Here is a 72,089-nt window from a genome sequence, read left to right as displayed (position 1 = left end):
CATCATCTATATAAAGAACTCAATTCCACTTGACCCTTTCGGAACTCTCTTTCCCTACTACGGAGAAATGTTGTTATTCACGTGACTTGAAAGAACACTTGTTCAATGTGCGCTTTTAACCGGTTGAACACATCCCCCATCTTAAAGCGATCGAAAATTATGTGGAATTGTCTACAAAGAACTGTGTTCCCACTATGTAAGTGTGGATTCACTGAGATATATAATGTAAAATTAAACGCTGTTCCGTGGATGTAGGAACAGTATATCCACAGGCACTCAAAATGTTACTACAAGTGTTCCTCTCTGTTGCTAATACATTAAAATGTTCTAACGCAAGCAACTCGGTCATTATACATTTCTGTTTCAGGTAAATACAGCGTATACTTCCAAGTTCAAACCCTGGTGGTGGCACCTAAATTGCTGAGTGGTGCGCATCCTAGTTTCAGAAAACAAGGAAAAGGGTGTTTTTTTGAAGTGTAAAACAGGGAGATCTGCTTCTGTGAAATACAAACAAAATGGTTGATTTTTGTATACACCAACAGGCATCCATCAAGGGCTTTTACATATTGTGATGCTGAATTCATAGCAGGGCTTCACAGGCCCCAGGACATTCGCCAGGTCTGCTTCTTTGAAGCCTTATCTTTTATTACTGTGCTGGGGCAGACATAAGTGTGAAATGTAGAGTGCTAATGACCCCTTTCTCTGACAAGTCACATCTGACTTAGCATTGCAGAGCCTCTCATTCTGTGTATACTGCACAGTAAAGGTCTGCACCACATAAACCTACTTTTTCTTGCTTGCCTGTGATGTGTCTAATTTGTTGACATGAAAACAGTGTGGTAATAATGCATGCACATTTTCATCACAAGATGCTTGTGTGAAGCAATTCGGTGTTGTGAAGACAAATGGGACAATCCACAGATGTCTGGTTGCCTTGTGCAGGTAAGCGATTTGCAAGCATCAGGGTTGTTTTTTTTATGGACTCCTTGATTTCGGGAGTAAGGGCTGTTCAAAATGAATGTTGATAACAAGGAAAGAGGGTGTTTTTAAAAAATAGAGAAACCCATGAGTACAACTTTAGACTGAGAGTGCCGCCACTGGGGTTCAAACAGTCAAAAACATACTTTCGTCAAATAAGAACATATCATTCTCATAGTGTAATACAGAGAAGATACTACCAAAAAGGACCACATGCTGACACTGTAATGCAAGTAGTTCACACATCTGAAGATGGTATTTCTTGTCAAACATTTATGAGCCACAATTTGTCAATAACAAAGGTGGATGTTAACAAAAGTATTGTCGAATACTATTGCCCAATATCACTCATTATGTTCCAAATCTCCATTAACATTTTGCACAGTATAATCAATAACTCTAGATAGTGATTCAAGTATTATCTTTGAATATTACTCAGTGTTCTAGATCTGACTCAAAATAAAAATTAAAAATATGATTGTTAACCAGTAGAACACTCAAAAGCATCATGTTGAAAAATGTGCAGATCCCACTCTCCTAGTCTAATACATTAAAGATACCCCTCTGTATACCTTTGTGGAACAGCATGTTACAGGAAATTCACTATGTCTAAACACTAAGGGGCTCATTACAAGTATGGAGGTGTCGGAAGAATTGGCGATAACAGAATTACTGCCACTTTTACTGTACTACAAATATGGCCCAGGAGTGGGGGATTTACCTCCAGCATCATGCTGGAGGTAAATCCTCCCACTTCCGGCAAATTCAGTGGTATTACTGCAGCAGTAATTCTGCCAAAAAAGCCTCAGACAGTCTAAACACTAAGGGGCTCATTACAAGTATGGAGGTGTCGGAAGAATTGGCGATAACAGAATTACTGCCACTTTTCCTGTATTACAAATATGGCCCAGGAGTGGGGGATTTACCTCCAGCATCATGCTGGAGGTAAATTCTCCCACTTCCGGCAAATTCAGTGGTATTACTGCAGCAGTAATTCTGCCAAAAAAGCCTCAGACAGTCCAATGGACTCTGGAAAAATGGGGATTAACTCTGCCACCACCACCTGTAATATGGCGGTAATTCTGCCAGACCAAGTGGTTGTAACAGATTTACAGTTTGGTGGTATCTGGGTGGATTTACTGCCCAGATACCACCAAACTCATAATGAGGCTCTAAGTGCTTTTTTTCCCAGTGTATTAACATATGCCTTTTGTTACATAAGTGCCAATTAATGATACCTACTAAGGAGCAGCAGTACTATTCAATGACCTATTATGTTCCTCACAGTGCCATGCATCACAAATGATAAACCTCAAGGTAAGCATGTGAAGAGTACGGTACTCTCAGCGTTTCTTAGTACCAATAAATACAACAACAACGTAATGAAAGATAGTCACAGGAAACCGGACAGATCCCATTCCACATTCATCCCCCGTGGTGCTAACGTGTCTAGCTTATCTATCCAGAAGATTTCTTTTTGCAAAAGAAGCATGTTCAGATTACCCCCGCCCCCTGTTTTGGAGGGTACCACTTGTTGCAAGACTGGTATTTCACATTTACTGGTGAAATGTATGCCTGAAAGTCAGATTCCCCAATTATTCCTGTCAGCAAAGGTTCCAGTATCCAAAAACTTATGTTTTTCCAAAGACTTTTGGGGCACAATTGTGCATGTGATCATTCGAATTTTGGGTATATATATTCTTGTTATTGCATTGGACTGCTTTGGTTTGGGCTGTCGGTACGAAGCTGAGCTATTCAGACTGTGCAGGGATGTCTATGTCAATTGTAAATTGGCAGTTGTTTCTTATTTGAATAGCAGTTTCTGCATTTTGACTTAAGGAACCCATTTATGACTCTAATACCAACTCAACTTTCCACTGCCAATTTCTCATTTCCTTTACATATTCTGAGGTATAATCGCCAGAATCAATCCTTTCATGAACAGTCGAGCCATCACTATTCTGGAATGAAACAGTCTGCATTGCTTTTTCACCTTCTTGTCAGTGTCTACTTCTGAAGATGCTTGGCATTACATTTCCATTAGTGTTGAGTTGCTCCTCCATTTCTTGTTTCTTTTCTTGCCTCTAAAGAAGAGAACAGACTCTTTTCTCTCTCTCTCTATCTTTCTCTCTCTTTCTCTCTCTCTCCTCCGAGCATGTAGTGCATTGAATTCACTTTCCCTTTCTCAGCTCCGATCACGGAGCGGAGCCACCTTCCTTTGCCTTTTTTTTTCTTTTCTTGCTTTGATCACAGAGCACACTTTCCTCTTCCCTGCACGCCCATGTAACTGCAGGCAGCTCCTCTCGGAGAGCACAAGAATCACTCCTTTTGTCTCTTTTCCCTGCTCTGATCAGCCTCGAACACAGAGTGCATGCAATTCGCCGCCCTCGCAGCCCAGGTGCTGTGCAGGAGGAGCACTCTCTATTTTTAAAAAAAGTGTATTTTCTTTTTATTTCCTCGCTCAGATCATGGAGCGGACAGAACTCAAAGCACTTGTGGTACGTGAACACTCTAAGAGGAGCGCCTGCAGGGCAGAGTACAGGCATGCCTGCCACCGGCAGCCACTGAGGTTGGGCTGCATCTTTCAAATGAGAGCGACTTCTTTTTTTTCTTCTATCCGTTCTACCTTCTTTTTTTTTCTTGCTCTGGTCAGGGAGCACACAGGATCCACAACTCTTTCACTGTGGATGAGGTGGGCTCCCTGCCCCAGATGAGTGCAGTGCCAACAAGCTGCAGGGACAAAGCTGCGTTGGTGATCGCAGGGCACTGGACATCCGAACTCAGAACTACAGGGCTTCCAGACCCCTCATCGCTATTGTTGTGGCTCGGCTCAGTGGTCACACTGGCTGGCCAGACCAGGGCTGTGGACACGCAGCAGATGATGGAAGTGCCCTGGTCACTCGTGGTCACACTTCCGAAACAGTTTCCGAGAGCACCAAGACATGGATGGCTGCTGTGGCACACAGCCTGCTGTGAAGCTGCCATGACCACACAGACTTATGTTGGTGCCAGGGTCACCCGGGCTTATCACACTGATCCGTGCTCACATGCATCAGAAAGGCACACAACCATGGGCACACAGTGTTGCACACAATAATGAGCCAGACATAAAGTCTTCCGCCATACTGCCTGCATGTGCTGGCGTGAGCTCTTGTAATTAGGAGCAAGTCATGACGTGGTCATGATTTGTATACTTAAAGGGGACATCACCACAACATTGAACAAGTGTTCTTTCAAGTTACGTGAATAACAACATTTCTCTGTAGTAAGGAAAGAGAGTTTCGAACAAGTTAATTGCAATTGAACTCTTTATATAGATGAGGGATGTCGATAGAACAACAAGAAGAGAGGCAATACATCAAATATTTTAATATTATTGTGACATCAGTACTAACGAGACACAGCGATTGACACGTCATCACGTGACGTGTTAGTTCGTTAGTCAAATGATCATCATGAAGAGTGCATCATGAACGTTGGAAGGAGGCTGGTTTCCACAGCTGTTCCTGCCCCGCGGTTCTTGAATTGAGTGTTTATCAGGTATGATTAGGATTGGATGTCCTGCTCTATTGGGTTACTGGGCACACAGTAGATGGTACTTAAGAGCTGTTCTTAGTTTTTTCATACAGGCATTTTAGAGCCAGAGAAGGGACTGTTTGGTCCTTTGAGTTCATCACTATGATGAACTCACCCACAGCATGTATCTGGTAAGTCATGCAATGTATGTGCTCTATGTGTACATAAAGCTAGATAGGTACACTAATTAAGTAGGATACTGATTGTGAGCTTTTGTTATTTGATTCTTTTCAGAGACAGCACAAGGCAGCTCCTCACCATAATTGAGCTACACCTGCAATCTAAGGTTACTGAACACCTCTGCACGCCTCGATAGAGCTGGATTGACTTAAATAGAGAAACATAGTTACACTGCTCTTTTTGTTGGTATTGGAAGAGAGTACATGATCACCTGAGGAAGGAGGTTTTCTTAAATGCGTAGTCAAGTGAAGAGAAGTTCTCTTGAATCATGGATTCTGTCATTATCTTTACAATCATAGCTCTAGGGAGCTAAATGTGTTTGTCTAATACAAATGGTAATGAGTAAAAGACTACTTGTACATACAATTTCTGTGTAATGTCTAGACAATTATTGATCAGATATTTTTCCTACACAACATAACGTTTTTGTATGTTACATACTAAAGAAGAATCGTATATTTAAGCAATAAGCCCAGAGCAGAGAGGGCATTACCACTTCAGATAATGTCCCGGGGCCCAGATTTTCATGAAGGCACCAGGGCATTACCTGAGGTGGTAATGACCCCCCCTGAGAGGGGCTTATTGCTATTAGTAACCCGGCCTGTAAGATCGGGGTACTAAACGCGGACGATTCGAGGGGAGTAGCAAGTACTCCTTCTCCTTCTACTTGCCCACAACTCTGAACTTGTATTTGTGGGTCTTCACAATTTTTGAGTACCTCTGCCCCGGCATCGTTAGTGGTGGGACTCAGTGTCATCAGTTGTGGTAATACTGTGGCTGTTCCCCACTGAGTCTCTGCTCGCTGCAGAAGAAGGACGGCTGGCGCTTGTGTAATCAGGGCGGGGTCCCCGCACGATTCTGCCCTAGTGAGCAGTTATTTTGACATACGCTGCTGCCCTCCTTATGCTCCTCGTATTATCCACTCAGGCTGTTAGTGAGCGTGGGCACACTCTTTCGATTGGTAACTGCATAAGACAGACAGCCTAAGTATCAGACCTTGCCAATTTGATGAAAATGTTAACTCTTTGGATTGTCTATATTATTTTATGTACTTGATTTTCTCCATCTCCTTTATGTTGCGGTACTCAATATTTCCATTGGACTACATCAACTGTATATATTATCTTTTGCATAAATGTTTGCATGACAAACTTCGATGGATCTAGAAAGTGTCTGGACGTCTGGTTACGGGTACTTAAAGATCCGTGCGCCTTACTCAGCCTTTGCTTATCTGCGCCTGGTTGCTTTTCTTCTAAGTCCCTTTAATATTCAAGGTCTAGTGCTATGTTAGTAAAGCTGCTTGCACGTTTCTTCACTTGGAGCATTGAGCATTCAAAAGCTAGAAATACAAAATGGAATAGTGCTTTATTTCCTAGTTACTTGTAGAAGGTAGGTCGTTATGCAGCAGCACATGCATGCTGGTCCATTCATAACACAGCTAGTAAACTCCTAACTGACACTCTTCAAACACTCATCCACAGTGTTAATTCACCTTTCTGGTCGCAGGCATATTCATGACCACACAACATCCCATACACATGCAAGCCTCCAGAGAAACCAAAGGCCACAGGGAATCGATGGACACCAGCCTGAGGAAGACACCAAGACTACCGGAAGGGCTGGTGGCACTGGCTAAGCCGGGATCAACTGAGAGACTACCACGAGCTTGTGAAGAAGGCAATTGTGGTGAATGGGGAGGATGGGGGAAGAGCTGTTCCCTGATGAGAAGCAACCTTAATCTTGTGTTTCTTACAAAATGGTTGGGTATGGAGGAGAGACTAGAACTGCATTCTTTAATTAATCATTATTCAATTTTATTATTTGTTACATGAAACATTTTTAGAAAAATATTACATAAAACACAATACAATATAATATTCATCATAACACATTTCAAAACATGAATCGTCAATTTCATCAGTAAGAACCATGTTTCTGCAAGTAGAGGTCTGTGTAGACCAATTTGCAGAAAGTCTTTCCAACTTCCTAGCTTACAATTTCCTTAATATCCATCTATGGTTATTGTGTGTGAACCAAGAGCAAGAGGATCACTTATATTAAAGAAATTGTAAGCTAGGAAGTTGGAAAGACTTTCTGCAAACTGGTCTACACAGACTTCTACTTGCAGAAACATGGTTCTTACTGATGAATTTGATGATTCATGCTTTGAAATGCATTATGATGAATGATATTATATTGTATTGTATTTTATGGAATATTTTTCTAAAAAATGTTTATGTAACAAATAATAAAATTGAATAATGATTAATTAAATAATGCAGTTCTAGTCTCTCCTCCATACCCAACCTTTTTGTAAGAAACACAAAATTAAGGTTGTTTATTTTTCTCAGGACATCACACCTGTTCAATATAAAATAAGATTGACCCTAGATGTTCTTGAAGTAGGGGTTTCTCACCTGTTGTGGTTTTTGGTTCCCTGATGAGAAGCACCATGTATAGTAACAAAACAACTCGGCGAGATGATGAGTGAGGACAGAAAGGCAGCAAAACCAAAGGATTTTGCCGAGAACTTGAGGAGCTGGGACCCTAGGCTTAAGAGGTTGAGATAAGGAGGAACGGGAGGAAACAAGCAAACAATAGAAAGAGAACACAAAGAAGAGATGTGTTCTTGGGTTGTGTTTCGAACACTCCAAGGGATACAGTGGCACTAACAAACCAAATGAGCCAAATAGGGAGGGTTTTAAGGGGGCTTTGGTCCATCCATTCAAAGAAGCTGCAGAGCACCAAGAAACCAAGTGAATCCATAAGATTTGCTTAGAAGAATTTGTGGTGGACTCACTTCGATGGGCACAGCAGTACTAACACTGTCAAGTGGATCAAGCGCTGTGAAGGATACAACAACCACATGACACAGAAATGTGATTTAGTGACTTTATTTAGCTGTGTCAGGATGGGGTTACGACGGATGCCAATGGGGACTAGGTGTCTCACAATAACAAAAAACGGTATTCTTCTCACAGAACAATCTAAGTAAATGGTGTTGTGACTGGTAACCTAAAATCTAACAATGTATTGCATGGACCCTGGGATATAGTGCTGAGTCATCTAAAAAACAGGAAGGGCTCCTGGTGAATGCCCACTTGATCTAGGGGGCATTCTACAAAACATAAGGGACTCCCTTCTTTGTATTCTTCCAGCTCAACAATGTCACAATGGTTCAAGCAAGACAGTGTCAAAATTGTTTCTGTTCTGGGGATACTGGTCTCTCTCACATGTTTTCTAAAAACAACAGTCACAAGGATAAAACAACCCCCTGCTTCCTGGTGCAGACCCTAGTCACATGGATTTGGTGCCCAGTCACTTCCTCACTGCATCCTTTTCACAGGGTTACACAGTCCTGTGTGATATTTGTACCCTGCAGCAAAATTATAGTTTCTGGCACACTGCTTCCTTATAGGGCCAGGATCTGCAATCTATGTGTCTCCAGATGTTTGGACAATGACTCCCATGATTCACCACCATTGACTTTGCTGGTTAGAGCTGATGGGAGCTGTAGTCCAAATCATCTGGAGAACCATAGATTGAAGATTCCTGTAATAGGTGGATGGAAGCTAGCGGTCCCAGGGGATGTGCTGCAGGTGTTATCATCTGATCACATTTGACAGCGGACATTTTTTGCATGGTCCTTACATCTGAATGTTTCAGCTCCAAACGTTCTAGCAATAGCTGTATTTCCAATGCAGGCTTAATTACGCATGGCCCAAACCTGCTGGTCTAGCTTTAGGCTGTGTTACAACCTGCATTTAGGCATTAACATATGGGCCTCATTAGGAGTTTGATGGTATCTCGGCAGTAAATCTGCCATGATACCATAAAACTGTAATACCGTTACCACCACTTGGTCCGGCTGTATTACCCCCAGATTACAAGTGGTTGTGGCAGTGTTGGTCCCCAGTTATTTGGAGTCCATAGGACTTCTTGGGGCATTTCGGTGGAATTACCTCCACAGTAATTCTGCCGAGATTGGGCAGAAAGTTGGGAGATTTGCCTCCAGATCATAGCTGGAGGTGAATCCCCCCAACTCAGTGCGGTAATCTGGTGGTATACGGTAATACTGCTGCATTTAATCTGCACCGCTCAAGTCATATATGTGTCTTGATAGAGGAGGGATGACAAGATCTTTGGGGATGGACATAATCTGATGCCTCAGCCGATTCATGATTGCCCAGAGATGCATGAAATTCGGCCATCACCTACTGGGATTGTTTATTCGCCTGCCGGTGAAACGTGGTTTTAATTAGTTTCAATGTCTTCTGGCAACTTCTTGTCTGGAAGCTTTGACATTACTTTAGAGGTGGCCTTGGGTGTAGGGTCAGACAGGTCGATGTTTCAAAGGCCATGTATTTTGTGGGGGAACGACTGCTCAAGTGTTGTGCCTGCTAGTTGCCTACTAATGCCGAGATGACTACTCATGCCTTACCAGAATCTCTGTTTGCCACAACTTTGTAGATCTCATTCCCCAGCCACTTTATGGCAGAGAAGCTGCTTCCGGCGAAGACCTAATCATTAGATAAGAGCTGTCAAAGACTGCACACTTTAGGTACAAAAGTCAACTTTGTTAATTCTGATGATGTATTATTGTGACTGCCAAATGCAGTTTCAATTCACAAGTCTTTATTTGACTATATGTCATTAGCGAGTCATAAAAAACAATCGCAATAATTCATCACTCACGCAATACAACATAGAAAGCCATAGTATAAATGTAACTTCTAGTAAACATAAAATAAATGAATATACAATATCAGGCCGCTACAAAAGATTCAGAAATATTATGAAATCAACAACCTTTCAACTTAAATAGTTAAAATATGACTTTCTGCTCAATCAAGCTCTATATATATATTTGGCAACAACAGATACCAATAGGACATAGTTATTAAAACACTAAGGATGCCAAATTCATTAATCGTAGGTTTTAAATACATAACCCTAACTGTTTTATGAAGAGGGCAGGTTAACATAAAATGGTTGTCTGTTTCAACTTTGTAAAGACAATATGGAGAATCATCATGCATGTAGGTGGTAATCACCTCCAGGAGAACCTCGCTAGTATCTTCATTTGGACTGTCGGCTGTGAGAAGTGCAGCCTATTCCTGCGCTCACCCAATTCCACCATTGCAAACTTTTGAAGAATATGGGGTCATTACGATCATGCCGGTCCGATAACAACGCTGCCGATAAGCCTACTGGCACCGTTGTTGCCGCACCGGCAAAGGACAAGTTTGCGGGGAGCATGCCCTCCTGTCCGCTAAGTCTGACTTGGCGGACGGAATGGCGCCTGCCACAGACTTTCACTGAAACACCGGCACCGTTATTAACGGTGCCGGTGTTTCCGTGCTCCCCATTCCCATTGAGTCCAATGGGACTCAAATGGGAACGGGGAATACCATTTTTCCGGCGCCTGACTTCCTGGACCAGCAGTGTTAGAATCCTCTGCTGTTACCGGCAAAAAACACAACTCTGGCGGCAGCCTGCTGGTTTTACCGGCATGGCTCCTGCCGGAGTTGTAATGAGGCCCTATGTTTGCATTGCCTCTTTGTCGATGATTTATGCTCATCCGAACTATAGGACGGGTCTGGCTAGTTAAAAATTGCCCAGGCATAGTGCAGTGGAGTAGCTGGTTAATTGTGCATCACAGCGGTTTATGGCGACCAAGGTTGATACTACTTTGATTTCAGGGGAAAATGCATTCCATGTGGCCTGGGCTTTCCATGCCTGACCACAATCCTACAGGGGACTTGACCTTCCGCTCCCTCAGCAGCAGGGGCAAGGCATCATCATATATGTCAATCACTTCAAGGGGGACTTGACCTTCCGCTCCCTCAGCAGCAGGGGCAAGGCATCATCATATATGTCAATCACTTCAAGGGTTATTTTCTTGACGATTGGAAGCTGGTTTTAATTGGTAGCCCAAGCTCCTTCCCAGGCACTACCAATATGGGCTGTGGGCCCCACCTGTAGCACATTTCTTTGTGACTGCTGTTGGTATACCCTTATTTCCTCTGCCCCCCAGGGAGGTCGCACAGTGAGGTAATATGTAGTAAGACTGGGACTGTGCCCAAGGGTCAAAGCTGTAATCTGATGATTGCAAATGCTCTTTCACTTGAACGAGGAAGGGGACAGAACCCCCCGCCCTCATTCCCCTGCTGATGTCCCTTGCTACCGGATAAATCCAAAAAAGTAATGGGTGGAAGGTTTGGAATTAATCTGAACCACTGGCATTGCTCTGGGCAACCTTCCACACCACTGTTTTTTAATCCGTCTGCGCCATTGCAAAAGGGGTCCAGTCATATGCAAATTAGTCAGGTACAGCCACCAATGGGAGCAGCCCTGGCCGACTACTAGGCCAGGTCCCCTCTGCACAGGTTCACAAGCAACCCCAGACATGTTTCGGCCTTGTAGGGCATCCTCAGTGAGGTGCAGCTTGGTTCTCTATGCCGCAGAGAGCAAGGGACCCACGTCTGGGCATACATATATTCATATACGGAGACAAACTAAAACCTACAAAGTAATGGGTGGAAGGTTTGGAATTAATCTGAACCACTGGCATTGCTCTGGGCAACCTTCCACACCACTGTGTTTTAGTACGCCTGCTCCATATGGCCCAACAAAGGGCACCAGTTAGACTGTTACAAAAAGTTGGACTGAGAGGTCAGCATGGTATACTCTATAGGGGATTCCAGGGCTCAACGCTTTTAAAATTACACTTGCATGTGTCCTTCAAAATGCAAAACAGAGCACAGTAAGAATAGTGCAATACTTTGGATGGTGATCGATGGTAATTTCCCCGGGATCTTATGACTCATACCTTTTTTGTCCAATAGGATTTATGCAGGAAACAGTCAGGTGTTTCCTCTTTACAATACATCCTTACATCCTGGATGTTTCACACCCTACCAGGCCTAAAGTTCCAAAATGTGCAGCTAAATACAAGACACATCTCCCACCTAGACGTTGACAATAGACCAAGGAACCGGCAGCGAATGTGCATTTTAAGATCTCACACAGCAATTGGACAGCTCTCTGGACAATTTCCCATGCAGGAATTTAGGGCCAACATTGTGTATTGCTAAAGGATACATTTTGATGCACTGAAGATGTGCTAGTTGACACTAGCTCGACATAAATATATGGAATTGCAATAATTAAATCTACATATACTAAAGACATTAATTCAGATTATTCTTTTTGCTTCTGATAAGAAATGTAAAATTAGGGTGCAAGGAAGTTACATGAGGAAAATACCTGTTTGTCCGGAATTTAATCTCAGTGCCAATTGATAAATCTGCATCCAGAATAAGGCCGTGGTTGTGGTCCTGATGGAGTGAAAAGCGTGTGTGTGTATGGGGGGGGTGCGGGTTATAGACGGCCGATTCGGTACCCGAAGTAATTACATTGACGCAAGAGGTGCTTGAAACTGGCATGTGCAACAACTGACTCTGCCTAAAGGTCTTCCCTGCTATGTGTAAAAATTGTCAGAACCTGGGGTGTACATTTTGCAAATCCACACCCCACAGAATTTGAGGTTTACATATGAACTTGTTATTATTGTTGCTACATTGAAATGGAATTAACAAAAAGCTCCAAGCCCTGAGGATGGATTTGAAATCCGAAACGCGTTGGCAAATTTATAATCCAAATTGTAGTTGATTGGTTGTAACTAAAAATAATTTTGTGCAAATATTACCTTGATTATTTCCACTTTGGTTTAAAGCTGAGGAGGATTGGTTGTTACCTGCTCTAGATTTGTAAAAAGTCTTATGACCACAAGTGAATTTGTGTTTCTAAATTGTGATTTTATATTTTTGATTTGTAAGAGGATTCAATTCAACACTACAGCTAAGTCAATGCCTAGTCTGTGATACTGAATGGAAACCCTTATTGATATATCTTTATGTCCAGTTCATGCGTTCTGGATGACTACCCCTATATGACACCCCTCTCTTGGAATCCTCCTGACCCCACTGAGCCAAGAAGTAGTTCTGTTTTGCAAGTTTAAAAGGTTTATTTGATAATTTAAACAATATATATATATCACACTTTATAATAAATTAATAATTGAATAGCACACTTAATCTGATATGATAAAGATTAACAACGGAGAATCTGGCACTAGCACACCTCTTTATAATCGCTAAGGAGTTGACATGAAATGGATAAGGTAGCACACTGGTAAATAGGGACAGAAGAATAATGTGATAGAGAATGCTTCATAGAGTTCAAATGGATGCAATGTTGAATGAAAATGCAATACAGAAAATACTCAATATGATTTCAACAAAACAATGTAATCACTTTTCTCTGGCAATCCCCTCCTCCCCTTTATGCAATGCCAGGAAATGGAAGGAAGCACACAGTTCTCAGAAATGCAATCAAATGTGATTCAGTTCACCCCAGCAAGCTTGGACTACAGAAGCTTAAAACACAGGCCCAAAATGCTTATATATGTGCTGGCAATGAAGTGAAAAAGATGCTAAAATGCTTTTAATTCCCTCTAGAGGTTCAGGTGAGTGGTATCTAGTTAATATTAGCTCAGACTCACTCTAGCAATGATTCAGGGATAACTAGCAGGTTAAACGAATTTTTGGCAACTGAAAGCAAGAAAACTTCTGTTTTCACACGTGGAGAAACTTGCAAATCGTGGCAAATTCGCGAGTGTGTTTTTCGCGATTACAGCAAAAGTATCGGGGGTAGGAATGCGGTTCTAGGTTCGTAGAAAAGCCACGATTCCCAGCTTTCAGAGGAAAGTTACTGCAAGTCTCTAGCACGAACGGTCACGGAGATATGAGCGATTAAATAAAGGTCGTTTTTCGGATTTGGAATGTTAAAGTTCAAAAAGACAAGTGCAGCTTGCAAATAGAAAATGACAAGTGACAGTTAGGAGGCAGTTCTACTTAGATTAAAATAGCTTGAATTATATTATTTTAACTAAGAGATTGGTTCTGCACAGTCTTGCTAGGTACTCACACTATATTCTTGAATTAAATGGGCCTCGCCACGGATCTGGTCAGGTTTTAGACTGGACTCTGGTCTCTGCACTTCACAGTGATCTGGGTCAGCTCTACTCTGCTGGTCTGGTCTGGGTCTCTGAAGGTGGATAGATTGAAGTCTCTATGTTGGCTCTCTGGAGGTTGATGGAGGTAAAGTATGGATTTTCCCGGCAGAGCTTCCAGCTGCAAATGGATTTGAAGGTCCCTATCTGTCCTGTCTGTCTGCTTTTATGTGTTTTTAAAATGGGTGTGTGTGCAGCATCACTAGGCTCTACCCCTCTCCACTTATCATTGGCCAAACTTTCATTTCTCCCCTGATTGGGGGAGCTAAGTTGTGTCAGAGTGATGTCATTTTACAGCCTGCAGAAAGTCCACTCCTCCTGTCAACTTGCACACAAATCTAGATTTGAACCAAATACATATTTGCAGAGGTACATATTGTTTTAAAATTACACGCACCCCTCACATATCACAGGAGGTATCCCCTGTTCAAACTCTGCTCTTCCTGGGAGCTTGCATTCAGAAATGGCAATATTTTGCACTTTTTAACTGGTTTGCAATACCGGACATTACCCCAAATTTACACACATGTGCGCAAGGAGTATGGACATTAGTTGTTGAAGTGTCAGATTTTTCACATGCACACATTTTGAGTAATATCCTCTTTTCCGCTAAAACCCCCCTGAACATACCACCGTGTCCTAACACGTCTTAAAATGTGGGCAGAAAAATCACAAGAATTATGGTGTCATTTAAATAATTTTCACAAGTCCGTACTATGAGTTATTCATCTTTTTAGAGTTATGTTCTGGCCCCAAAGGGGTGTGGTTTTCCCCCAGCACAAGGTTGAATTTCTGGTTTTTCCAGTTCTGCCAAGCCAGCTTGCTCTCACAGGCAGTGCCCCTCCCCTTTACTTCCAGGAGGAAGCTCCATTTACGACTGCTGCCAATAAAACATTTGCCTGAGTCAGGACAGGGCTTTGTTCAGAGCTCCTGTATTCTGTGGGGGCTCCCCTTAATTCAATTATCAGAGAGATGGCATATCCTTAGTGTGGCCAGCAAAAGGCAGATAGGCCTGGGAACACAGCTGTGACTCAAGTTTCACTCCTGATGGGGGTGGCTGGTGGGCAGAATTCAGTTCCTTAAGCCAGGTTTCAGATAAAATGTCACTTTTTGTTCCCCAGTTTAAGTCAAGACAATTTTTTTACATATGCAGCTAGAATGCTGATTCTAAGTTCAAAACTATGACATTTAAACAATTGAAACCTATGTGACACTCAAAAGTAGGTCACTCAGTCAATTTAAACATTTAGATTTTTAGTGTCTTTCAGTCCAAATTTACTTAAACTGCTGAAATCCACAGCTCAGCTAGTCTTGTTATAAAACTTCAAGTCACTTCAGAATATAACTTTACATTGGATCCACCTCTCAGTAAGTCTTTCTGTGGCTTGCCTTGGGTTCATTTATTCAGTTTTACACAAAAAAAGTAAAATCTGGTGTTGTTTTAAAACGCCGGCTTTTTGATAGTGGTGAGTACTGGTACTGCACCCCTTTTTGGGATTTAAGAAAATGAATTCCCAACAGTTATGGGTTTGCTTTTGGCAATCAGCATTGCCATTCCCAATGGTTTCAGACTACTGTGTGGGTAGTCCAATGGTGGTTTTAGGCAGTGTCCTTCTGTGCCCACAACATCAGCAAAAATGAGTGGCAGCCTATTCTTCATGCATTTCCCTGTGCATTTTCTGGGAAGCTCTGGCCATCATGATGTTTTCCATGTCAGTACTGCACAGTTTTGAGGTAGGGCTTGGATGCGTGGATAAAAACATCCCACAGATTTGTGTTATCGCAGGTGCATAAACCCAGTCAACAATACATTTCAATCTACTTCAACAATGATGTCTTCATGATATGCACACTAGAGAGTTTTTGGAAGTTAAGTGTAGTTTTGTTGAACTATCAACCTGAATATATGATTTTTTTAGTAGGACATTAGTCCACGCAGAGTGCAACGGGGTTGTGTCGTATTGAGTCTCCATAGGCCTGGAGGCTACACCCTGCTGCACCATAAGTTACATTTAAACATTGAAACACTTAACCCCATGGTCATTTTGTCATACACAGGAATCTTTGTTACAGTCGCAGTGCCCCTCTCCTTTGCGTTCTCTAGGTCATAGGGAGGGAACCAGGTCACTAGGGGTCATTACAGAGATCTGTCTTGAAGCACAGATGTTGACCTATGTTTTGAAGGGAATACATTTCAGGTGATTTGTATGAATCCAATTGGTAGTTTTGTCCAGTCTTAGCCTAAATGTTGAGGATGCTACATCCTACCTCCTCTAATATGAGGATGATCAGAGTGTCATCACCGTATGTAAAATGACAGGCCAAAGAACTGAATATGGGTGGCAACCGACTGAAGATAGAGGTTCAACCGAAAGGGGAAAGAATGGACAGCAGAGTGATGCCACATGGTATGGACTGGGAAGCCAACTCAGACAGAGGTAATGCTACAGAGTCTTCTCTGTTACATATATTGTATCTATGTAAGGGCCAGTTGTTGAAGGCCCATATTATCAAGTTGACCGAGTAGGATGGAATGGGAATTTGTCAAACGTGTTCAACAGGTCCAACTAGATCAAGGCAGTGACAGTGATTCTCCGAGGATATCCCAGTTGGAGTCGACGAGGCTCATTGGGGCTCATTACGAGCATGGCGGTCGGGCCTACGGTACCGGTAAGCATGCCGGTACTGTAGTTTCCGGACCGCCATGCTACGAGCTCTGCTCGCGGGTGCCATCTCACCCACCTAGTTTTTCCTGGCGGGTGTAACAGCACCCGCGAGCAGAGCACGTCGGATGCACCGGCACAACTCTGTTTGTGCCGGTGCATCGGACGTCCCCATACAGCCCTATGGGGCAGAATGGGGAACGGGAGGCCCTTGATTCCGGCACCCGCAAATGGGCAATTACCGGGTACGCCGAGCTCGGCATAACCTGGTTCTTGCCCATTCGCGGGTGCCAGAAAAAATGCAACTCCGGCAGCAGCCGTGCCGTTTTTAACAGCACGGCTACCGCCAGAGTTGTAATGAGGCCCATTGTTTGGTTAAAGCTGTTTTGTGAATACAACAACTTCACTGAGAAGGGTTTCTGAGAATTATGACAATAGTTACTAGGCTTCCCGGGGCTGAGGGCAGCCTTTTTCAGAACTGCCAATACCATAGCCTGTTTTAAGGGCTGGGCACCCTAAAAGGGCAAAGGGAGAAATGTATAATGTTTCTAAGATTTTCAGCCAGATGTGACTAATGTGTATTACAAATTTAGCAAGCCAAGCAGCTTTCGGGAAACCTGTGGGTTTGCTGTTGTTAACAGAAACGTGCATGTCTGCATGATAAATGAGGTTAAGTTCCAAGGTGTTTGCTGTTGTTGGAAGTATGCAAATAAGTTCTCCTTCCACATCCGAATCAGATAGCGGGTTATGCTTAAAAATATCCATTCTGATTTGCTTGAGAAAAGTAAGCACCTGCTAAATCATATAGCTCCAACTAACGAATAATGCAGTCCAATTTGGTCAGCTAGTTTTGCAACTTTTGGAACGTGATTTTTTTTTTTGTTGCACCATGTCAATTTGCAAAGCATAAAATGTTTGGATGCCAAAATACATTTTTGTACTGCATTTGTACAATTTTCAGGTGAGCTCTAAGAAAAACACTAGTTCATCCTCTGTTTGGAATCAGCATTTCTTTTTTAGGTCTGAATTCAGCTGGCATCTCAGAAACCAAACTTGAGAAGGTCTTATGTTGCTCTTGAGTGACTTGTGTTATATGGGATAGGACGTAAAGGCGAACCCGGAAATGTAGGCTTATTTTCTTTGAATCTTTGCACTTATTCTCGCAAATATAGATGGTACGTGGGGTAGGAGCATTAATTAGGCATGGTGGACGTAAGAGGGTGGTGCTGCCTGCAGAGGGTCTCCCTCTGCATTTATTTGTGAGAGGAATTGCAGAAATCTGAAAAAATAAAACATTTTGGAATTCGCACTAAAAAACGTGCATTGATCACATATTTGTTTTATTTATTTTATTGTGCATCTATAAGGTCCTTATACAACAAGAAATTGTGTTTCAAAGCGCCCACAGGGCGGGGGAGGGGACATGGGGCAAAGACACTAAAATACAGTTATACACAGGATAGAGGTGGTCCCACTAGGCCTTGTGAGCATTCGGATCGTGCAAGTGCAGAGAGAGAGAAGGGAAAGGGGAAGGGGGAGAAGTGCTAGGAAATTCCCCAGAGGGGGAAGTGCCAGGGAATAAGTTGCCGGGAACCGGTAAGTGCTTGCAATAGATCACATAGTAAAGAGTTGTCATCTGCGGACACAATAAGTGCAGCCCTGTGAGGGAACACAGGCCATTGGCTGCCCAAGGGCAAGTGCTGGGAGAAGGAGGGGCTATAGGCAATTGGGAAGAAGGCCAGGGCTCAGAAGGGCACATAAGGATCAAGGCCACCAATCTCAGCGATTATGGGGTTTAGCACGGGTGGGGGAAGGGGAAGGAGGAGATGAAGAGGAAGGTCTTCAGGTGCTTCCAGAATTTGAGGAGATCTGGCTCAAGATGGATAGGGAGCGGGAGGCTGTTCCAGAGGAGGGAGCCAGCCGAGGAAAGAGATCGGCCTCCAGCTTGCTGCTTAGAGTAGCACTTGACACACAGGGAGATGGAGCCTGAGAAACATAAAGACCTGAAGGGAGAGTATTTGGTGAGAGCAAGTTGTAGATAGCGTGGTCCCATGCCTGAGATGGCCTTATGGATGATGCAGAGGGATTTGAATTTGATCCTTGCAGCAACCGGCAGCCAGTGGGGAGATTTTAGGGCTGGAGAGATACAGTCCCTGGGTTTGAGGCCAAGAATAAGTCTTGCATAGATCCGTGTCAGATAGCATACTGCTCCTTGATGGACCTTTGCAGTGGGGAATGTTTTACACAATTTGCAAAGAGCATTGCCCAAGGATTTGGCACTATTGGAGACCATTTTCTATTGATTAGGAGGCTTTGTTATGGCTACATGTTTAACAGGGGAGAGTCAAGGTAAATGGGAATCCCAGATGGTCAGTCCAGCTGATTGGGAGAGGCAGAGACACCTGGAGAAATGGGTCAACCTTTCCAGAAGCGAAAATTCTGTCCATGGTGTGGCCTAATTGGTGCATGAAACAGGTGGTTTTTAATCGACAGAGCACACAAGCCATTCAATGCAGTTGTAGGCGTAAACAAGACAGTTTTTCTTACAGAAACAATGTGTCAAGTGGAAGGACATCATCCCACTATACAAGTCTAAGGCAAAGGCTGCATTCTCATGTTCTCACACAGTTCGAATAGGTAAGCCTGCTTTATGATAACATCTGTGTACTAAAGCTGCTTTGCCTAGGAAAGTGGCAGCCTAAAACACACTTACTAATGTCAAAATGGAAATAGTCAAAGGCGTGAGTTGTGGAGGCGTGGCACTGCTATACACTAGGTGGTGAAGCTGTCAGGGTTAAGACATGCACAATGGAAAATAGGGATAACCTTGCAATGGCACTTAGGCACTTGTTAAACATGACAGTATGCATTAACAGCACAGTATTACAGTGTAGTCGGGGTTAGTTCAGTGACATTTTCAAACTACTGGCTTTCCCCCATAAAAGCTAAGAAGGGAGGTCTTCAATGTCACCAGTGCCTTTTAAGGCAGGCCAAGGGGACAGGACCACTTCAGATACCTCTCAGTCTTGCTCTTGGGACTTGACAGCCTCAATCTAGGCTTCTAGGCACTAACCGAGACACTGATTTGGCATTGGGTTGGTAAGCTGGCCAAATGGTCCCAACATGCAGTGTTGTTCAACAAGGAGCAACAACATGTGACACGAAGAAGTTTGGTACAGGCCTCTGATGTCCGGGTTGGTGTAGTTCACAAGATGTTTGAGGTGGGAACTAGAGCTCAGTGCTGCTCCTTGATGTCTAAGATGCTGGAAGACTCAGCCTGGGGTCTCTATGGGCAAAGTGAATTATTTGATTTGCACTTCCATGCCATGATGGTTGCCAGAGGACACCTCAAGGGGCCTTTCACCTATTGTGAGCAGAATCCTGGTTCCAGTGGTCAGGCAGCAGATAGAATTTGGTCCACATCAACCTCCCCAAATGTGCCCTTGGGATTATTGGGGAAAGGACTTTGCCTCTTTCTTGTTAGTTCCTATCTTCACTTCATTGGAAGAGGGCTTTGAAGCAGACGGTACCCCCCTAAATTGTGCCAGATGAATATTTCTTCTTCAGTAGTCCAAAGCTATGTCAACTAAGGATAGGGCCCCCTCCCTCGTCCCCCATCATATAGTTAAATCTCTGCAGCTGATTGTTTCCATTCTAGTCTCCTGTATGGGGTCCAATTCTGGCTGCTGTGCTCAGAATCCTCTGCCTGGTGATGTAATACCAAGAGTGTTTTTGTCTGCAAGAAATAGGATGGGGGCAGAACATTTGGAGCACTAGCAAAATCCAAGATGTTGGGATCGCTCTGTGGACTGAAGCTCTCTTCTGGTGCACACTAACTCTGTCTCCTTACTCTGGCTGCCTACATTAAAAGGACTGCAGTAATTATGACCCTGGTGTGAGTTCCTTTGCCCTGGCAGGGCCTTGTCTTTGAAGCACTGAACCTCTCTCTACCCACTGGGGGTAGTTCCTGTCTTCAAGAAGGCGACAACCCATTCCCAGACGAAAAAGGCTGTTGCTAGGGCTAAGTCCATATGGCTTGTTTTGGGTGAAGCTCATCCCCAGGCAGTGAAAACACATGAGCCCTTCACCATGACATCACTTGCCTTTGGCTGTTTGAGTGTGTAATCCCAGCAGTCACCATGACAAACCAGACATGGCTTGTATTTATTTATTAAGTTCTGCCACCAGTCTATGGGTGACGCAATTATACAATCTTAAAACTGCTTGTTCATACGCAAAGGTATTCCCATTTAATTGCAAAACAAAATCACAAATTAGAATAACTTAATTTCTATTCATGCCACCTCGAAATCATCTGCCATCTTCCTGGAGTAGCCATGAATATTCCCTCCAAATGGTAGACTTCTACCACTTTTGTAGCAGATTTGTCAATTAAAATCGGGTTAATAATTTTAAGTGAACTAACTAGCTTCCCACTTTCTAAAAGTGACACTCCTTTGCAGACAACATGCGGCTGGCATTTCAATTACCCATGCCCAGCAGCAGGTGCGTTACATGTGGATGTTGATATGTTCAATAAGGCACCCAATGGCCGGCAGGCCCGTCTTGTTATAAACTCACCAACACCAGTTCATGATTGTTTATTAGATGTAACTTTCAGGGTAGAATCCATTTACTGGAGCTCCTAAATTTCAATAAATCTACATGATTCCCCCTAGCATATGGAAATCCTTTGTATTCCTTCATCTACCTTTGAGTCTTGGATTGTCAAAGCAAGTCTAGCATTTAGGCAGTGTTTCTCTTAGTTCTGCATCTGCTCTAGATCTGGCTTCCAAATGATCCCTTCACGGTTTTACCCCTTCTTTTGATTTTACCAGGGTAATTATTCCTTGCAACAATCCAGGCCATGGCTCTGTCACATAATGACAGGGCACTGCCCTTTTGCTTGGAGTCCCCAGGGAGACCCTAAACCCACTGTTTCCCTTCCACTCTGCTGCCCATCTGGTAATGGGGACTTGCAACATAGGTAGTATTTCTATGGTGTTAGTGTTGGGGAGGTTTTTCTTAAGTCCTGTGGTCAGGACCTTTACATGTATCTTCCCAATTTAACCACTGATTTTGATTCCCTCAAGCTCAACAGACTCTCTAGGTGGCATTGTATCAGAGAAGCCCAGGCCCAACTCTCACATGGTGGATTGGGGTAGTTAACAGTTACAGTACACACTTCTCATTAATTCCAATTGAGAGAATGTCCACACAATGGCCCTCATTACGACCATGGCGGAGAGGGTATTACGCCGGCGTAGTGCCTGGCGTACCTCTCCGCCGTACTACGAGTTCCCGTAGCGCCATGGAGGATTTTTACGCCTGCTTTTAGCAGGCGGTAAAATCCATGGCGCTACGGGACTCGTTGTTAATTACGCCACCGTATTCTACGGTGGCGTAATTAACGCCTTCCCCACTCCCATTATACCCTATGGGGCAAAAATGGGAATGGGGAAGGGTAAATGGGGATTGGGGATTAACCGCCCCGCCAAGGTCGGCATGGGGCGGTAAATCCGCCTACCACCCTGGCGGAATTGGCAGCTTTGCGCCATGGACCATGGTGCAATTTGCACCATGGTACTCCGCCAGGGTCGTAATGAGGCCCAATATATTTTGATTAAAATGTAATTTATATATAAGAAAAGGCAAGTGATAAATCAATACAGTTGCAGGTAGGCAACATTCGCAAAATAAAAGGTGCACAATGTAACAAGTAGGTAAAACAGTTTTAAGAAGTGTTTTCAGAGTTCAGTAAAGAGTCTTACCTAGAAGAGAAACTGCAGTACAGGTTAGCAACACACATTTACTATCTAGGCCAGAAAGCTTTGTGAGAAAAAGGAGTCCAGTTGTGTGCAATTGGGCAGCCTTTAACAGGAAAGTGTTACCTTCTGCAAAAGTGTCCCAAGGAGTAGTTTCTGGAGTTCCGGTAGAATATAAGCCATAGAAGACCCTTGATGATAAAGAGAGGGATCCCAAGGATGAAGAAACAAATGAAGCAAACACTACCAGCAGCACCAGAGAGCCAGGAGGGCAATACCCCAGGTCTGAACAGCAGTTTTGCAGCAGAAGGTTAGCAGCTTCCAGAAGCAGACATTGTACATAATGTTTGGAAGCCTCCTTAGGTGACACTGATGACACGTGGGTGAAGGTAGGATCACAAAATCCTTGGGAAGAGTGATGATTGATGATTAGATGATTCCCAGGTGGAGGGTCTGAGCCAGAGGAGCTGAGAGATGAAGACACTGTGGTTAGTGGTATTCACTGATGCAAGGTTCCACATCCCCCTGGGCACAGGATTCTAGTGGTATTCACTGATGCAGGGTTCCACATCCCCCTGGGCACAGGATTCTAGTGGTATTCACTGATGCAGGGTTCCACATCCCCCCTGGGCACAGGATTCTAGTGGTATTCACTGATGCAGGGTTCCACATCCCCCTGGGCACAGGATTCTAGTGGTATTCACTGATGCAGGGTTCCACATCCCCCTGGGCACAGGATTCTAGTGGTATTCACTGATGCAGGGTTCCACATCCCCCTGGGCACCGGATTCTAGTGGTATTCACTGATGCAGGGTTCCACATCCCCCTGGGCACAGGATTCTAGTGGTATTCACTGATGCAGGGTTCCACATCCTCTCTGGGCACAGGATTCTTCTTCCAAAGATGGGGTCGGATAACGAAGATCGCAAGGAAAGACAGATATGGAAAAAATAAGAAGCCAGCCTCTGAAGGAGTGCTGGGAGGTGGGTCCAGTAGTGAGGTTGCAGGATTGAAGGCAGAACAGGCCCCTAGTGCTTCCCAGACGTGGGAGATGTAACCAGGGCACTTACCTTGTTCTAGCTCCCCATTTCATGAGTCTTTTGTTGGTGGGGCATGAAGAGTCTTCAGACTCCTGGCAGTGAATTGGCACCCGTTCTGGATCTGGTAATACAGGCATGGTGAGGACCTTCAAGAAGACAAAGATTTCGTGTAGAAATTGTTAGCCAGTTTCTCTCACTCGACCAGGGCAAAAGAGTGCCACATTCGAGTTTGTGCTGGTCTTCTGGGGAGGTAGAGCTTCACCGTCAGAGTGGATGGAGCGTCAAAGGAAGCTGGTGCATAGGTTCAACCCTTCCTTCGAGGATCAGGCCTTCCAGGAAGGCAGGTACAGAGTTCCAGCAGTAGACAGGATGAGTGGTTAAGCAGGTCTGCTTTTATGTCCCCCGGGAAGCAGCGAGTGTACATAGCACACAATCACAGTTCAAGCATAATTCCAATGGCGGAGTTTCCCTCCAAGCACACCCATTCACTCAGTATGGGCTCTCACACAAAAAATGAATCTGAACTATCCCAGACAGACATCTGCATATACAGAGCTGGTTTCAGGCTGACTACAGCCCCCTGCTCTGGGATACAGGAATCAAGTAGCAAAAGATGGCCACCACCTCCCACATAAACAAGGAGGCACCAGGGTTAGTCATGTAATCCCTCAGGCTGTTTATGCTTAGTAGGAGAGGCTCAGAGGCAAGCCTTATTGGTAGCAGCCCCTCCTCTCAGGTTTTACTGCCCTTATTGCTTAGACTCATTCCTTTTCTTGTTGACAATAGTCAAAGATTTTTCTTTTTAAAAGAGGAACTGTATCATATTAACAACCCAGATAAAAGATTGCTTACTATTATTCTACTCTTCCCCCTGTTTCTTACACTTGATACCATTGTTCTCTCCTCTTTTTCCTTCCTCTTTCACCAGGTACTGCCCATGGAATTGTGCCTTTCTTCTTGTTATTAGCATCCAGGTTGGCCGCCACAGCCAAACATCCTGCTCGCATCGTGGGCTAAATCACACAATCCACGCCTGCATTCCAAGCAACTTGTGAATTCCCAACCCACCATCCTACACCAGCTCCTCTTTCCTCCAGTCCACACTCCTTCCTTCATCCACCACCCCACCCCTCTTACCTGATTTCTCTGGCAGTGGCCTCACTGCCGTCATTGCTCACGCAGGCCGGGCCGTTAAGGAAATGAAAAAGTGTCTCTGCATGGAGCCCCTACTTCCATTTCCATGGCGCCCATCTTAGGTGAGCAATTGTTTGAATGAAAAGGAGACCACCAGCACATTACCCATTGATTCAAACGAATAGATTGCTATCAGTACCCCAGATTAAAAACCCTTGGTGCTAATAGCAATAATACCCCGATAGCAATAATACCCGTACTGGCGGGCTGGATGGGGTGGGAATGGCAATGTCCTTGCTTTGCCCTGGGCATAACCACCTGATCCAGCCTGCCAGCTCAGGTATTGCTCAATTATAATTGCACAATGTTCCATGTGTCCATTGGGCTGCGTGGGTGCTATACAAAAGACCCAAAATAAATCAATAAATATATTTGTGCCTAATGGGTCCAGCCAGGGCCGGCCTTAGCGGCAGCAGTGCCCTAGCCAGCAAATCTAAAAAATTCTGCTCATACTCCCCGCGCACCTCTGGTCATGCTGGAGGTGCACATTTATCAATAGGCACAGATGCAAAAGCATCAGCGGCCTATTGTTATTAAATGCGCCCCGCTCACATGACATGGAAAGACTCCCTGAGCTGGCGTGGTGGCTCTGGTGGCTCTGCCCTAAGGCGGACCCTCGTTCCAGCACCCACTTGGGTACTGAGAGTTCATTTAACTTACATGGATTGTCATGGTAAAATGTTAAAAAAAAGATAAAGCATTTCTATCCAAGTGTGAGGGATAGAAATGCAACTCGGACGACAGTGGCTTATACGTGTGCTTTCCCGGTTTAAAAACATGTCCATAAGGCCCAGGGATAGCCTTTCAATGCATTATGCATCCATCTGTTCCAACCTATGCAGGGGGATGTTTTCCGTGTTCGAGCATTTCCAAGCACTCCTGTTTGTGACATGAGACGGTGTTTAGAAATCTGTGAAAACGACCCTTTTGATCAGCTGATTTGTGCAGTTCCACACGCGGAGGGACTTTGGAGAGACAAATGTAACTGAATCATTCTGATTCAATTTGTGAACTGGGCATATCCTTTTCATGCTAATCAAGGCTAGTAAGCAACAGTACTAACGTTCAAAAAAGGTTTCCAACCTGCGTCAAATATCATGTCGGCAGATATAATTTCTCCCCACTAGAGGGCAATGTCGATCTATTTATTGCCAGTTTAATCTTGTCTGTTGGCTAAACCTACGCATTGTCCATATGCTCAGGAAAGGCAATGCAACAAGTAACCATAATAGAAGGATTGTTTTTTAGAATTTCGCAGGAACTCGTGAGCAAAGCTGGAGGCCCTGACGTGATGATGACAGGCAATAAGGAAGGTGACGATGTGCTTTTATTATTCCTAGATTATCCTACCTTGAATGTGACTCGGCCTCCACAAGCCTTCCTTTCGCTAATCCCTGCGAGATCCCTTTTTCACTGTACCAATTCCTGGATTTCTTTGGCCTCGGGCAGTGGCGTCGTGTTACCTTTTCCAGTCTCCTGGGCTGTCCCACGTCTCTACAGAACTCTTAAAGGGATAGTCCAGTAAAAAAAAATATTTTAAAAATAGATAGGCAACATTAAAAAAATACTAGCACTTTTTTTTTTAAAACTTCCTATGTAAAATTTTGAGCTATTCAAGCTCAAAGTTCGCAAAAGCAAGCACATGGGCGCATCCATTTTGTGAAATGGATGCCCGCCTGTGCTGGCTTTTGCTTTTGCGGCACTAATGAAGGAAAAGCCAGCCAGCTGTGGTAAACAAAAGCTACCGCTACCGCTGGAGAAGCCCGGAAAACTTAGAAATAAAACCGCAGCTTTAAAAGCGTTGTATTTATGTTTGCGGTCGCTTTTGAAGCGAGGAGCACCAGAGACCCAAAGTGATTGTGTTTGAAAACGCTGTGGTTTTTCTTTCCGAGTTTCTCAGGCTCCTCCGAGCCGGAGGAGCCTGAGAAACTTGGAAAGAAAAACCGCAGCGTTTTCAAGCACAACGTTGTATTTATGTTTGCGGTCGCCTCAAAAGTGACCGCAAACATAAATACGTTTTTAAAGCGCAGTTTTATTTCTAAGTTTTTTTCCGGGCTCCTCCAGCCCGGAAAACTTAGAAAAAAAACTGCAGCTAGTGCTTATTTTTTAAAAAAAAATAAATAGCACTTACCGAGATTCAGCTGCAGCTTTCCTGCTCTGGTCTCCGGTCCCGGTCCTCCGCGTACAGCACCAATGAAGGAAAAGCCACCCAGCGGTAGCTTTTGTTTACTACAGCTGGCTGGCTTTTCCTTCATTAGTGCCGCAAAAGCAAAAGCCAGCACAGACGGGCATCCATTTCACAAAATGGATGCGCCCATGTGCTTGCTTTTACGAATTTTGAGCTTGAATAGCTCAAAATTTTACATAGGAAGTTTCTTAAAAAAAAGTGCTAGTATTATTTTTTGAATGTTGCACATCTATTTTTAAAATACATTTTTTTACTGGACTATCCCTTTAATGCTAGATTGTTTCTTTTATTTACATCTTACTTCAAAGCTTTATGTAGTTCAGAATAGGTCTTAGTCGGAATCGGAACCCATGAAGAGAACAGTAGAGACAGAAGACGATGCCACATCTCTATTTTTGCACAAATTGGGGAGGCACAGGATACGCACGAGAAGAGACCGGGTCACTTTACCACAGACATGTTTCCACGGTAAATGATGTTGTGTCACAATTTGACAAAACTGCGAAAACACAGCGTTCACTGGCTGTCACCTGTTCAATGATTGGTAGGAGTAACAAGTGTCCGGTTCATAGACATAATTTCGAATACAAAATATTCGAAAGTCAAAAAGTCGAAAAAAAAACGTCGAAAAAAAAAATGTTGAATTTTTTTTTAATGACTTTTTTTTTCAAAATGGGGGGGTTCCCCCCCAACCCCCCTTTTTTTTATTTTTACCTATTTTTTTCACAGAAACTAGAGCCCAAAAAAAATATCGAAAAAAAAACAATTCGACATTTTTTTTTTCGACATTTTTGATTCGACTTTTTTGACTTTCGAAATTATGTTTTCGAAATTATGACTGGACACCCAAATGTCCCCTCCCCTAGGGGCGGGGCCAGCCTCTACATTTTAGGGAGGCTGGATGTCAGTTTTGAAAGCTGATCGTGAGTGTTGCCATTAAACCCATTGTGCTGTTGATCTCCCTCCCCCTTTCCTCTGAGCCCAGGAGGCTGAATAGATCACGCCGCAAGATAATCAAATCTCCCGGGATATAGTTACCTTTGAATAAATGCATTCTCAAAGACCTTGTCTCTTTGAAAAAGAAATAAGTTCGCCACAATCTTACCAGGGAAGAAAAAGTAGCATTGCAATCCATCTCCTCTAACAACAACCTCATCATCAAACCGGCATAGAAGGGGGGGAGGAATAGCACTCATGAATCCCTCACAATACCAGCGAATAGTTAAAGCCCTACTTAATGATTCAGATCACTATGCATAGTGTGCAGATGCGGTTCAGTCTTGGAAGCTACTAGCAAGTTCGTGGACATGTCACTTAATCCCATGAGTCAATTTACAGAGACCTATCAATATATACCATACAGATCTTTGAAGGATGACTTATTATCCTATGTCTCAATATCTAGTCACAATGGACATCAATCCTTATGCACAAGTATTCCTCAACAACAGGCAATTGAACGCGTGAGGGAACACCTGAATACATGGGCCTCATTACGAGTTTGGCGGCAGCCATGGAGCTATTAGCTCCATGGCTGCCGCCAAACCGGGCTCCTTTACCGGGTTCCCAGAATGGGGAATTACCTGGCCATTCTGAGTACGGAGGGCCCGGTAATTCCTCCCTCTGGGAACCCGGGCCCGGACCTTCCCCATTCCCATCTGAGCACCCAGAGGGCTCAAAGGGAATGGGAGAGGGTTCAAACAACGGGCCGATTACGAGCAGCCCGTTGTTTACTCCCTCTTCCCCTCGCGGGATCCGGTAACGACGCCTGGTTTGACCAGGCATTCCTTACCGGGTCCCAAGAGGGGAGCTTGTAATCGTGTGGAATGGAGTTAATGGGTCCGCACCCATTTGCGGAACCCGATAACCCATTCTGCCGATCTTATAATGAGGCCCATAATATTAAAAAAAAAGTTCCTAATAATTTCATCATTTAACTGATGACCATTGCCCTTTGCAAACAAAAAAAAAATCTGAAAACCAGGCTTACTGTCCTGGGAGTGGCCTTCACTCCAAGCTTGGCTAACCTATTCATGACAATTGTGATAATAGAATTCAGTTCACTATGGAACACAATCGGAATCAGGTACGTTTTTTTGTGATCATCTAACATCAGCAATGATCCCTGGAATGTACCCTGTATCAGAACCCTAGTGATAGGAATACCCTGTCACATTTTGAAAGCAGTCACTCAAAACATATCAAGGAGATGATGGGCAATATCTATGCATTAGTCACAACTGCATGTCTCTTAAGGAATTTCACAACCATACCAACAAATTGGATGAGAGATTAGAGACACAGGGATACCCAAGAATCTCATACATCAGCCTTAAGTACAGAACAGAACCAGCTCAGATGTGTGATCACACATGCCCCCACACTTTTGAGGTGAAGACATTGATAAATAAGTACTGGCTTTAGTGTAACTGAACTTACTTGAAGAGCCACTTACTATTTTGCATCTAAACGTTCAAAGAATCCACGGGAACATCTTGTCCAGTGATAATTTGTTAAGGAGGTTCCCAAAAAAATCTATGAAATCTTTGGCCAGCCGCAGGAAATTTTCCATGTGGAAATTGGGTCGCATGCAAGTTAACCCCCAAAATGAAAACCTTTCCCATTGGTGAACAACTATGGCTATTACACAGCCTTACCCATTGTAAAACCAGTCAAGTGGTGCACTGCATTGGATGCCCCTGTGGTTTCAGATATGTGGGGCATACCATGTGGTATGTTCATACCCGCACACCTGTACACAGATCTAAGATCAAGTGCAGAAACACCCCGGTGCAACTTGTCTCTCACTACATAGAATTCCAACTTACACAAGGCGATCTATTTTGGTGGGTACTTGACATAGTGAAAGGCACTTCAATGGCCAGCATAGTCTCCCGGAAAAAGAACACCGCTGGATTCACAGACTAAATGTGCATGCTAATGGACTTAACAAACAGTTCATTCACGCCTCCGCTGTAAATGTTGTTACTCAGCGTGTTTTGCAGCCTTCAACAGCAACTAACTTTCAAGTTAATCCATGGAATATTTCATTATCCGTTTCTTTTTCTTTCTTGACTTCAGGCTTTTAGTATTGTGTTTCCAAGGTTACCCTTCCAGCTATCAGCCCTCGTCACTACGTTTGTATGCAGGTACGTGATCAGCCTCAGTTTCACACTGGAATGAGAACCAATGCAGCGTTTATCTTCATTACCAACGCTATTCCGTGCATCAGCATCCAATTTAGAAGACAGTGGCCCGGCGATCTCACCATGTAGGTAAAGAATGGCCCTTATCCAACAGACCCTTAGATTGGTTTTCTATCTCTTTTCCCCAGGCAGACAGATTTACAGAACCTTGGGCCTACTGTCAGCTACTCTCCCTTTTTTCAGCTGTGAAAAACCAGCCATTACCATAACAACACCGGCGGATTGTCACTGAATTTCCCACACAGAACAAGATTGTTTGCTCAAGGATTTACATTGTCATTGGGATCATTACGCATCAGGTCATTTATCCCCTCTCTCGCCTATTTCCCCTTGCTGTTGCATTTGAGCCATTGAGCAATGCCTAGCCTATATATCGCTCTTGACTTTTCAGCTCCTTGTTGCAGTGCTCTGCCTTGTGAACGCCTCATTTATCAATTCATTCATGTGCTGCAATCACAGGGATTTCGGGGGTAGGAAGCTTGCATGGTGTTAGACGGAAACCTGTGCAGTTCCCTCTGGGACCACTGCAAAAGATTTAGGACTACAGGTGTTTGGCAGTAAACCCACTTGGTAGCAGTCTGTACCACACAGATTCACTTGCTAGCTGTGGCTGAGCAGTCAGACTTCCCTCAAGAAGAGTTAGGCAGTATGTGGAGTATACAACATAGGGCAATTCTACACAGTAAGACAAGCAAACACGCAACAATGCTTCGGTGTAAAGATATAAAGGTATTTGTTTATAACAACACATCTATGGAAAACACTCTGGCACTAATACGGCAAACAACTTCAATCACAATTACTACACGAAGAAAAAGATCAATCCCCCTAACAATAGTTTAACAAGTCTAGGTTCACCGGCATCACTTATTTGCAGACAGAGGTGTATGCTTTAACCTAGATGGTATGCTAGTATTCGTTAGGCCGGGAGAGAAAAATAAGGCAGGTTATGAAGTCTACTCGGTACCAATACTTTTCGGACAAATGCAAGGCAAGTAAGGCAAAGTCTACTGCAGATCACAAAGTTCAGAGGCCAGTACCACTCGGAGAGAGGCAAGGCGATATGTCCCAAAAAGTGTCTCAGTGGAAATGCGCTTCGAGTCTTAATCGCAAAATTGTTATGGAAAGATTGGACCAGTTCAGAACAACACGTTAAAGAAAGCTTGGAGGCGACCCCATGGTAAGGCGAGGATTAAGACACCTCACTTGATCCGGCAGAAAGGGAAGCCAGGTGGACACGGTACCTTGTTTGTGGAGAGACAGCTCCGGCGGGGGCAGTTGTTCCTGGTGGTGGATGAACGTCGGGTCTTTGCCAAGAGTAGAGATGATCTCGTCGTCGAAGAAAAGTGAAGTCCGGTGCACCACCAGGGGAGAGACCAGCCGCGGAGTGCTCCGTCACAAGGCACCACCTTTTGGTCGCGGTACAGGGGTAGTGGCTATCCAGTTGCCGAGGTGCTCTGCACGGGCAATTCGACCACTGCGTCCTGGAGCGAAGAAAAAGCAAAGGTGACTGGTTGTTCCCACCAGTCAGGGGAAGAGACTCTGCGCCAGGGAGATCTCCTCTGTCGTCGGGAAGTGGTGAGTCGGTTCAGCAGGGCTCCACCGGAGGTGTCGTCGTTGCAGGTCGGCTCAGCTTTACCCTCGTAGGATTCTTAGGTCCTGTGGCGACTTCTGAAGATCCAGTCCCAAAAGCCCTGCTTTTATGCAGAAAACCCCCATTCATTCAGCCTAGCTGTCACTCAAAACAGCGGGGAGGCTCACCACTTCGGCCAATCACACCAGAGTGCGACCGGAGTTGGCAAGGCAACTCGGTCCAGGGTGCCTAAACCCCCTCTCACACCCCTGTGGTAACCCAGACAGAATGGCACCACTTTGGAGGGTCTCTGTACAGAAGACCGCCAAAAGTGGGACAAAGGGCTCAACCTTTGGTTTAGGAGTCACAGAGACGAACACAGACGCCATTTTAAAAAACGAGTTCTGGCAGAAAATACCATCTGATAGACTTATTTAAGATAAGTAAACCGGTGGTATGTCAGAGATTAACGAGAAAAAGTATCAATCTCCAACAATGGGAAGAATCCCATAGGGTTATATTCGGGGTCAAATATAACAAGTAGTTTCCACTGCCACCAGCCAAAACTCGATGAGGGGGGACAGGACAGTGCCCTCTCGAATAACAGACCCAGGAGTAATCGAATTACCCCTACTAGTAGTCCACAATAGGATGGTTTGTACTAGTTCTGTTAGTAAATTTAGGTCTAGTAAAGCCAATGGTGACTTTACATGCCCGGGGAGACAGTAGTCAGTCCCCGGGTATGGAGTCTATGATGGAGGTCCGCTAGGACGCCCCAGTGTTACGGCACGAAGGGTGCGGTGTAACACACATAGAAAAACATATGAGACCCTATGGAGTAAAATACCCCATAGCCCATAGAACACATTGACATTCAAAGGAATTACACATATTCATGTCCAAGAGTGGGAGAAAAAGAGTCTCACTCTTGGCAGGATGGAAAAAAACAAACTCCAGAAATCCAGCAAAGCTGCTGGGGGACTCACTAGGTTAGGAAATTCAGCCTAAGCAGAGAATTCTCCCTAACACTCACTCCCCCCCCCCCAGACTAAGGGACAGGAGGATTTAATCCACTCCTGGATCAATCTCATACCTCTAGTCGATGACATACATCCTAGAGAGACCATCAGCATTTTAGTGGTGACACCCTGACCTGTGCTCAATGGTGAAATCAAACCCTTGCAGGCAGATCGACCATCTCAATAGTTTTGGGTTTTCCCCTTTCATTTGCATTAACCATCTCAAGGGTTGGTGGTCAGTCTGAATGACAAAAGTAGAACCATACAAGTACGGCCTAAACTTCTTCAGAGCCCACACGATAGCAAAGCACTCTCTTTCGATTGTTGCCCACCTTGTTTCAGGATCCTTCAGCTTGCGGCTGATGAAGCAAACGGGGTGCTCCCTACCTTTCCCATCCAGTTCACTGAGTACGGCACCTATTCATACATTTGAAGCATCTGTCTGCACAATGAAGTGTTGGCGGTAATCAGGAGCTCTGAGTACTGGGGCTTGGCAAAGAGCCTTTTTCAGGTTTTCAAATGCCTGATTGCACTCCTCGTTCCATCTAATTTTTTTAGGAAATTTGGCCGAGGAGAAGACATTCAGTGGAGAGGCTATGGTCCCATAGTTCTCGATGAAATTCCTGTAATACCCAGTGAGGCCTAGGAAGGCTCTCACTTGGGTTTGAGTAGTAGGTGTTGTCCAATTTTGCACAGCTCCAATCTTACTGAGCAAAGGCCTTATTTCTCCACCTCCTACCTCATGTCCAAGATAGACTACCTTACTCTGTCCAATTTGGCATTTACTCGCCTTTATGGTCAGATTGGATCTTCCAAGAGCCTGCAAAACATCTCTCAGGTGGGTTACATGTTCTTCCCAGGAATTGCTGAACACTGCTATGTCATCCAAGTATGCCATGCAGAAGTCCTCCATCCCATTCAGAACCTGGTTTACCATCCGTTGAAACGTAGCAGGTGCATCCTTCAATCCGAAAGGCATTACCTTAAACTGGTATAAGCCAACGGGGGTAGAAAATGCAGTTTTCTCCTTGGCATGGTCTGTCAGGGCTATTTGCCAATAGCCTGACGTCAAGTCAAATGTGCTGAGGAACTTGGCTGCGCCAAGTTTGTCCACCAACTCATCTGTTCTTGGCAAAGGGTGAGCATCAGTCTTGGTGACTGCATTAAGAGCTCTATAATCCACGCAGAATCTAAGCTCTTTAGATCCGGCCTTTGGTACTAACACAACTGGGCTAGACCATGGACTAGTAGAGGGCTCTATTACCCCGAGATCAAGCATCTTGCTGACCTCACCTTTGATGTGGGTTCGTATGTGTTCTGACATTCGGTATCCTTTGCTTTTGACTGGCAGACAGTCACCAGTGAATATGTCATGCTGGCCCCAAGGGGTCAAGCCTGGTGAAAGCGAGAACAGAGAGGCAAACTGATTCAACATAGATTTGTACTCTTCTTGTTGCTCGGGTGTCAGATTTGAAGAGAGATTTACTCCTTCAACTTTTTCGTCCAAAGGTAAGCCTCTGAGGAGATCCGGAAGAGCTTTACTCTCTTCTTCTTCCTCGGATGATGCTAGAAGCAACGCTCCTACATCAGGTCGGGAGACCTACGCTTTGAGTCGGTTGGTGTGGAAGACTGTCGGAGCCTCCTTGGGATTGCCCAAGTCCACCAGATAGTTAACCTCTCTGAGTTTACCCACAACTCTGAAGGGTCCCATCCATTTGTCTTGCAAGGCCCTCTGCCTTGTCGGGATCATAACGAGAACGAGCTGGTCTTGAGCGAACTCAACCATGTTAACCTTTTGATTGTGCCATTGCTTGACCAATGCTTGTCCAGCTTTCAAGTTATCGCTTGCTTCTGTCATCATGTGCGTTATTCTCCTCCGGAGACCTATCACGTAGTCAGTCACTCTGACTGGCTTGGGGGAAGGAGCACTCTCCAACCCCTCCTTAATCAGCGCCAATGGACCTCTGACGGGATGACCATAGAGAAGTTCGAAGGGAGAATAACCTACTCCCTCCTGAGGGCCTTCTCTATAAGCAAAGAGAAGGCATGGCAGTAGAAGGTCCCACTTACGCTTAAGGGGTTCCTCTAAAGCACCTATCATGCTCTTCATGGTTCGGTTGAACCGTTCTACCAACCCATTGGTTTGTGGGTGGTAAGCTGTTGAGAACTTGTAAGTAACTCCACAGGTTTTCCACATGGCTTTCATGTAGTGGGACATAAAGTTCGTCCCCCTGTCAGAGATTTCTTCCTTAGGAAACCCGGCCCTAGTAAAAATACCAAGGAGGCCTTAGCCAGAGCCGGAGCTGTAACAGTCCTCATAGGAATTGCCTCAGGATACCTAGTAGCATGGTCTACTACAACAAGTATAAACCTGTTACCTGAGGAGGTTGGAGGATCAAGGGGACCAACAATGTCAATCCCTACTTTCTCAAATGGGACTCCCACAACTGGGAGAGGCACTAAAGGTGCCACAATCTTGGAGCCAACCTTACCAGAGGTCTGGCAGGTGTGGCAGCTCCTGCAGTGTTTTTCCACTTCGGCCCCCATCTTCGGCCAATAGAAGTAGAGAGCGAGCCTTTCCTTAGTCATCTTGAAACTCAAGTGACCAGCCAAAGGAATCTCGTGGGCTAACTGCGAAAACTGTGGTCTGTTCTCTTGGGGTACTACAAGTCGTTTGCAGTCTCCAGGTGCAGACTCGGTGGTTCACTGTAGAAGAGGCCATCTTCCCAGTGCAACCTGTATTTCCCAGGCTCTTTCCCTTCAGCCTGAGCTTCTGCCTGGTGGCGAAGACCTTCCAGAGTTGGACATTCTCTCTGTCCCTTACTGAAGTCTGCCCTGCTGGGTCCATCTTCTGCCAGTAAAGGCTGCAGCTCAGGATGGTCAAAAGGATCCAGATCTCCAATGAGTTCCTGGCCTTCCATTAGCTCTTCCTCAGAGTCTAATTCTACCACACAGGGTTGTACCTCCCTCTCAGGCTCGGCTGGAGGTGGAGTTACGGGTGTAACTTTGGACAACCACGGGGAAGTCCTTGTTGGCTGCACTGAAATGCTGGCTGCTGGTTTCGGGGTAGAAGTTTTAGGTTTCCCTTTCGCTTCTGATTTCTTCGAGACAGCTGCCGACAATTCCAGTGGAGCAGGAGTGATTTCTTTCTTCATCATCTCCTGGAGAGTACCGCGCATGGTCCTCTCTCTTGCGGGTCTGGTTAGCTCCTGTAACCGTTTACTAGGAGGTCTGGGAGTATGCGATACAACTCAGAGAGTTTTCAAATCGTTACCCAACAGTACGCGTCCTGGTACCTCACTCTGTATGCTGACAGGTATCTTCACAGTCATGTCGTTACACTGGATGAGAACTGGTAATTGGGGAAGCATCTGCACAGACCCTCCAGCTAACTTGGTGAGGCGTTTGGGTGCCTTAGCAACATCCTCAGCCTGAAAAAACGATTTATCCACCACAGTTATGCTGGCCCCAGTGTCCCTAATGGCAGGAGTCTCCTGACCATTCACCTGGACACTGTCCTTATAATACTCTTTAGTATTATCGGGGATAGAATTATAGACATCTAAATTCTGTTGTTCCCACAACCTCAGAGATACTAAAGAAGCGCTGGCTGAGACTCCAATGGGTTCATCAGCTAGCAGTAGAAAGTTGCCACTTGCCATTTGGACTTCCTCCTCTGGAGCGAAGGCTAAGGAGACAAGCTGGACCCCTGAAGGTTTACCCTTACATCTGGGATCTCCTTTCACGTGGTCAGTCGAGCCACAAACAAAGCATTTACCGAATGCTTTCTGGAATGGTGGCTTGTTCTGGCCTCCTTCCGCTTTGGCACCAGAAGACACACTATTCTTTTTCCGGTTTTCCTGTGGCTTACCCTTCTGGTTTTGTTTGGGGCCTTCTTTGGAATTTGAGTTATTTGAATTCTCTTTTGAGTCTTGTTTAGGCTGTTTTCCCTCATCCTTCTTCTGAGTTGCCCCAGAATCCTTATGAGTAGCCCTGTTGGCAACCCATAAGTCAGCAGCCTAAGCTAGCTTCCGGGAATCCAATTCCTTCGAGTCAGCCAAGTGCTGTCTGAGCTCAGGAGAACAGGCATCATAAATAGACTCCAACATAAAAAGATTCTTCATACCCTCATAAGTGTTCACTTTGTAACCCTTAATCCATCCCTCTAAGTTTTTCAACCCTTCACTCACCCAGGTAGCCCAAGGGGTACCATCATGCTTTTTGAGGGTTCTAAACCTCTTAAGATACTGGGAAGGGGTCTTCCCAAATCTAGCTATCAAAGCTAGTTTCACACTTTCGTACTCTTTCCTATCCTCCTCCCCCAGCTCCATTACCACATAAGTTGCAACAGGGGGAAGCCTAGAGAACAACCAGGTAAGCAACTCGTTAACTGTGATGTTCTGGAGCCCATGATTGTACTCAAACAAACTCAGCCAATCCAATACATCCAACTTTGGTTCATACATACCAATTAATTCCTTCGGCATCCGAGGTCTTTTGGGACTGGAGCTTCTAGAAGAGCCAGAGACAGAAGCAGTTTCGACAGACAACTTTTTCATTTCTAACTCATGCTTGAGCTCCATTTACTCGGAGCCTAAGAATTTGCTGCATTTCTTGGTGTTTCTGTTCAGTTTGAGCAGTAATCCTTCTGAATTCCAAGTTTATTTTCATTTTTTCTAGTTCAATGACTTGAGGACTTAGTGTGGGACCTGTTATAGGCCCAGTAGGTACAGCTGGTAAGGCAGACAGAGGGGCAGGGGAGACAGTTTCGTTAGCCTCTCCTTCCTCGTCAGCCTCTTCATCACTACCATCAGAGTTATGACTCAGATCAACACCATCACTGTTATCTACATTTGCTGGAGAAGTTGGTTCCTCTGAACCAGTACCCAGACTTTGGTTTTCCAGCAATCTCGCTATCAGTTCTAACTTCTTGCCTCTTACAGAAAGATTCTCTTGCCTACAGAGAGCTAGTAAACTCTCAGTATTTACACCTGACAAGGATTCTTGACTGTTAGCTTCCATAGTAGACATGTTTTTTGAAAGTTGCTTTTTAGTGCTAAGCTTTGTGGTTAGTTATCCTAAAGTGTCGAAAAGCACTCTAAACTGTATACTCGATACAAATCCCACCGCTGTACACCAGTGTTAGGCGGAAACCTGTGCAGTTCCCTCTGGGACCACTGCAAAAGATTTAGGACTACAGGTGTTTGGTAGTAAACCCACTTGGTAGCAGTCTGTACCACACAGATTCACTTGGTAGCTGTGGCTGAGCAGTCAGACTTCCCTCAAGAAGAGTTAGGCAGTATGTGGAGTATACAACATAGGACAATTCTACACAGTAAAACAAGCAAACACGCAACAAGGCTTCGGTGTAAAGATATAAACGTATTTATTTATAACAACACATCTATGGAAAACACTCTGGCACTAATACGGCAAACAACTTCAATCACAATTACTATACGAAGAAAAAGATCAATCCCCCTAACAATAGTTTAACAAGTCTAGGTTCACCGGCATCACTTATTTGCAGACAGGTGTATGCATTAACCTAGATGGTATGCTAGTATTCATTAGGACGGGAGAGAAAAATAAGGAGGGTTATGAAGTCAACTCGGTACCAATACTTTTCGGACAAATGCAAGGCAAGTAAGGCAAAGTCTAGTGCAGATCACAAAGTTCAGAGGCCAGGCCCACTCGGAGAGAGGCAAGGCCATATGTCCCAAAAAGTGTCTCAGTGGAAATGCGCTTCGAGTCTTAATCGCAAAATTGTTATGGAAAGATTGGACCAGTTCAGAACAACACGTTAAAGAAAGCTTGGAGGCGACCCCATGGAAAGGCGAGGTTTAAGACACCTCACTCGATCCGGCAGAAAGGGAAGCCAGGCGGACACGGTACCTTGTTTGTGGAGAGACAGCTCCGGCGGGGGCAGTTGTTCCTGGTGGTGGATGCACGTTGGGTCTTTGCCAAGAGTAGAGATGATCTCGTCGTCGAAGAAAAGTGAAGTTTGGTGCACCACCAGGGAAGAGACCAGCCGCGGAGTGCTCCATCACAAGGCACCACCTTTTGGTCACGGCACAGGGGTAGTGGCTATCCGGTTGCCGAGGTGCTCTGCACGGGCAATTCGACCACTGGGTCCTGGAGCGAAGAAAAAGCAAAGGTGACTGGTTGCTCCCACCAGTCAGGGGAAGAGACTCTCCGGCAGGGAGATCTCCTCTGTTGTCGGGAAGTGGTGAGTCGGTTCAGCAGGGCTCCACCGGAGGTGCCGTCGTTGCAGGTCGGCTCAGCTTTACCCTCGTCGGATTCTTAAGTCCTGTGGCGACTTCTGAAGATCCAGTCCCAAAAGCCCTGCTTTTATGCAGAAAACCCCCATTCATTCAGCCTAGCTGTCACTCAAAACAGCGGGGAGGCTCACCACTTGGGCCAATCACACCAGAGTGCGACCGGAGTTGGCAAGGCAACTCGGTCCAGGGTGCCTAAACCCCCTCCCACAACCCTGTGGTAACCCAGACAGAATGGCACCACTTTGGAGGACCTCTGTACAGAAGCCCGCCAAAAGTGGAACAAAGGGCTCAACCTTTGGTTTAGGAGTCACAGAGACGAACACAGACGCCATTTTAAAAACCAAGTTCTGGCAGAAAATACCATCTGATAGACTTATTTAAGATAAGTAAACCGGTGGTATGTTAGAGATTAAAAAGAAAAAGTATCAATCTCCAACAATGGGAAGAATCCCATAGGGTTATATTCGGGGTCGAATATAACAAGTAGTTTCCACTGCCACCAGCCAAAACTCGATGAGGGGGGACGGGACAGTGCCCCCTCGAATAACAGACCCAGGAGTAATCGAATTACCCCTACTAGTACGTCCACAATAGGATGGTTTGTACTAGTTCTGTTAGTAAATTTAGGTCTAGTAAAGCCAATGGTGACTTTACATGCCCGGGGAGACAGTAGTCAGTCCCCGGGTATGGAGTCTATGATGGAGGTCCGCTAGGACGCCCCAGTGTTACGGCACGAAGGGTGCGGTGTAACACACATAGAAAAACATATGAGACCCTATGGAGTAAAATACCCCATAGCCCATAGAACACATTGACATTCAAAGGAATTACACATATTCATGTCCAAGAGTGGGAGAAAAAGAGTCTCACTCTTGGCAGGATGGAAAAAACAAACTCCAGAAATCCAGCAAAGCTGCTGGGGGACTCACTAGGTTAGGAAATTCAGCCTAAACAGAGAATTCTCCCTAACACATGGCTTGGGAGGCTGTAGTCTCACCAAGTTCTTTAGCTCTGCAGAATCAGACAGTTTTGGGGAGTACCGGGTTGCAGTTGCTAGGGGAAGAAGGGGTGGCAACCTCGGCTCTGGAGGTATACGCTCAGCAGCAACCTGGGGGATTAGAAGGGGCGGACGTCTTACCGGCACCAGAGGGAATGGAATGCAGTGGGTTGCCACTCCTTTAGTAACTATTGCACCTCTATTATCGGGCCGGTCCAACATGGCATGGTATATTCCCAGGCAAGTGAAGGAACACATTTGGGAAAGGGAATATTTCGACAAATCCTCGCTATTGGCAGTGGAGACAGCAGGTCCTGGCATTACCGTTAGCAAGGAGGAGGATAAGAAGAGGCAGAGAAAAAATAGGCCTGAGAAGAACATTTTTAATTGGAACAAGGCTTTCTCTTTCTTGGCAGCGGTTTTGATGGAAAAATATCCTGAACAAGGGCCGGCCTTATGGAAATACAGGGATATTATTGTAAATGAACAAAGGAAATACGGCTCCACGGGTTGGATAGATTATGACAGGGATTTTAGGTCTAAGATGGCTATGGTGCGCGACATGACATGGGATCAGAAGGACATGGAAGGTTGGGTGTCATTCATGGGTGGTAAGGACAGGGCCAGTAAATCGAGTTGTGATGTATCAAAAGGTACAAGGAAGCCATGGTATGGTAAGTCTGAGCACAACCATAAAAGCAATTGGCAGCCCTTTCAGCAGGGCCCCTTAACACAGAGGGGAAATGATAAAGCGCACAGGGGGTTTTCTGCAGGACGGGCCTGTAGATCATTTAACATAGGGGGCCTCATTACGACCCAGGCGGTAAGTTACCGCCTGGGCCGTGACTTTACCACCATGGCGTAAACTATGTTTACGCCATGGTGGTTGGCGGACTTACCGCCCCATTCCGACCTTGGCGGGGCGGTAAGTCCCCAATCCCCATTTACCCTTCCCCATTCCCATTTTTGCCCCATAGGGCATAATGGGAGTGGGGAAGGCGTTAATTACGCCACCGTAAATTACGGTGGCGTAATTAACTCCATGGTCCCTTAGCGCCATGGATTTTAACACCTGCTAAAAGCAGGTGTTAAAAGCGCCATGGCGCTAAGGGACCTCGTAATTGGCGGTAAGGGGTCGGCGCAGCTAACGCTGGCGTAAACCCCTTACCGCCAGGGTCGTAATGAGGGTCTTGTACTTGGTGCTCCAGGTGCAGATTTCAACACCAATGCTCTAAATGCAAGGGGAATCACCCAATTGCAAATTGCTTCAAGACAGAAGGAGTAGTAGGGGCAGAGGGCAACACAGAGGTGTCCAATTGTAGGAAGTGGGGGAAAGGGCCTTCCCCTGCTGACAGGAGAGTTTTGCAGGAATCTTTACAAGACTTTCCGAAAAGAAAGGAACAGGATTTATTGATGGAGGGCTTTAGCAAGCTGTTCAAGATCCCTTATGGTGGACCACTAACGGGTTGGGTGGCCAAGAACCTCCCCTCCACACTTCAACAGCCACAAGTGGTGAGCCATAAAATAAAGAAAGAACTGGAACTGGGCCGTGTGGTGGGCCCCTTTTTCCACCCCCAATTGCATAGTTTCCCCTTTGGGCATTGAGCCCAAGAAGGAAGAGGGCAAGCTCAGATTGATCCACCACCTGTTTTACCCGAAGGGGGACTTGGTCAATAATTGGCTAGATCAGGACCACTGCTCAGTGCATTATGCATCCTTTGACCAAGCCATGGTTATGGTGGCCCTGCATGGGTAAACAGGCCCTCTTGGTTAAGGCAGAAATAGAATCGGCACTGCGCCTCCTACCTGTACACCCAGACAGTTTTCATCTATTGGGATTTCAATGGGATGGCAGTTTCTAAATTGACAAATGCATGCCAATGGGTTGCTTTGTGTCTTGCGCAATTTGAAGCTTTCAGCACATCCTCAGAATGGGCGGTGCACAGGGTAGACCAAAGGGGTAGCATCATCCATTGACTGGATGACTTCCTATTTATGGGAAGGGAAGGGTCAATGGACTGCGGTCATGCACTGTCTTCCTTTATAAACGTCGACAGAATGAGCATTCAACTGGCACTGGAGAAAACACATGGCCCTACAGAGGTATTAACCTTCTCAGTTATTCAAATAGATACAATAAAAGGTACTTGCAGGTTGCCACGGGAGAACGTTTCTGAGTTGATTGCGGAGATAGAAAGCACTTTATCAAAGGATGGGACCCTGTTGGAGAGAGTCCAACAATTGTTGGGTAAATTGAATTTTGCTGCCAAGGTTATTCCTGCAGGCAGGGTATTCGCGCGCAGATTGGTAGGGGCAACAGCTGTGGTTTCACAGAGGCATCACCACATCCGGCTGGGGTCAGGTTTAAAAGAAGACTTACAAATGTAGCGGTTGTTCCTCTTAAGGTGTAATGGGGTGTAATTGTGGGGACCCCCATGGCAAAAAAGTGGGGAATTGCAGATGTACTTTGATGCTTCAGGTAATGAGGGATTTGGGCTAATCTTGGGCCAGGAGTGGTGTGCAGACAAATGGTCGACCCAGTGGCGCAAGAAGCAGCGGACAAAGAATATCGTGGTGCTTGAGCTCTTCCTCATTGTCATAGCACTCACGATGTGGCCCAAGGAATTGGAAAAAAAGGGTGCGTTTTTGGTCTGACAACAAATCTGTGGTTCAAGCCATACATTTAAAATCTGCATCATGCCCGGCTGTTCTGAGTCTTTTGAGGAGATTGGCAGAGGTCTGCTTACACAGGAATATCGAGTTTAGGGCTCGGCATGTGCAGGGTGTTGTTAATATTGCAGCTGATTGTCTTATCTTTATTTCAGTGGGGCAAGTTACGGGAAGCACATTCTACAGCCAAGAAGGAGTGGGTGCTGTTCAAGAGTAAGTGGTGGCAGCTGGTGTCATGGACAAGGTGCTCTGGGACTTTGGGGAGTGATCGCTCACACCAGGCGTTAGGTCCAGGTACCAGCAGTGCTACGGTAAGTTTTTGAGTGTGTCAAAAGCATTGCAGAAAACAGACTGTGCGCTAGAAGAGCAGGTGTGTGCGTTTGTGGTATGGGCGCACAGCGAGGGAAGGAGCAGGGCGATGGGGCACCTGGCAGCCATAGCCTTTTACTGCAAATGAATGGGAAAGGGTGTCCCCACCAAAGGTTTTTTGGTACGCATGGCATTGAAGGGATGGGGCCAGTTAGAGGGACCCAAGCAGGATGGTCAGAAACCCATTGATTTTGATTTGTTGCAGAAGTTGTTGCACGCCCTGCCCAGGGTATTCACTGATGCATTTGAGGTGCCATTATTTAGGGCGGAATTCACACTGCCCTTTTCTGGGGCTTTTTGGGTCAGTGAATTAGTATCAGCCGGCAGGCGGGACCAATCGGGGAAGGCCCTCGCCCTAGTTGATGTGCAGGTTTTGTCAGGGGGCGAGAGTGAGGGTTTAAAGATCAAGCTGAGACAGTGCAAATGGGTTGTTCTGTATGGGTCCCCCCGCATTGACAGCTTTCCAGTCTTGCTCCTGGAGGCCTTCTTGGCAACCAGGCCCCAGCAGCCAGACCCCCTTCTGATGCATGCTAGTTGTACACCACTGATCATCTACCAATTTAAACAAATTGTGTCAACTACACTGGGAGCTGTTGAAGTACATGGCAAGGGCTGGTCCTCCCACAGTTTTTGAATAGGTGCCGCCACCACTGCCTTTATGCAAGGGATGCCCACACCAGCAATTAAGAAAATAGGTAGATGCGATTCGAACCACTTCCAACTGTATGTGAGGCCACAGGCCAAGCGCGACACCACTTTGGGGTCTGAGCAGAGGGAGATCTCAACATAAGAAGGAATGACTTGCTGATTTCTGCGTTTTTGACACCTATAGACACTATGCTTTTGCATAAACAGATTATGCAATATGGATTATGGGGCATTTGTTTATATCTCAGGCTGAGAAAGCGACCCGTCAATGGATTGTGTGTGCCAATTTAGGACTTCCAAAAATAGGGTGGTTTGACTCGGTTCACCTGGTATTAGGTGTCATTCCTTGTTGCCCGCAGTGCGCAGGCAGCTTCAGTGGAGACTGGCACCCTGAGTTCTGGTGATACGTTTGAGTGGAAATGACCTCACCATCATGGGGAGGGGCTGCTTGTGGGGCCAGATACACATCGCTCTGCGCACCGTGGCGCAAGAGTTGCCTGGCACGATCATAATCTGGTCGGAGGTAATGCCCAAACTGAAATGGCTGGGTACAGCATCCCACGTAGGGATGGAGAAATCTAGAAGGAGGTTCAACAAAGGAATTGAAGAGTTTACAAAGGTTGAGGGTTTGGGATTCATTATTCATTAGACACAGTTACTTGAATTCGCTTCCTTCCCACTACAATGCTGATGGGGTGCATTTAACTAACAAGGGGAATTATCTCATCCTCAAAGCAATAATGGGGGCACTGTTGAAGGCCGGTTGCAGCTAGATTCTTTGCAAAGTATACATTTCAGTGTGTTGGGGGAATGGGGGCTACAGGGAGGGACCCCCAAAGTGTGGCAGAGTTACAGGACAGTCCTCGCCAGGGAGAAGTTTGACACTGCGATTTCGGCCATGGGCAGTTTCCCGATGGCCGCACTAGAGCCACATTCGGACAACGGGCACTGAGTCCTTTAGGGACAGTTGAGACTCCTTGTCAATGAGATTCAGTGGTCCCGAAAAATTACTGTTGGACAGTGTACAATCAGAGGTGGACGTATGCTACCCTGCAAACTGGAAGTGACAAGTGTCCCCAGGAACTATAAGATAATGACAAGCCCGACATAACCAAGGGGTTCCCTTAGAAGTCTAAGGAGATGTCACTTTACTTAGGGCTGGGACCGCCCCCAAAATGTTGTATGACTCCAATAAATGTGATCTTGTGTTTCCAAATATACACCATTAATCCTTGTGATTCTTAGCTATGTATAACCATTTCATGATGTCTTATACCCCGAGAAAAGGGGGTGAGCAATGGGGAATGGCCTCGCTATACGTACCTGCTAGGTATGGAGCGAGTATAAGGAATCACAAAATAACAAATTCCATTACAACAAATCAAAAATAACTAATTTAAAAATAACAAATTAGGAAAAAAGCAATAAAATTGGTTGGGAGTGGGGGGAATAGTGGTTTTGAGGGTGGGGGAAAGTACTAGTAATCAAAAAAGGGGGGTTTAGGGGGTATACCCACCAAAAACACAAAAACAACAACAAAGGAATTTGTTATTTTGGTATTAGTTTTCATGGGATGGGATATTTTGGATTTGATAAAATCACAGCAACTACGTGCTATGTGTGCGCATGTTCTGCAAGGAATGCAATATCTGGAATCTCAGTTTATCATCCTTTGGAATCCCCAGCCAGGGGAAGATCATCTGGCGTGTTTATTTACCAAGTCAGGTGACTCCACGCAGGATTATTTATTCCGGGTCTACATGAGGTACTTTAAGTGCTTTAATAATACGGCGACAGCACTATTGGGACCCCTGCTCCCTCCTTCTTCCCTTTAATCTGGCCTTCTTCCTTGGCCTCTCCCCCGCTCCTTTTTCTGAAGCCAGAAACCTTGGAGTCATCGTCGACTCCTCTCTCTCTCTCTTTCCTCCCTCACACTCAGGACATTGCCAAGAAGTCCCACTTTCAGCTCTTCCAACTCAAAGGAATTCTCCCTTTTCTCACTTTCCCCCAGAGGCTCAATGTTACCCAAGCCCTGGTTCTCTCTAGGCTTGACTATTGCAAGAGCCTCCTCTTTAATCTACCTTCTTCCACTCTGTGACCCCTCCAGCAAATCCAGAATAGGGCAGCAAGACTTATCCTTGGTCTTACACCAGGGGCTGCATCTCTCCTGCACTAAAAAAGCCTTCATTGGCACCCGATAGTTGCACAGATTAAATTAAAATCCTTCTGCATCACCCACAAGGCTGTCTGGGCCCGGGGACCACACTATCTTCAACTTTATCTTACTAAATACTCTGCGGCTAGACCACTTTGTTCCTCTGACACCAACTCCTTGTATGTAAAGCGCTTTGTTAAACAGAGGGTAGGCGGTCGAGTGCTTTCCTGAGCTGGCTCCCTCCTACACAACAGCCTCCCACTGCCTCTGTGCCTTAAGCAGGACTTTCTTAAATTCTGGAAGCTCCTCAAGACCTACCTCTTCACCTCTTCCTTCCTTCTCTTCTCTGCAAATCTCACCGTTGCTGTGATTGGTTTCCGGGGCCCTTATGCATCCTCTGGCCCCTGTCTCCCACACCCAATCTGTCCGGCTTCTGTCGACCTTCAGCACTTGCCTTGACACACCCTCCGCCTCGGAGGTTTGCACGTACTCCTAATGTTGCCCCCGGCCATGTAGCACTCTATCTACCCAAGCACTTCATCTGTGGCTCACCCATGAGCCCGGACTCCCCAGCACTACGCCTTCTGCCCTTTTCCTTGCTGCACTTCTCTGAATATTCACAAGTCATAGTAGGTTTGTTCCTCCTCCCTTTCCCTCCACAGCTCTTATTAATTATTGTGTTTTGTAATGTATTGCACTCCCTTGTTCCCTCCCCTCGCCCCTGTGGACACTTTGAAATGGTATTTTACTTGCTCTATAAGCCCCTAACAAGCAAACAATAAACACATAAAATACATAATGGGACATAATTAAGCCCGCCGATAGTTTGATTTTTCAGGAGCGTTTGTGTTGTAGCGGGGCTCCCCCATCTGGAGACCAGACAATGACAGAGACTGGAGGCGAGGATCCAGTTGATGAGTTTTTTCCAGAAGAAAAGGGCTCCCTAGAAGGGAGCCACACGATCTGCTTCCTAAGTCCCCAGCCCACTGCTGGCTGCTGTCCCGCACGCAGTGCATCACACAGGAGCATTCAAAGGAATCTCCCGCGCGACCCGCTGCACGAGGGACAGCAACGCAGGGACCCGCAAGGCCACATTCATCATGCGCGGCGCAGCGCACCCTAAGTGATTATTTACATGTGGGGGCGCAGTAGCATCGCAAGTGACCCTCTACACATTACTTTTCGTGCAGCTGACTTGGGTGAAATACTGTTATGCCGTGATGGAAACGTTTGGCAGTGTTTATGAATGACGGAGCGGTCCAACAAATGGATGTTTTACAATGGCGTACAAATACTGTTGAAAGTTTCACCGCAGATGTTTGACTACAATTACATTATAATTACCTAAGCTCATGTTTGATGGAGGGTTAAGGGAACACGAATCACGATTTGAAATCCCTATTTTAATGATAACACATGGCATGTGTTTAATGAGGGAAAATGATTATAAGTGTTCCAACACAGTGTTTATGCTTATTTATTATGTATTGCCGCAGTTTAAATAACTATACTAGGTTATAAGGCTGCAAGCAATACATAGCTGTACTGTAGTGTATGTTTAATGAGAAGTTGTGAGAGAAGCTAATACTGATGGCTTTCAGAATTTTAAATGATCATACATGATGTATCTGCCTAGAGCAGGTCTGGGGTCTTTGAGCCATGAATACTGTTGGAGCCATTTGCGACGGTAGAATGTTGAAGGTTTGAAGGTCATTGAGCCATGCATGATAACAGAGACGTAGTACATAGGGTACATTTGGACACCACGCGTACTTCGAGTGATGTCATGAAATGAATGTAGGTGATGTCATAAACATCATGTTTATTTGTTGTGTTTTCTGCCATTTATTGATTGATTTATTGTGTGTGGATGTATTGATGATTCTTGCCGCCATGTTAGTAGCGGGTGAATTTTTATAGATGTCTGCCGTGAGCAGGTGTGTCTGGTCTCTGCACCATTCAATTATTTCATGTTGTTAGTAATTCCATTTATTTCTAGCATAAAGGTGCGGTGAGTTGAGTTGGGCCTAAACTTTATGTGTATGTAATTAAAACATATATTTTTCCATCGCATGAATGCTAATTCTTTTCTAACGCGTGGGCATGGGAGTCATCAACCCATGTCTGTGTGTATGCCATAGCATACTGCTCCTTTAGCAGCCATGTTTGTTTTCATGTGTTTTCTGTCTTGTATGTGGCTTCTGTTTGTTTTCTATGCTTTTGTGGGTGCTCTGGTTGGATGTGTAGCATGGTGCTTGCATTGCATGTAGCCATGCAATGCTCTGGAATGTAAAGTAGTGGTGGAACCCTGGGTTCCCTCAGGGTTCCATGGATGTCCGCTGGGGATCCAGGATGGGAGCCACTCCAAGATGGATGATGCCACCTGCTTTCCCTCCTACCTTCTTACCTTCTAACCTGTAGCTAAATCAAGCAATTTATCTTTGCTACTTACTGGCTCCACCTGTGTCTCCTGTTGACCACAGACGCTACAAACACGTATGCACCTGGAGGCCCTGCAATAAGGCATCCTTGTAATCCACGCCTCAGGTCACGAACAAACGCGGGCAGTGAAGTCAAAAGACATATAATGGCACTGCAAAGAGTCGGTGAGAATGTAGAGAGTGAGAGGAAATGGGTCACATTTCTCTGTTGAAGCTGTTGAGGACAGTGTGAGAACCTGTCACCTATTCTCGTGAATGCTGGCGCGCCGCTGCATAGGTTACGCAGGACATCATAGAGACACAGCAGGCTCCAATGGGGAACCAATGCAGTGAGCTCAATACAGCACTGATGTGGTCCTAATGGCATGTGCATGAGAACATCAGGACAGCTGTGCATGTTGAATTGCTCCAGTTAGGAAGGAGCCCCCGTAGTCCAGTCTGAACAAAGCTGGGGAATGTGGGACTGGGAGATGCGCGACTGGGTGTAGGCCAGAACTGGGGATTGTGTCTATTTTATGTTTGAGCTGCTGAAGTTGGTATTGTGCTCCTTTCACCACAGTTTCTCATGTGTAGGTCGAGGTAACGTTTACTATTGAGCATAACACCTGTGAATCTGCTGCTGCCCACCCGTGTGGGTCACATTTCCTCAAGGGCGAGTGTGAGAACCACTTATAGATGGGCAAAGCTGACATAGAGGTTATAAGAAAGAATTATGTGAATTATCTCATGACAATATTTTATACTCAATCGTACCCTTTGTCTTGATTTATTTTTAAAATATCACGATGTGTAAAATTAGTCATGACATATTTACAAGCTATCCTCAATTTTCAATCATATTGGCCAGATTCCAGGTTTATAGGGATTCTGCACTTGCAAAATAAAATGCAAGATTTTGAATTTTCAAATGTGCTTCAGAAGTCTTTGATGTACAATGCTACATTGAATTATAATTCTAACAGGTTTACAATGCCTTGTCATTTGTCTGATGTGGCGCCCGGGAGTGTGGATGCCCTCTTGCTTCCTGTCAGTAAGCATCAGGTCAGTGCAGGGGAAATCACACACTGCTAGAAAGTCCTGAGGCACCTTCTCATGTTTTTCACCTTGGTATCTACTGTTGCACCTGCAGTTAGGTTGGTTTCCCTGTGCTGGTCACTGAAGTCTAGTGCCAAGGATAGAGGAGCGGAAGGTCCCCGACATTTAGAGGCACACGATTAAGAGCTGATAGAGGATTGAAACACATGTCTACAATATACAACCAATCAGTGTGAATCAGAAACACTTTATGGAATTGAAGATCTTATACTTTATTTCCACATTGGGATTTGTGGTTTTGATCGTGAAATATATCACAGTGATAAAGCAAAGCACGATGATGTCTGATGTTCAAATCCCATGGTACACAAATTAAGAATGAATGATTTTAAAGCATTCTTATATGGTTTTTCAATAAATAATTGAGATTGCACAATAGAGGAGAATTCTTGTCTTAATGGCTATGTTGTATCAGAGAGCAGGTTGATAGTAGCTTTGCATTAACGAGTCACCTTTCGAGAGGTCTAGTATTGATTAACTAGTCTTACCTTCGGACGACTTCATTCATTTGATGATTATGGCGCATTGATGAATCAATGAGTTAACCAGAGAATGATTGTAGAGAGATCCAGTATTGAACAACTAGCATCAATTTTTGAGTATTGACAATTGTGTTTCATAGAGGAGCAGGCTGACACCTCGATCTGGAGGGTGTGTCGGGACCTGATTCAAGTCTCTTAGGACTTATACTGGAACAATAGATTCTTCTGGGAGCCAAGGATGACAGTGCCCTAAACCGCTAACCTGAAATTAGAAACCCTGCTGGTGAGATAAATACACCTGCCTAGGGATCCCTTCTTACAGGATAGAGGCGGCTTATCCATTGCGCCTCTGTATAGGTTCCCGGCAACCTGGGTCAGGAGCTGTAGTGGAAGAAGCAAGAAGAGAGATAAGGTTAAGGACTGAATAATACTGCAGTAACTAATACCCCTTATTCCACGTGATGTACCTGAAAGCCAATGGTCCTGACTGTAAACAGCAGAACACAGGAGGAGTTTACTGTTGTTAATTTCACACAGAAAAAAAAACATAAAGGGAAACAAAAAACAGTGTAGCCTGCTCTCAAGATGAAAATGGGGGTCATTATCACTTTGGCAGTAGCCGTGCCGGTTAATACTGGCACTGCTGCTGCAGGAGTCATTAATTTTCTGGTGCCCGGGAAATGGCCAATTCCCGGGTCATTACAGCCCCGGCAGACCCGGTAATGGCCCATTTCTAGCCACCGGAAAATATTACTCCCCATTCCCATTTGAGTCCCATTGGACTCAATGGGAATGGGGATGATGGGTGCACTGTCACCATTCATGAATGGTGCTGGTGCATCCGTCAAGGTCTGCGAGCGGGTGTCGTTCCACCCGCAAGGTCAGTCCTGGCGGTCAGAGCGCAGAACTTGTAGTTTGCCGGTCTGGAAACAACGGTACCGGCAAGCTTACCGGTACCGTTGTTTCCAGACCGGCAAACTTATAATGAGGCCCAAAAATGTCTGAATACCTAGAAAAAGCACTGGCAGGTCATCTCTGGATCGATATTGCAAGACACTGGTATTTACTTTTCTCAGTGTTTCTAAGACAGGGGCATTATTGTAGATCTGTCCCTACATGTTGCTGTGTAGGCACAACACAGCAGCCATCTTGGAAGGGGCCAAAATGTCAGGATAAGTTGGCCATCTTGAAGGCTGCATAACATGCCATTCGATGTTATAGATGATACTTCGTTTAGGCGACTTGGCAACCATGTTATTGGAGGTTGTACAGATAGGTTGTGTCGGGCCATTAGACTGAGGGCAACTCCCATCTCAGCGTTGGATTACCGGAGGTGAATGTGCCGCACCCACTAGATAACGACGGGTCCACTTGGGTTGCCACCGTCTCCCAGGAAGGAGGCACACATGAGGCAAGGCAAGATGTGGTGTCCTAACTGTACATCCCCCTCTACGACCCGCTCTCTGAAATAGGGAACTAGACTCCCCCTGGCTTCCCTCACTGATTTTGATGAAACACTCACAACAATCTTGTGCATGTAAATCTTTAGCAGGTACCCAGGATCTGTCTTAAGGTCCATCGCCCTTCCAATCTACTAAGTACGCAACCTTGCTCCTATTGCTCCTAGAATCAAGCAACTTAGTAATTCCAGACTCCCCCTCGGGACCCACCTTTGGGGGAATAGAGACCAGGCGATCAGGATAACTCTGTGAATGCACTGATAGAAAACCTAAGCAACACTCTAATACATTAAGTACATAATGGGGCTGGACCCTATCAAAGGCCACATATTCTGTGCCAGTTGTAGTACATCACTAAAAAAGACATTGCATGACAAGGCGTGGGTTTTAAACACGCATACCACACGTAAACGCACATGTAAAAGCACTAATGTTGTATACATCATTCAATATCTTACAACAAAATGAATGTATGGAAAACTTCCAGACAAGTCAGAATTCGTATAGTGGAACATCGATCAAGGATTCACACAAACAACATGACTGCGCCTCTAGTGCAGCATTTTATCAAAATGGGGAATAGCCCTGAGGCATTACAATGGTGGGCAATTGAGAAACTGGAGAGCACTGATAGAAACAGAATAGAAGAAAACTTATCAGCAAGAGAACAATTCTGATTGTACCACACCAATGGTTTAATTGATGTTCTTAATGATCATAACAAGTGGGGTCAACTTGGTTATGTATAATTCATACTGTAGCTTGAGTTTTCAATAATACACATTGGGAAATCATAATTTGATACAAAATCTCGCCTTTATTGGTTTCAATTTTCATAGATTGTGTCGCTTACTCTTCCTTATCAATTTTGTATGACTACTTGACCAAGTAGGAACCGCATGCAAAGGCATGGACGGCCTCCATTTGTCACTTATAAGTGAGGTACACAGCCACTATTGAGATGGCCATCAGGACACAGTTTTACCATCTGAGTTTTTTGGAAGACTACACGTCTCTTCCATTTGGTTCACGCACAACATGAATATCACATGGCCCATGCGACTAGGTGACAAATGAACAAGCAATTGCTCTAATGCTCTCAGACAAGACAGAACAGGAGAGCTTGCTGTCTCCTTCGCAAGGTAAATATTTGTCACTTTGCCCTTAACATTGTTTAAAAATATAATTTTATTAATTTCAAAATGACTTGGATTTATCTATATGAAACATGACCTGTCAGTGTTTTCCATTGCTTGAATTATGTAACAAATGATAGTATGATTCAAGCTATTGGAAGCCGGGTTAGGAATATAACTGGGAGTAGAACCATGATGTCCCCTGAATGCATTGCGCTGCCCTAGTGAGAGATAATTGAGTATCCACTTGAATCGTTTTCTCACTAACACATTTTTTAAATGTTTTTCCAATGGGATGCATTTTGCTATATTTTCCCTTTTACTCCATCACCTTTAGTCACACAATATGAAAAATACTTCACGAAGCAAAAGTGATTTGAAGTAATGTTGATTGAAGAATTTGAACTACATTTGCAGTCAGTACACGTAGCATATACTTGAATTATAAGCCTGTTTTGTCTGTTTTTGTAGTGTTCACTATTCTGTCCTGCGAAAGTAGCATTTCTTGTTTTCATGACATTGAACAGTTTGCATTTAAACATGAGCTAGTTGACCATGTAGCATATATTTATGGATTAAACAGCAAGTGTGCCAAATGGAACTGCGGAAAAAGACCGGGGGAAGAGACAGAAGATGCGTCTAGTTAAACATTATTTTATCTTCATTCTTATTTAATATGAAAAAATACAAAATTGATCCAATAAAACATTACTTCTCCTTCATTCATTCACATTCCATACATACCATTCATCTTCAATATTCTAAAACAATTCATTTGTGAAAGCTAGAATTTTACACATAAGCCTTCTATTCCAATTTATTTAATTTCAAGTTCATCTTGCTAATAATAATTGTCCACATTATAAACATTATCAACTATAGGTGTCCCGTAGTTTTGTTCTCCGGTTTGTGTGGGACTTCCAATATACAAATAGTTTCGACTCAACAATATCTCATGAGTTTCTTCTAGATAATTGTATACGTCTTCTTTAGGACATGCGAACATTTATAATTTTCCATTTCTAAAAACAAACAGACAAACAACATACTGTTAAAAACGTATTTTCGCAGCTCATGTCTCTTCACTCCATGTTTTTCCCTCTTTAAATCTAACATATTTAAATTGGAGAGCAAAATTTCAATACAAAGCTCACACCCGTTTTTGTTGTTTCTCAAAATGGGGGAGCCAATATCATTGTGCTCTAAACCAGACATTTACTAGGTGACAGCAAAAGGAATACATCTCCATCTATCTAACCTTATTTAGAGAGTGCGTCAAATCTTTCTCTCTGATTCACCATTAATGCACAAAGACAAAAAGAATAAAATTGCTTTGTGATCTCTAGCAGAAATCTTTAAAAATGAATGATTCAAGATCATCAGTACACCCTAGTCTGGTCCCTACTAGCGAACAGCAGACCCATTTATGTAGCACATAATCAACTATATCATCATGGTATTCACTGCAGTACTTGCATCACAAGAACTCAAACTGTTTCTTTTTTATTTTCTGTTTTTCAAATTCTCTGTTTTTTAAACACTCTTGCCGTGTTATTTTATCTAGCAAAGCAATGAATATAAAATATCAGTTACATAGCCACTTCACTAATCACAGATACTTCTCAAGACAAAAAATATTCTTCACCTTATAAATTGTGGCAAAAGTTTCAAACTGTGTTTTCTTAACGTGTCTTTATGTGTCATTGGCCTATTTGTATGACTTTATTTTCCTTTCAGTCAGGGTGTGCTGTTTTAATCTACCTCCACTGTTAAGCAAAAAGAAAGAAAAAGAAAACAAAAGCATATGCAATCTTTTTCTTTTAAAGTATAAATTAGTGCAACGTTCTAAAAATACCTTCATCCCTTTCAAATCCGCCATGTTTGAGACCTTGTGTTGGAATCTTACACGGTCCTTCGGGTTACCAATATTGTGTGTGCCTCTCTGTTTTTACCTATAAATGTAACACCATCTCAATAAGAATCTAGTTGTTCAGTCTAATATAATCTAAGGAGCCCGTTTTTACAGCTCTTACCTTTGTCGTGTATTCTTATTTCTCTCGTCTTTCCGAGCGTCTAACTCCGGCCCACGTTCTTGCGCATGCGAGTTTGGCCAAAGGCTCAAAGAGCCTGTCTTTTATTTTTCTGTCAATTCAGGACTGTGTTCATGCGAACGTGTTAGCTGGATCAGTCCACCAGCCCAGAAAGCAAAAAAGGACTACACTCCTAATCATTTGTGTATGCCACGGGCCGAATTTAAAGCATATGGCAAGCTGGAACTCCCGCCATACTAGAGGACATACTGGAAGACTATGATCACACAATCATGTTAGCTGCATTAGTCCACCAGCCCAGAAATCAAAACAAAAGAAGACTGCACTCATAATAATTCGTTAGAAGCATAGGGCAAGCTGAAGCTCCCGCCATACTTAGAAAAAATCTAAGTACCATTACTAAACAATTTATGGGAAAATTACATATTTCCGTCCAATATTATTAGGAAAGTTGCATACTTACACCAATATATAAATGTAAGTTCCATTGTTAAACAGGTCATGAGAAAAGAATAAATTACATATTTCAACTCTATGTTGCTAAGAAGACTATGTGCTTACTCCAATATATAAAAAATGGCTATATATTAGCCCATTATATTCTATTTCTCAAAAATCACGAATGGTAATAGCAAACAGGTCTTTGAGGGGTAACTGTATCTAGTACATTGGTTCCACTCTTCTTGTAGATTGAGTCCTTTAAAAAAACTCTGGGTTTGATAAAGCCACCATTGTTCTTTTTGGAACAGTGGGCTCGCTGTATTGGCTGCATCTGTCCCGGTGACTTTTTCCAATACCCACCATTTTAGATCTTCATGGCTATGATTACATTCTAAAATATGTGCAGCAAAGGGGGCATTCAGTTGTTTATTCCTGATTTTCGATTTGTGTTCGCTTATTCGTAACTTAGCTGCTCGAGAAGTCTTCCCGATATATGCTTTTCTGCAAGGACATATTATCACATATATGACGTTAACACTAAGACATGTCTCATGTATGACAATACTAGTGATTGCTGTAGTCGAAGCACAATTGCAATAACTGCAGCATGGGTAGTGACCTAAAACTGGTAACATACCCCAATTCGCAGTTATTTTAGTTTGTATTTCATGTGCTGTATTTCTGTCAGCTTTAGAAATCCAGTCTTTGATGTTCTTTCCTTTTTTGAAAGCATAGATCGGTTTGGGCAAAGCTGGAATATTTAATTGAAGCAAATGTCAATGGTTAGCTATAATTCTCTTGATTTTGCTGTGCTTTGTATTATATGTTAAAGCACAGACTAATTGATCGTTCCTCAATTTCTTGCTGTTTTTACCATCTTTTTTGAGTAAATCCTCTCTGTGTTGGTATCTTGCTCGTTTCTTTGATTGTTTTAGCAGTTTGCTAGGGTATCCCCTATTTTTCAATCTTTCTTCGATAATTATAGATTGTTTGACAAAATCTTCCAATTTGGAACAGTTTCTACGCGCTCTTAAAAATTGTCCATAGGGGATGTTTGATCTCAAAGATTGAGAATGGAAACTTTGGTGGTGTAATGTCATATTCCTATCTGATTCTTTTCTGAAAAGGTCTACTAAGAGAACTCCGCTCTCCACTTTAGTAGATCTAGGAATGGAATCTCTTTATTGCTTGTCTGTTTGGTAAATTTTAGATTTGGATTAAGGTTATTTATCCATTAAAAAAAGGTGTTGTGATCTCCTTTTGTACTGTCCCAAATGATTAATATGTCATAGATATATCTTTTCTACAGTTTAAGGGCTGATTTAAATGGGTTGGTGTTAACCATTATATTACATTCTTCAAAATCCCACATATATAAAGTGCCATAATTTGGCGCAAACGTGGCCCCCATTGTCGTACTTTTGCTCTGTATGAAATAGGAGTTCTTAAACCTAAAGACATTTTTGGTCAATGCAATTTCTAGAAGTTCTATCAGGAATTCACTCGGTACTTGATCTTTATCTGTTCTTGTTTCCAAAAATGTTATCATTATTCCAAGGGACTCTGCCCGGGGAATGTTGGAGTACAGTGACTCTGCATCTAATATAATGAGAAGATCACTGTCTGTGTCGAATGGTTCTTAAATATTCAAAAACAATTAATTTGTGAAAGCTAGAATTTTACATATAAGCCTTCTATTCCAATTTATTTAATTTCAAGTTCATCTTGCTAATAATAGTTGTCCACATTGTAGATACAATGTGGACAACTATTATTAGCAAGTTGAATTGTTTTAGAATATTGAAGATGAATGGTATGTATGGAATATGAATGAATGAAGGAGAAATAATGTTTTATTGGATCAATTTTGTATTTTTTCATATTAAATAAGAATGAAAATAAAATAATGTTTAACTAGACACAGCTTCTGTCTCTACCCCCAGTCTTTTTCCCCAGTTCCATTTGGCACACTTGCAGTTTAATGTATAATTGTTCTATCCCTGAGTGCCAGTGAAGTAGGGGATCCCACCAAAGATTTTTTTGGGATATATTTATGGGTCATGCAGAGAGTTCATCCCCCAATCATGAGCGCCACACCAACTGAGCAATGCCTTTGATTCTTAACTAACTCTGTATTTGAAACATAGCACACCCTGTGCTCCCTCACCACTTTTTGCAATAGGCAAGTCAAGAATAAGGCTGGTGTGCAGAAAGAATTTAATTTATTCTCCTTCAATACATAGACAAAAAATCCTTATGTACACAATAATTATCAAGAGGCACACCACCTTGCCTGTGGCACAAAACCTTTCCTTCCTTACAAAACTTCACATTACACTCAAGTTGAAAACCCCAGTTAAAAACGCAGTTCATCTCTGGTAACAAAAGATCGCAAAATCTCTAATACAACAACATGCACAGTTTTGATTCCTGGTCTGTATTCCCCCCTAGTAACATGTAAGCGGAAACACAGGTCTAAAGAATACTTCAGGTACTTGGGTCACTCATAAGAATATCATTAATGTAAAGATAATTAATGCAGCACCGCAGAACCGTCCAGGACAATTGTGCTTTGTAATATAATTTCTACATGGTTAAACTTAAATAAAATGTAGTGCTTCTCTATTGGGTAAAGGAATAGAGGTGCATAGCACTTTTTGGAGGTCATTACGACCCTGGCGTTAAGGGTTTAATGGCGCCATTAAAGGTGTCAGCACCGTTAAACCCTTAACGCCTGATTACGAGGTCCCTTTGCGGGACCCGACCTTAACGGCTGGTTTTACAAGCCGTTAAAGTAGGGTGCCGCAAAGGGACCTCAGTGCTAATTACGGTACCGCAATTTATCTCTAACCTCCCTGCACAATTTCCAGTTTTAGCAATGTTCTAGCACAACAAACATTTAGTGTCAGCCTCAACAGATGATGAAAACCTTTGCTTTAGCACCAAACAGTGAGCATATCTGCATTCACCTTGAAGTTTTTTGCTCACTCTCTGTAGAGCGGGCATGCTTTTAAATCAGTCATTTTCCCTTTAATTAACCCTGGAGAAACTTTTCTGCATGGCACATGCCCCAAGATTCAGTTTACCATTTGGACCCCCTTTCCTTGAATTCAGGGTTCTGGGAATCGTGAACAGTTGGGATTCTATTTTTAAATGCACCCCTTCCCTTTAGAGGATAGTTGGTGATACCCAATTACTTTTAAAGATAGGTCTCATTACTAGTTTGGCTGTATACAGTAAAAGTGGCGGTAATGAAATTACTGCCACATTTACTGTTCTGCCGAATGATGAGTCAGAGGTAATTCCATCAACCATAATTCCGGCGACTGTCATACATGGTAGGCAAGTGCCCATATCCAGGGCCAGGAACTAACCTTGGACCCTGACAGACATCCAGCTGGCAATCCTGTACTGGATCAACAGGGAGACCATAGGTGAGCTTCTCACCGTAATCCAGGGGGACATTGACAGCAGGATTAACAGCTGTTCTCTCGCTGGTAAAGCTTGTGTCCATCTTGCAATTCCTGGGAACTGGCACCTTTCAGCACTCAGTGGCCGTGCTGCACGGCATGTTGCAGCCAACCTTTAAATCATGTATGAACAGGTGCTGGAAGCCCTCCTGTGCCATGTGTCACAGTATATCTCTCTGCCCACCACCCAGCTCATGACATGAAGGCACGGTTTTATTCTGTGGCACACATGCCAATTGTCATTTCAGCCTTGGGCTACAACCATGTGGCGTTGGTGGCCTACAAGGCACATGATGCTGGGGCCCTCAACAATAGGTACGACAACTCACTGAATATCCAGGTGACCTGTGATCCAGACCTCTACATCACACACGGATGTGCCCGTCTCCCTGGTCCCACCCACAATGCCATTGTCCTACACAGTAGTACACTGCCTGGATACATGGAGAGGCACAGAGGTCAACGGACGTGGAAAGTGGGTGGGTATAAGTACCATCACACAATGTCAATGTTCTGCACTATGGAAAAGCATAGTGAAGGTGGGTGTGCATAGGCACAACAGCAAAATGCATGCCCGACAAGGCCATGCACATGCATGACCAGCCCTCTCACTGCACAAATAACAGCCTACAACCCACAGGACTAGGACATGATGGACATTTTTTTATTTTTTTATTGATTGGTTTTTATTAAACCTTTCCATAGGCGACATCCAGGGGTGTTGTATTTAGGCCTGGTGATGTTTCCTAGGCCTTGGGCTGCTGGGCTAAGCTTTTTGTATGCCATCAATGGGTAGCAAGGATGTTTCAGGTTTGGGAATGTTTTCTTCCAGGAATTTCATTGTGGCTAGGATAGTGGGAATGGGAAATGGCCCAAAATGTCGCCCTCACAATGGCGACGGCTGAAATGCCAGACTTTTTTTTTTTAAACATCCCCTTTACACCACATATATATGTGGGGGGGTATGGGATATTATAGTAATATGGCGGAGCTGCGGAGGGTTTCCCCCCGCATATCTACATTGTGTAAAGGGGGTTTAATTAAGTTAAACATTTTTTTTAGAGTCATTTTCAGCCGTTGCAATTATATGTGGTCGCAGTGATCACATAGATCTGTGGGAATGTGCTCACCGAGGCAGAGGGAGGCCCACCACTCTGTGGCGTTTAGGGTCAGGATTCCTGCTCAAGTTTGCCAAGGTGCTTAATTCTGCTCTTGCATAGAGATTTGCATTCTGTTACCAGATGGAATTGTCAGTCTGTGGTTGTCCCTTCCTTGCAGAACCGGCACCATGGTGTGTGATGTTTCCTGTAGTGTAGGACTTCAGCTGTAGGGAGGATGTTGAGCCTGAAGCGTAAACATTGATTCCTGTAGTGTCGGGATGGAAATTTCAGTAGATATGAAGGGTTTGAGTTGATAGATCTCCTTTCCGAGCTGTGAATAATGGTCAGTTTATATTTGAGCCTTTGTTCCTGTCATATTCTTTTACTTTTTTTTAAACGCATCAGGGTTGAGAATCCGTGTTTTGAGTGCCGGTCCGACGGTGTCAAGCCAGTGCGCACAGATGAGTTCCCATTCTTGAATAATTGGATCGTTGTTCATGAAACTGCATTTCTGATGATTTTGAAGGGTGGGGCATCATTAGTCATCGTAGCCTTTCTGTTTAGAGACAGGGCTTTCCATAGTACCACAGATTCCATTGATTGTAGACCAAGCTCATATCGGATAAAGGATATGGTTAGGCTGTTTGGGAGGTCTAACAGCGCTCTCCAGAACAAACCCTCTAAGAGGGGCCACATTTCCCATGGTAGGGTTAGAGCTCTCTCAGCACCATATGTGGTGATCAGTGTTACCTTTTGTTTGTAAAAGGTGATGGCTGGTGACAGTGTGTAAGTTCCATATCTACTGAGGTTGGCTTTGGTATGCACAGTTAAGTTTTTGATTTTGAAACGTAGTAAGTTTTGCCAATCCTTGTGAATTCTTGATTTGTTAAATAACATACCCAAGAATGAGTGTTTGTGATTTTGTCGTCAGCTAGTTTCCATGTAAATACACTGTTATTCTTCCATGGTTGTTTTGCAAGGCTAGTCAATTCCATCACATAGGTTTTCCGGACATTTCTTTTTAGATCGTTTGCTTCAGTGTATTGTAGAAACTTGGATTGTTTCCGTTGGAGACCTTTCAGGGTTTTATCTGTGAAAACCAGGTCATCAGCATAGAAGAAGCAGGGTACTTCTTTGTCTTGGATTTTTGGTGGGAAAACTCTAGCCTCTTTTTGGGAGTCTTGGAAATCCGATATGTATACATTTAATAGAGTGGCTTCCAAAGGGCAGCCTTGCTTAAGCCCTCGCTAGGTTGATATTGGCTTCGTCAATTCTCCTTTTTTTAAAGCCTGACTTCAATTTAGGTGTCGGAGTACAAGGCCATGATTGAGCTCAATAGGTTGTTTGGGCAGCCCCAAGCATCTAGTTTAGTCCATAGTTTCTATCTGTTGACACAGTCAAATGTGTATTCCAGATCGATGAATGCCAGGTAGTAGTATTTTCTTTGTTTGATCGCTTGTAGTCTTAGTATATTCAGGATGAAGAGATTCAGCGAGTGCCCACACCCTTCACAAATCTGGTTTGTCTGTGATCAAACTTCTCATTTTCCGTAGCCCATTCAGTGAAGTGGCATAAGAGTATGGTTCCTACTATTTTGCCTATGATATCTAAGAGGGCTATCAGCGATATTTTCAAGGCTCTTCCCTGTTCCCTTTTTTGAAGATGGGAATAATGATTGCTAATTTCCATGATGGGGATATTAATGTTAGGCATTTGATCTGATTGCATAGACCGAAGATGAGGTTGGCCCATTCAGTGGGGTGGGCTTTCAGCATGGTGTTTGTGAGCCCGTCTGGGCCTGGGGCATGGGATGGATTTAGCTTTTTGATCGCCATTTCTATGTCATCAAGAGAGCAATCGAAGGACCACGGTAGTGCACTTGTCGGAGTTGTGTGTGGAGATGGTGAGGTAGCAGGGGCAAATAGGTGGGTAAAATGTGAAGTCCAGTATTCCTCAGAGACATTAGTAGATTGTGAGTCTGGTTGGAAACTGCCATCCTTATTGAGTAATTCCCATAGGCCTCTGGTGTTTTGGTTACTTATGGCTTTTAACATTGACTGTGCATCATATCGTGCTCTTAACGCTTTGGACACAATTTGCCAATTTCTGTGTTTTTATTTCCTTTTTTTTATTTGTTGGAACATTCTGGGGGTCCTCTCTGTCTTGACATCTCGCGATGTTGTCTGAGATTCTGTCAAGGAGTTGGTCATAGTTAAATTTATCTGTGTTGTTGTAGATGTTGCAAATGAGCAATGTTGTCTGTTTATGATTGGTGTCAACTTTTTTGCCCAAGGATAGTATTTGTACATAGTGGTTTCGGGGTCTGTGAGATTTGGACGGAGAAGCCAAGGTCTCTTTTGACAAGAGGCAGCAGGCCGGAGAAGGGTCTGCCTTTATCGACTTTTAGAGCTGGATTTAGGTAGCAGTCATATCCATCGCATACTGGGTTGTTCTTAGCCATGTTTTCTGAAGACATATTATGTCGTATTTCCATAGCCCAGGTGTGTAAGTGTTAAACAGGTGTGAAAACCCCTGGGTGTTCCACAAGGCAATTACTAGGGATGTAGGTGAGAGGGCTTGGCTCTAGTATTCAGTCCGAGGTAGATGCATGAGAGCCGAGGCCAGCCAAGACCAATCCTCAGCGTTCTGTGAGTTTTCATCGGTCATCATTTTTCCAGAAGGTATACTTTTGATTAAGAGTATGTCGCTTAGAGGGCAAGTATGACTCCTGTCTGCTGTAGGCTTTTGGTGGAGTGATCCATTTGCTTCTGGGTTTTGGTGTAGGTACTTTGTAATCCAGGATTTCAAAGCCCAGTCCAGGGAAGTCATCTGCTCGTTCTAAGAAGGCATCTAGCACTAGGCTGGAGTTCAGGTGTAGTATCACCCAGTCCATTCTTGTTTCAGTGACGAACAGTACAATTTTTATATTATCAGTTGTTATATGTCTCAGGTGGGGGCTGAGGTGGAGTAGTTTCCGCACAGCTCTGCGGTTTAGGATAAAGCCGTCATCCTCTTGGAAATATTTGCCCGACCGTGATTAGGTTTGATTTGGTTTTCGGGCAGCCATCTTGGTGAGAGTGGTTGTTTATTGCTGGCCTTTCAGTTGGAGCAGCCATCAGTGCTGGGGGGGTCAGTGACCCAGTTGTTATCACACGCCGGTGCCTCTGTTCCAGGGTCATGGATAAGTTTTCTGCACTAAGGCTCATGCGTGGGTTCTGGGATGTTGCATTGTGAGTCTCCTGGTGGGGCTCACTGTTGTGGTGCCGGTATAGGCGGGCAGGTACAAGTCTCGGAGGAGTGAGTTTTGTATTGACGATCGTTTCCCCTTTGTTCTTGGGCATTGATTGCTTCAACTAGGTCACTAACGTCATCTTAGTGTGCGGATGCATCGGAGGATGGGCTCATTGGCTCCGGATTCTGCATAGGCGAGCTGTCAAAGTCAACCACCGCAGTTGGTTCCTTTGTCTTGCACACATTTGGAGGTAAGGGCTCAGCATCTTTTTGTGTTCACCTTGTTGGGGGCATTCTGATGTTTCTGAGGAAGGGCGAGGAGCCATTAGATTTGGTTCTTTTGGTAGTTGGTAGGTTTTATGTTTTTTTTTTGTCGGTGGACAAGATTGTTTTGGCTTGCTGGTTTCATGGCTGAAGATTGCACATTTTTGGTTTTTGGATCAGCTCCTGGTTCTTTGGTGTTTGGGCCGTGTTCAGTTGAGCTGTGTGTTGTTAACGGGGCAATAATAGTGACTGTTGCTTGTAGAATGGAGGTGTCAGTAAGCAACACTGATTTGCGTGTGGTTTCTTTGGGAGATGCTTGTGCGTTGTTGGGAGGCCTCCTTGACGACTCATCTTGTTTAGGTGGTGCCTTGTCGCTCAGAGTGGCGGTCCGGCAGTCATAGATGCAGTTGGACGTACCGTCTATCTCATCATTGTTGGGTGATGCTCCCGGCGTCAGGGGGCCTGAATATGCACATAGGTGAGCTCCTTGGTTGACATTGTCATTGGCGCCCTTCTTTGAGACAGGGTGGAGTCTGCAGATCCAATTGCAGTTTTTGATTCCTTCCGTCATCAGTGATGATTTATCATGTTCTTCTTAGCGGGTGAGATCTCATAGCCTGTTTTGCCACATGAATGATGTTTCGGTCTCTATGTCTAATCTCTCATGGACTTTGGCTGTGAACACTTCAAGACCGATTAGTTTGGTGTGGGTCATAGCCAGTAGTGTTGCTTGGTCTTTCAGGGGATCGTGGATGGCTTTGTATAGTTTGGTGAACGGAGTGAGTGAGATGGCCAGGGCAGCCATGATAGTGTTCTGTATAGAGGCAAGTGCTGCAGGTGAAAGATTCGTCATAACCTTTGGGGTTTCGGTGGGCAATCTTTTTTCATCCAGGACAGACAGGTAAAAGCTTTGGGTTGGTGAAGTGTGATTTAGAGTGTTAGGGCTGTCGTTGATCTGGATTAGCTTCTTTTTTGGTAAATTTGAGTAGTCTGCATCTTCATGAACCACTCTTTCAGCATGGATTGTGCACAGATTTGTTTTTGTTTGTGCTGGGGTCCATGCAGTTGTTGTCTTGTTTTTAGATCTTGGTCTGTGATTACTCGCTGGCGTCCCGTCACACTTAGGTTTGTCAGGATGTTGCTTTTCGCTCGAGAGCATGGGTCGAAGGTGGTTGCTTGCGAAGGGTCTGACTTTGATAAGAAACGATCTTGGCACTTTTCCGTCGGTCTGCCAAGCAGCTTTGTGGAGACTTTGAGGTAAGGGGGTGGGGGTGTTTGCTAGCTGGGAAGCATCAGTGAGTGAAGTATTTCCTGAGTGCCCAAAAAGGTGTTCCAGCGAGGTACAGATCAATGTGTCAGTATTGGCCATATGCTCCCCCGCCGAGATCTTGTTGGGTGTGAATCAGAGTTGTTCTGCTGCGATTTTGGTGCAGCAACTTGGGTTGTCTCCTGGTTGTCTCCTGGTTGGGTAGGTCCTTGGGTAATGTGTTGTCTGAGACAGCGTTCAGCATGGTAGAGATCTCTTGCATTGGGGTCACAGGAGTAACTGGTTGGCACCTGATCACCTGCAACAGGGGAGGAGCAGCTGGATTAGTGTCACGGTTATAACTCTGAAGGTTGCCCAGAGCAATGGCAGTGGTTCAGATTCATGCAAAACTTTCCACCCATCTCTTTTGTGCTTACAGTTTGTCTCACTATGTGAGAGAGGGTATGCCCAGACGTGGGTCCCTTGCTCGCTGCTCGTATGCGCCCGGTTGCCCCTGTGCCTGGTCTGTGCTTTATAAATAAACTAAACTTCAAATTTCAAACTTCAAACTTGCAGAGGGGACCTGGCCTAGCAGTTTGGACTGGGCTGCTACCATTGGTGGCAGTATCTGACTGATTTGCCTGTGGCTGGACCCCTTTTGCAATGGCGCAGACGGGCTAAAAACGGTGGTGTGGAAGGTTGCCCAGAGCTATGCCGGTGGTTCAGATTCATGCAAAACCTTCCACCCATCACTTTTGTGCTTACAGTTTGTTTCACTATGTGAGAGAGGGTATGCCCAGACGTGGGTCCCTTGCTCGCTGCGCCATAGGGAACCAAGCTGCACCTAACTGAGGAGGCCCAACAAGGCCGAAACATGTCTGGGGTTGCTTGTGTTTCCGTGCAGAGAGGACCTGGCCTAGCAGTTCGGGCTGGGCTGCTACCATTGGTGGCAGTACCTGACTGATTTGCATATGAATGGACCCCTTTTGCAATGGCGCAGACGGGCTAATAAACGGTGGTGTGGAAGGTTGCCCAGAGCAATGCCAGTGGTTCAGATTCATGCAAAACCTTCCACCCATCACTTTTGTGCTTACAGTTTGTCTCGCTATGTAAGAGAGGGTATACCCAGACGTGGGTCCCTTGCTCGCTGCATAGGGAACCAAGCTGCACCACACTGAGGAGGCCCAACAAGGCCGAAACATGTCTGGGGTTGCTTGTGTTTCAGTGCAGAGGGGACCTGGCCTAGCAGTTCGGGCTGGGCTTCTACCATTGGTGGCAGTACCTGACTGATTTGCATATGGCTGGACCCCTTTTGCAATGGCGCAGACGGGCTAAAAACGGTGGTGTGGAAGGTTGCCCAGAGCAATGCCAGTGGTTCAGATTCATGCAAAACCTTCCACCCATAATTTTTTTGCTTACGGTTTGTCTCACTATGTAAGAGAGAGTATGCCCAGACGTGGGTCCCTTGCTCGCTGCGCCATAGTGAACCAAGCTGTACCTCACTGAGGATGCCCAACAAGGCCGAAACATGTCTGGGGTTGCTTGTGGTTCCGTGCAGAGGGGACCTGGCCTAGCAGTTCGGGCTGGGCAGCTCCCATTGGTGGCAGTACCTGACTGATTTGCATCTGGCAGAACCCCTTTTGCAATGGCGCAGACGGGCAAAAAAACGGTGGTGTGGAAGGGTGCCCAGAGCAATACCAGTGGTTCAGATTCATGCAAAACCTCCCACCCATCACTTTTGTGCTTACAGTTTGTCTCACTATGTGAGAGAGGGTATGCCCAGACATGGAGCTGGCCAACCCTGCTGCAGTCTCTACCTCTCCTGTCCCCTCCCAGGCCCTCTGCACTGCACTGGCCTCGCACTTCATCTCAAAAACTCAGGACATCCTGTCCTCGCTCTCCTCCTCTCTCCTCCCTCCTTCTCTTCCCGGCTCTTCCTCTTGCTCTCTTGCAGCCGCCCCTCCGCCCTCCTTCTCTGCTTTTCCACCTTTTTCTGCTGATGAGGTTTCCAGACAAGTCCGATCTATGAAAGCCTCGTCTAAACAGGTTCACCCCTGTTCCTCCAAAACCATCAAGGACCACATCGACTCCCTGGCTCCTGCCCTGGCTGACTTTTGCAACCACTCATTCGCCTCTGGAGTCTTCCCATCCCCCCTCAAGCACTCCCTTGTGCATCCCCTCCTCAAGAAACCCTCTTCCGACCCCTCCTGCCCGGCCAACTATCGCCCAATCTCCATTACTCCCTTCCTGGGCAAGCTCCTGGAGAAACTGGCCATCTCCCAGCTTAACCTCCATGCTGAATCTGTTGGTAATCTTCATGACCATCAATCCGGCTTCAGAGCGGCCAGAAGCACGGAAACTGCTCTCCTGAATATCCGTGAGGACCTGCTCCTGAACCTCGATTCCAACACTCCCTGTGTTCTCATTCTGCTCGATCTCTCCTCTGCCTTTGACACTGTCAACCATGCCATCCTGCTCAACCGTCTCCGTGATAACCTGGGTATCACTGGTCAGGCTCTGGCATGGCTGACCTCTTTCCTTTCCGGTCGACCCTCCCAGGTCCAAATGGGCTCCTTCCTCTCTGACATCTTTTTCTCCACCTGTGGTGTCCCCCAGGGATCCAACCTCTCTCCCTGGCTTTTCAACCAGTATCTGGCACTCCTTGCCCACCGCATCGCCGCTCTCTGCCCCCACTTCCAGTGCTATGCGGACGATACCCAGCTCATTTTCAGGCTACCCTCGGCCTCCTCCTCTCCTTCCCTCATCTCCGACTGTCTGTCTGCTATCCAGGAATGGTGTGCCGCCAATGACCTCTGCCTTAACGCCAGTAAGACCGAGATTCTACTCATCGGCACACCCACTCCCTCCTTCCCTGCAGCTCTCTGGCCGGCCTCCCTTGGCCCCCTTCCTGCCCCTACCTGCAAGGCTAAAAACCTCGGGGTCATCTTCGACTCCACACTCTCCTTCTCTCCTCAAATATCTGACGTCTCTAAGAAGTCACACTACCAGCTGCACCTCCTCAGAGGTATTCTTCCCTTCCTCTCCTTCCCCCAGAAGCTCACTGTCTCCCGAGCCCTGGTTCTCTCAAGGCTGGACTACTGCAACAGCCTCTATCTTAATCTGCCTGCCTCCACTCTCCGCCCTCTGCAACTTATCCAGAACAGAACTGCGAGACTTGTCCTTGGCCTCAAGCCCAGGGACTGTATCTCTCCAGGACTGAAATCCCTTCACTGGCTCCCAGTGGCTGCGAGGATTAAGTTCAAAACCCTCTGCATTGTCCACAAGGCCTTCTGGGGCCTGGGGCCTAAATACCTTCAACTCTCTCTTCCTAAATATCTTCCTTCACGAGCCCTCCGCTCATCCGTCTCCAACTCCCTCATGGTCAGCCGCTTCTCTAAGCAACGAGCTGGGGGTAGATCTCTCTCCGCAGCAGGGGCCTCCCTCTGGAACAGCCTTCCTGCCTCCCTGAAACTTGAGGAGAACCATCTCCGGTTCCGGAAGCACCTCAAAACCTTCCTCTTCGCTTCTGCCTTCTCTCTCCCTCTCCCCTGCTAAACCTGCCTAACTCCCCACTGAATTCTGCATTAAACCTGCATCTGGGCCACTCTCAGTGACCTCGGTCCAGGGCCCAGCCACTCTCCACTTGCACTGCCTCCCTGGCTCCCCCTGCACTGTGGGACTGTCACTGTATCCCTACAGCCCCCTTCCCAGCACTTGCTCTGCACTTACCTCGCACTTGCCACCAGCTGGCCCTTTTTATTTATTATTTATTATTTTATTACGCTACTTACCTTGTACTGCACTTTCCCCCCCACCTCCTCCCCCTGCACTTTCTCCTTTTCCCTTTACCCCTGCACTTGCGCGATCTGAATGACACCTGGCCTAGTAGGATCGTTTGTCTGTCTTCCCCTTGTTTTCCCTCCCTCCCTGCCTCGTCGCGCCTTGAAACACTTGTGTATAGGCGCGTTACAAATACCATATCATATATCATGGGTCCCTTGCTCGCTGCGCCATAGGGAACCAAGCTGCACCTCACTAAGGAGGCCCAACAAGGCCGAAACATGTCTGGGGTTGCTTGTGTTTCCGTGCAGAGAGGACCTGGCCTAGCAGTTCGGGCTGGGCTGCTACAATTGGTGGCAGTACCTGACTGATTTGCATATGGCTGGACCCCTTTTGCAATGTCGCAGACAGGCTAAAAAACGGTGGTGTGGAAGGTTGACCAGAGCAATGCCAGTGGTTCAGATTCATGCAAAACCTTCCACCCATCACTTTTGTGCTTACAGTTTGTCTCACTATGTGAGAGAGGGTATGCCCAGGCGTGGGTCCCTTGCTCGCTGCACCATAGCGGATCCAAGCTGCACCTCACGAAGGAGGCCCAACAAGGCCGAAACATGTCTGGGGTTGCTTGTGTTTCCATGCAGAGGGGACCTGGCCTAGCAATTCGGGCTGGGCAGCTCCCATTGGTGGCAGTACCTGACTGATTTGCATATGGCTGGACCCCTTTTGCAATGGCGCAGACGGGCTAAAAAACAGTGGTGTGGAAGGGTGCCCAGAGCAATACCAGTGGTTCAGATTCATGCAAAACCTCGCACCCATCACTTTTGTGCTTACAGTTTGTCTCACTATGTGAGAGAGGGTATGCCCAGACGTGGGTCCCTTGCTCGCTGGAACATAGGGAACCAAGCTGCACCTCACTGAGGAGGCCCAACAAGGCCGAAACATGTCTGGGGTTGCTTGTGTTTCCGTGCAGAGGGGACCTGGCCCAGCAGTTCGTACTGGGCTGCTACCATTGGTGGCAGTACCTGACTGATTTGCATATGGCTGGACCCCTTTTGCAATGGCGCAGACAGGCTAAATAACGGTGGTGTGGAAGGTTGCCCATAGCAATGCCAGTGGTTCAGATTCATGCAAAACCTTCCACCCATCACTTTTGTGCTTACAGTTTGTCTCACTATGTGAGAGAGGGTATGCCCAGACATGGGTCCCTTGCTCGCTGCGCCATAGGGAACCAAGCTGCACCTCACTGAGCAGTCCAAACAAGGTGGAAACATGTCTGGGGTTGTTTGTGTTTTCGTGCAGAGAGGACCTGGCCTAGAAGTTCGGGCTGGGCTGCTACAATTGGTGGCAGTACCTGACTGATTTGCATATGGCTGGATCCCTTTTGCAATGGCGCAGACGGGCTAAAAAACGGTGGTGTGGAAGGTTGCCCAGAGCAATGCCAGTGGTTCAGATTCATGCAAAACCTTCCACCCATCACTTTTGTGCTTACAGTTTGTCTCACTATGTGAGAGAGGGTATGCCCAGACGTGGGTCCCTTGCTCGCTGCACCATAGGGAACCAAGCTGCACCTCACAAAGGAGGCCCAACAAGGCCGAAAAATGTCTGGGGTTGCTTGTGTTTCTGTGCAGAGGGGACCTGGCTTAGCAGTTCGGGCTGGGCTGCTACCATTGGTGGCAGTACCTGACTGATTTGCATATGGCTGGACCCCTTTTGCAATGGTGCAGACGAGCTAAAAAATGGTGGTGTGGAAGGTTGCACAGAGCAATGCCAGTGGCTCAGATTCATGCAAAACCTTCCACTCATCTCTTTTGTGCTTACTGTTTGTCTCACTATGTGAGAGAAGGTATGCCCAGACAAGGGTCCCTTGCTCGCTGCGCCATAGGGAACCAAGCTGCACCTCACTGAGGAGGCCCAACAAGGCCGAAACATGTCTGGGGTTGCTTGTGTTTCCGGGCAGAGGGGACCTGGCCCAGCAGTTCGTACTGGGCTGCTACCATTGGTGGCAGTACCTGACTGATTTGCATATGGATGGACCCCTTTTGCAATGGCGCAGATGGGCTAAAAAACGGTGATGTGGAAGGTTGCCCAGAGTAATGCCAGTGGTTCAGATTCATGCAAAACCTTCCACCCATCGCTTTTGTGCTTACAGTTTGTCTCACTATGTAAGAGAGGGTATACCCAGACGTGGGTCCCTTGCTCGCTACACCATAGGGAACCAAGCTGCACCTCACTGAGGAGGCCCAACAAGGCCGAAACATGTCTGGGGTTGCTTGTGTTTCCGTGCAGAGGGGACCTGGCCCAGCAGGTCGGGCTGGGCTGCTACCATTGGTGGCAGTACCTGACTGATTTGCATATGGCTGGGCCCCTTTTGCAATTGCACAGACGGGCTAAAAAACGGTGATGTGGAAGGTTGCCCAGGGCAATGCCAGTGGTTCAGATTCATGCAAAACCTTCCACCCATCACTTTTGTGCTTACAGTTTGTCTCACTATGTGAGAGAGGGTATGCCCAGACATGGGTCCCTTCCTCGCTGCGCCATAGGGAACCAAGCTGCACCTCCCTGAGGAGGCCCAACAAGGCTGAAACATGTCTGGGGTTGCTTGTGTTTCCGTGCAGAGGGGACCTGGCCTAGCCGTTTGGGCTGGGCTGCTACCATTGTTGCCAGTACCTGACTGATTTGCATATGGCTGGACCCCTTTTGCAATGGCGCAGAAGGGCTAAATTACGGTGGTCTGGAAGGTTGCCCAGAGCAATGCCAGTGGTTCAGATTCATGCAAAACCTTCCACCCATCACTTTTGTGCTTACAGTTTGTCTCACTATGTGAGAGAAAGTATGCCCAGAAGTGGGTCCCTTGCTCGCTGCACCATAGGGAACCAAGCTGCACATCACTGAGGAGGCCCAACAAGCCCGAAACATGTCTGGGGTTGCTTGTGTTTCCGTGCAGAGGGGACCTGCCCCAGCAGTTCGGGCTGGGCTGCTACCATTGGTGGCAGTACCTGAATGATTTGCATATGGCTGGACCCCTTTTGCAATGGCGCAGAAGGGCTAAATTACGGTGATCTGGAAGGTTGCCCAGAGCAATGCCAGTGGTTCAGATTCATGCAAAACCTTCCACCCATCACTTTTGTGCTTACAGTTTTTCTCACTATGTGAGAGAGGGTATGCCCAGACATGGGTCCCTTGCTCGCTGCGCCATAGGGAATCAACCTCGCTCAGGAGGCCCAACAAGGCCGAAACATGTATGGGGTTGCTTGTTTTTCCGTGCAGAGGGGACCTGGCCTAGCAGTTTGGGCTGAGCTGCTACCATTGTTGGCAGTACATGACTGATTTTCATATGGCTGGACCCCTTTTGCAGTGGCGCAGACGGGCTAAATAACGGTGGTGTGGAAGGTTGCCCAGAGCAATGCCAGTGGTTCAGATTCATGCAAAACCTTCCACCCATCACTTTTGTGCTTACAGTTTGTCTCACTATGTGAGAGAGGGTATGCCCAGACGTGGGTCCCTTGCTCGCTGCACCATCGGGAACCAAGCTGCACATCACTGAGGAGGCCAAACAAGGCCGAAACATGTCTGGGGTTGCTTGTGTTTCCGTGCAGAGGGGACCTTGCCCAGCAGTTCGGGCTGGGCTGCTACCATTGGTGGCAGTACCTGACTGATTTGCATATGGCTGGACCCCTTTTGCAATGGTGCAGACGGGCTAATAAATGGTGGTGTGGAAGGTTGCCCAAAGCAATGCCAGTGGCTCAGATTCATGCAAAACCTTCCACCCATCACTTTTGTGCTTACAGTTTGTCTCACTATGTGAGAGAAGGTATGCCCAGACGTGGGTCCCTTGCTCGCTGCACCATAGGGAACCAAGCTGCACATCACTGAGGAGGCCCAACAAGGCCGAAACATGTCTGGGGTCGCTTGTGTTTCCGTGCTTAGGGGACCTTGCCCAGCAGTTCGGGCTGGGCTGCTACCATTGGTGGCAGTACCTGACTGATTTGCATATGGCTGGACCCCTTTTGCAATGGTGCAGACGGGCTAATAAATGGTGGTGTGGAAGGTTGCCCAAAGCAATGCCAGTGGCTCAGATTCATGCAAAACCTTCCACCCATCACTTTTGCGCTTACAGTTTGTCTCACTATGTGAGAGAGGGTATGCCCAGACATGGGTCCCTAGCTCGCTGCGCCATAGGGAACCAACCTCGCTGAGGAGGCCCAACAAGGCCAAAACATGTCTGGGGTTGCTTGTGTTTCCAATGCGAGACGACCTGGCCTAGCAGTTTGGGCTGGGCTGCTACCATTGGTGGCAGTACCTGACTGATTTGCA

Source organism: Ambystoma mexicanum, chromosome 8, assembly GCF_040938575.1.
Source record: "Ambystoma mexicanum isolate Mex_15411 chromosome 8, UKY_AmexF1_1, whole genome shotgun sequence".
In the NCBI taxonomy this organism is placed as follows: domain Eukaryota; kingdom Metazoa; phylum Chordata; class Amphibia; order Caudata; family Ambystomatidae; genus Ambystoma; species Ambystoma mexicanum.
This window is presented reverse-complemented; position numbering follows the sequence as displayed.